Source organism: Chiloscyllium plagiosum, unplaced genomic scaffold (assembly GCF_037043375.1).
Source record: "Chiloscyllium plagiosum isolate Xiang-an unplaced genomic scaffold, Cpla_swu_hap1 HiC_scaffold_14, whole genome shotgun sequence".
Classification (NCBI taxonomy): domain Eukaryota; kingdom Metazoa; phylum Chordata; class Chondrichthyes; order Orectolobiformes; family Hemiscylliidae; genus Chiloscyllium; species Chiloscyllium plagiosum.
In genome coordinates, this window is record NW_028270152.1 from 103,799,033 (window position 1) to 103,871,121 (window position 72,089).

Here is a 72,089-nt window from a genome sequence, read left to right on the forward strand (position 1 = left end):
GTGGCGGAAAGAGGAATGGGGAGAGAGAGGGAAGGGGAGAGAGAAGGGTGTGGTGAGAGTGAGGGGCAGAGAGAGGGGAAGCGAGAGATGGTGGCAGAGAGAGTTCAGGAGAGACTGTATAGGGGAGGGGGAAGGAGTGCAGCGAAGAGATGTAGAGATTGCGGGGTGAGAGATTGTGAGAGAGAGGGAGTGGAGATGGGGAGGCGACAGTGGGGGTAGCTAAGGTGTGTGGTAGATCAGGAGAGAGGTCAGGATGGGGAAAGAGAGTTAAGAAAGCGATTGAGGAAGAGAGCGGGCGGGGCTCAGTGTGAGAGATTGTGGGGGTTAGAGAGAGTGGGATGGAAGGAGAGACAGGAGAAGGTGAGAGGGAGAGGGGATGTGAGGAAGAGAGACGGGGACGGGAGAGAGATAGAGAGAGGGAGGGCTGGGCAAGATGGAGAGGGAAAGCGAGAGTGGTGAGCCAAAGAGAGAAAGAGTGATATGGGAGTGAGAGAGAGATGGAGAGAGGGCGGAGAAAGAGCGCGGGCAACAAAGGCAGGGAGACACAGAGGGTGTGGGAAAATAGAGAGGGAGAACGTGGGGTAGAGAGGGAGAGAGAGCGCAGTGGGGAGAGACTGAGAAAGGGAGGAGAAAAGGAGGGGAGAGAAAGGGGAATTGGAGACAGAGATAGAGAGAGCGGGAGAGAATGCGATGGCGATACTCGGAGTGAAAAGCAGACAGAGAGAGCAGGAGGCTGATTGAGACTGAGACAGTGTAGGAGCGAGAGGGGGGAGATAGAGAAAGGTGGGAGCGTGAGAGAGTGTGGGCTGGTCGAGATAGGGCGGGAGGATGGGAGAGACAGTGGGAGAGACCGGGCAGAGAGAGGGAGATAGGGAGGAGGGAAGATATAGCGAGAGAGGGAGATAGAAGTGAGAGTGTTATGGGGAATTAGAGAGAGTGGGGAAGATAGAGAGTGAGGGAGGTGGGCATAGAGGCAGTGAGGGAGAGCGACCCGAGCGGGTGGGTGGAGAGAGAAATGGAGGGGAGAGAATGAGGGAGGTTGGAGACAGTGAACGAGTGGAGGGAGGGAGAGGGTGTAAATCGAGGCACTGTGGAGAGAGACCAAGGTGTGGAGAGAGAAAGGCAGAAAGAGAAGAAGGGAAAGAAACATATGGACAGAGAGGGAGTGAGAGAGACAGGGCTCAGAGAGACAGAGAATGAGGGGAGATTAAAAGCGTCAAAGGGAGAGAGCGTGAGAATGAGGGGTGTGACATCGAAGAGGAGAGGTAGGAAGAGATGGAGGCCTCGCCAGTGAAGGAGTGGGGAGCGAGAGAAAGAAATAGGGGAGGGTTAGGTCGAGAGGGGCACAGGGAAGTGGGGAAAGACAGAAAGGAGTGGGAGACAGGGCTGGAGAGAGAATGTGGTAGAAAGACAGAGGCGCGGAGACTGAATGGGGATGACCGTGAGAGGCTGAGAGAGGGAGAGGAGTGAAATGAGAGGGAGTTAGGGGAGACAGAGAGGTAAATGGGGAGAGAGAAAGAGAGAGTTGGAGGGAACGAGAAAGAGAGAGAAAGTGAGGAAGTGTCCAGAGAGAAAGGGATGGTGTCAGAGAGAGGGAGGTGGGAGAAAGCGTGATAGAGGGTGGAGGTGTGTGAGGCAATCAGAGGCAGAGACGAAGAGAACCAGCGAGAGAGGGGACAATGCGGGAAGACAGAGAGGTGGGGAGAGGGAGAGAGAAAAAGACAGGATAGAGAGTGAGGGGAATGATGCTGTGAGCAAGTGAAAGGAAGGGAGAGAGGAAATGGCGAAACAGAGAGGGAGGCGGGAGGAAGAGAGAGAGAAAGTGGCGAGGAGGGAGAGAGAGGGGAAACGAGGCAGAGAGGGATTCGACAGGGACAGGCAGAGAAGACGGGCAGGAGAGAAGGGGAACGGAGGGGTTTAAAGAAAAGAGAAGTGGAGAGAGAGAGAAATGAGGGTAGAGACGGTAGGGGAGACAGAGAAAACGGGTGATGAGAGAACAAGGGGAGAGGGATAGGGACGGGAGCGGCGAATGGAGAGTGAAGGAGAGGGCAGAGAGGGTCAGGGAGGGATGAGAGACAACAGTGAGAGAGTAGGTGGAGAGAGGAATTGGGAAAGAGACTGGATGTGGAAGAGAGTGAAGGTGAGAGTGACTAGGAGGACAAAAGTGAGAGTGAGGAAAGAGGAAGAGACAGTGGGGTAGTGGATGAAGAGAGGGAAGAGTAGAGGCAAAGAATGGGGTGGGAGAGAGAAGGAAAGGGAATGGAGGGGCAGAGAGAGGGAGGAAGGTGGAGAGAGACTAAGTTGTGAGAGAGAGTTTGGGCGGTGAGACGAACTCCTGGACTGGGGGTTGGTGAAATGGGGAGAGGGAGACACAGGGACAGAAAGAGAGAGAGACAGTCATGGGGGGAGAAAGATAGGTAGGTGTAGGGGTGAGAGGGGAGCGAGGAGGAGTGTAAACAGAGAGTGAGAGAGAAGGGGGAGCGAGGGGGAGAGAGAGGGAGAGGAGAGAGAGATGGGGAGCAAAAGAAATGATGCAGAGGAGAGAGAGAGCAAAGGGGAGATAGAAAGAAATAGGGGAGAGAGAATGCGAGGGAGACAAAGCATAGGGAAGTGGAGACCGATAGAGAGAGAGATGGAAGGGAGATAGAGAGATGAGGAGGGGCAGACAGAGAGAGAGAGGGAGGGAGGAGAGGGCGAAGGAGGAGATTATGAGAGAGAGGAAAGAAGAGAGGAAGGGGAGTGCGAGACAGACTGAGAGAGAGGGAGATCGAGATAAGGAGAGGAGGATGGGGAGGGACAGAGAGTGGTGAGAGATGGACGCATGGATTGAGAGAGTGAGGCAGGTGGGGAGTGAGAAAGATAGAATTGGGGAGATATGAGAGAAAATAATAAAGGGAGCAGAGAGGGATGCAGAAGAGAGAGGGAGAGATTGAACGGTGACAGAGAGAGAGAGGCGGAAAAAGAGCGACGGCAGTGGTGAGAGTTAGATAGCAGGGGAAGAGAGGGAGAGAGGGAAGAGTGAGAAGGGAAGAAAGCAGACGTGGGAGGGGTTCAGGAACATGACCGGTAGCTGACAGAGGGGGAGGTGAGGTGGGACATAGAGGGAAAGAAATGGAGAGAGAGTGGAAGGTAAAGGGAGCGAGAGAGATAGTGGGCAGGCGTTGGGGACTGATAGACAGGAGGGAGATAGAAAGGTGTAGAGAGGGAGAGGCACTGAGAGCGAGGGCAGAGAGCGCGGACGAGAAATAGCGAGGGAGGCGGGAGGAAGTGAGATAAGGAGGGAAGCTGGATAAAGAGAGATTTAGTGGGTGGCTGGAGAAAGAGAGAGCCAGAGAGGGGAGAAGTGTGAGAGAAGGGAAGAGAGAGAGAGAGAGAGAGAGAGAGAGAGAGAGAGAGAGAGAGAGAGAGAGAGAGAGAGAGAGAGAGAGTTAGAGAGAGATTGGACTGGCAGAGGGCAAAATTGAGAGATGGGAAAGAGAGAGTCGTGTAAGATAGTGAGAGAAAGAGGGCGGTTATCGATAAAAAGAGCTGGAAGGTGGGCAGACGGGGAGAGAGAGAGAAGGGTGGGTGAGTGACAGGGATGGGAGAATGGTGGAAAGACATACAGGAGCGAGAAAGAAAAGAGCCAGGGTAGAGACAGAGTGGGGCAATCAAGAAAGAGACATAAAGAGAGGGAGACGCGTGAGAGAGAGGGAAGGGGAGAGAAATGGAGTGGGGACAGAGAAGGAGTGGTGGAGAGCGGGAGAAATGTGCGGATAAGCGAGAGGGAGAGAAAGAGGGGGAAGGGAGTGAGAGAGTGAGTGGGTTAGAAGGAGGAAGGCAGGGAGATATGGAGTGGGGAAAGTGAGGGACAGGTTGAGTGAGAAATTGGGAGGAAAGGGAGAGGGTAGAGATAAACAGAGAGGGAGGGGAAGAAAGGCAACACCAGGGAGAGAGAGACAGATAGCAGGGAGAGCGACAGACGGATGTGGATGGGGTAGAGAGGGAAGCGTGCAGCAAGTGGGACGCCGGTGATAGAGCGAACGAGGGATTATGAGTGAGAGAGCGAACGACGGAACTTAGCTCTCTTAGAGAGAGATGAAGCAGAGAGAGGGTGAAGTCGAGAGGGAGACGGGAGAGAGAAAGGGGAGAGACAGGGACAGAGAGGGGATGGAGTAGATAAAGAGCGTGGGAGGGGGAGAGCGAGGGGAGAGAAATGGAAATGGAGGGGTGAGAGAGGGGAAGAGACAGCGGCAGAGAGGGAGGGAAAATAGTGTGGGAGGAGGAGAAAAAGTGGAGAGAGGGAGATTGGGGAGAGAGGGGAGAAAAGGTACATGGAGGAGGGAGTTAGAAGGAGAGGGGAGGTGAGCGCGAAAGAGGGAGAAGCGAGATTGAAAGAAAGAGGAGAGAAACGAAATTTCGGAAAGTGATGGAGAAATGGTGAGGTGTGAACTTGAGGGGACTGACAGAGTTGGGGAGAGTCAGAGTGTGGAAGGGGGAATGAGATGGTGGGAAGAGTTAGAGGGAGGGTTTGAGTGAGAGGGAGGTGCCTGGTGCAGAGAAGGTGAAAGTGGGAGAAGAAAGATAGAGGACGGGAGAAATAGATGTGGAGGAGTGGAAAGGGTTGGGGTAATGGAGAAAGAGAGAGGGAAGGAAGCAAAAGAGACCGGGCAGTATGGAGAGAGCGGGAGAGAAGCAAGACGTGGAGGGCGAATGAGAGGGGTGCAGAGACAGGGTTGAAAGAGCGAGAAATGGCAGGGGAGAGGGAGAGATAGAGAATGAGGGTGCAGACAGAGAGAGGCAGTGTGGTGATACAGAGAGAGAGAGAGAGAGATAGGGGAGTGAGAAACTCAGGGAAGTGGAAAGAAATAGGGAGAGCAGGATAGCCGGAGGGGGGAAGTTTCAGAAAGGATGGAGAGAGAGTGTGACGGAGAAAGAGATTTGAGAGAGAGAGAGATAGAGTCAGGGGGAGGTTTAGAGAGACAGGGTGAGGGAGATAGGGAGAGGGACATCTGGAGACACCAAGTGAGAGGAAAGAGAGACAGGAGGAAATAAGAGGTTTGGCGATCGAGTCTGGGGCGTGGAAAAGATTATGAGAGGCAAAGGGAGAGTGTGGTCGGGGAGCGACAGTGATAGTTTGGCGGAAAGAGAGAGATGGAGTAGATAGACAGAGAGATGGATGGTGCTTGCGAGCTGGAGTGAGAGTCAGACCGAGGGGCGGGGCGAGAGAGAGGGAGGGGGAGAAAGTAAGGGTGGAGAGATAGAGGGGGTAGAGATAGCGAAGGAGGGGTAAGAGAGGAGAGGGATGGGAAGGGACAGAAGAAGGTGGGGCAAGGGAAGAGAGACGGGAGAAAGGAGAGAACGAGAGAGGTGGAAGAGAGAGATAGTGGACGGTAACGGAGGATAGAGAGAGGGAGAGGCAGAGAGAAAGAGAACGATCGTAGTGGAGATGATAGCGAGGGGGAGAGTCAGAGAAATGGATGAGAGAGTGGGAGGGAAGAGAGAGCTAGACAAGGACTGGAAGATAAAGACAGAGCGACAGAGATGGGAAAGGCACAGAATGGAGGAGAAATAAACAGAGGCAAGGGAGAGAGAGAAAGGTCGGGATAGAGAGTAAGAGGTAGGGGAGAGGAGAACAGGAGGGAAGGGGAAAAACAGTGGACAGGGAGCGAGAGGAAAGGGATAGAGAGACAGAGGGAGGGATAAGAGAGAGGGGGTGAGGAGAGGACAGAGAGAGGGCTGGAGGGAGGATGAGCTTAAAAATGTGTTGCTGGAAAAGCACGGCAGCTCAGGCAGCATCAAAGGAGAAGGAGAATCGACGTTTCGGGCATAAGCCCTTCTTCAGGCTTTATGCCCGAAACGTCGATTCTCCTTCACCTTTGTTGCTGCCTGACCTGCTGCGCTTTTCCAGCAACATATTTTTAAGCTCTGATCTACAGCATCTGCAGTCCTCACTTTATCCTGGAGGGAGGATATTAGAGTAATATACGAAGGAGGCGACTGAGAGAAATAGAGAAAGCGAGGAGGGTGAGGGAGAGAGAAAGCTTTGCGAGAAACAAAGAACAGGAGGAGAGAGGTGATGAAAGGTTAGAGAGGGCTGAAAGGATAGATAGATGGAGAGGGGAAGCGGAGATGTGGGGAGAGTCAGAGAGCTTGGCGAGAGAGCGGGAGTGTGAGCGAGAGAAGGCGTGAGAGAGAGAGACGGAGAGAGGGCAATGACAGTGAGGGAGGGGAGGTGAAGAAGGAGAGAGGTAGAGGGAGAGGTAGAGAGAGAGGGCAGTGAGGAGAGACAGACAGGAGGGGGAGTGAGAGTAAGGGAAGGTAGAGAGAGGGGAGAGAGGGGGAGGAAAAGAGATACAGACTGAGGCGGGAGGGAGAGAGAGAGAGAGGAGGAAGGTCAGAGAGGGGAAGGGAGAGAGAGGGGAAGGGAGTGAGAGAGACTGGAGAGGCAGAGGTCAAGGGAGAGAGTGAGACAGGGACAAGTGGGAGAGAGGACAGAGAATGATTAAGTGACAAAAGGAGGGGCGATTGAGAAAGAGAGGGAGAGAGGGTGCAAGAGAGGGAGGGCAGTGATAGAGCGGGAGAGTGGTGATGGGAGCAACAGAGAGAGAGAAAAGGCAGGAGGAGAGAGGTGCGGGTAGCAAGATACAGCAAAAGAGAGAAAAATGAGAGAGAGTGATGGAGGGTTTTCGAGAAATGGAGACGGGAGAGAGAGAGAGAGAGCAGAGACAGTGAGGGACGGGGAAGTAAGAGATCGGGAGGGGTGAGAGAGGGAAGAGATTAACAGAGAGGGAGCGGGAGAAGGGCAGGAGCAGGGAGAGAGAGAGACAGAGAGAGTCTGGGAGCAAGAGAGGGGGAGGGGAGACATAGAGGTAGGTGCATAGAGCGTGAGACTCAGGAGAGGTAAGGAGCGTGCGGATAAGGAGGGGAGAGAGTGTGATAGACGCATTGATGTGTACACGATAGAGGGGACGGGTAGCGAGCCTGAAGGAGAGAGAGGGGGTGGGAGAGACCGGGAGATGGAGAGGTACAACGAGAACAAGAAGAAGTAGGAGAGAGCGGGAAGGAAGGTAGTGAGAGTGGAAGAGTAGAAAGGGAGCGAAGAGCGAGGTGGAGAGAGGCAAGGAATGGAAGAAGAGTGAAAGGGAGAGGGGAGAGAGATGAAGAGATGGGGCGTGAAAAAACGGTGGGAGGAGGGGTATGAAAGAGAGGAGGCATGCTCGTGGGCAGAGATAGTGGAGGGGAGAGTGTGTGTGTAAGGGGAGAGTCAAAGGGGTGAAAATGTGTTGCTGGAAAAGCGCAGCAGGTCAGGCAGCATTAAAGGAACAGGAGAATGGACGTTTCGGGCATAAGCGCTTCTTCAGGAATGAGGAAAGTGTGTCCAGCAGGCTAAGATAAAAGGTAGGGAGGAGGGACTTGGGGGAGGGGCTTTGGAAATGCGATAGGTGGAGGGAGGTCAAGGTGAGGGTGATAGGCCGGAGTGGGGCGAGGGCGGAGAGGTCAGGAAGATGATTGCAGGTTAGGAAGGCGGTGCTGAGTTCGAGGGATTTGACTGAGACAAGGTGGGGGCAGGGGAAATGAGGAAACTGGAGAAATTTGAGTTCATCCCTTGTGGTTGGAGGGTTCCCAGGCAGATGATGAGGCGCTCTTCCTCCAGCCGACGTGTTGCCATGGTCTGGCGATGGAGGAGTCCAAGGACCTGTATGTCCTTGGTGGAATGGGAGGGGGAGTTAAAGTGTTGGGCTACGGGGTGGTTGGGTTGGTTGGTCAGGGTATCCCAGATGTGTTCTCTAAAACGTTCCGCAAGTAGGCGGCCTGTCTCCCCAATATAGAGGAGGCCGCCTCGGGTGCAGCAGATGCAAGAGATGATGTGTGTGGAGGTGCAGGTGAATTTGTGGCGGATATGGAAGTGTCCCTTGGGGCCTTGGAGAGAAGTAAGGGGGGAGGTGTGGGCGCAAGTTTTGCATTTCTTGCGGTTGCAGGGGAAGGTGCTGGGAGTGGAGGTTGTGTTGGTGGGCGGTGTAGACCTGACGAGGGAGGCACGGAGGGAGTGGTCTTTTCGGAAAGAGTGAAAGGGGGAAGAGAGACAGTGAGGGAGGTAGTTCAGAAGCAGTGATGGTGGGTGGAGAGAAGGAGAGCATACGGGAAAGGACAGAGAGAGAGAACTGGGAAGGGAGATTAGGAGGGAGGGTGGAAGCTGTAGCCTAACCTCATGGTTCTGGAACTCGATCACTCAGTTCATATAAGCTCTAACAGTGTATGCCTTCTTAGCAACCATGTCAATCTGGGTGGTAAATTTCAAGGATCTGTGGTCCTGGCCACCGAGATATCTCTGCTCACCTGCACTACCACGAATCTTACCATGAGCCCAGTACTTTGCATTCCGGTTACTCAGACCAAAGTGAATTACCTCACACTTGTTCGCATTATATTCTACTTTCCACGTCTCAGACCAAGCTCTGCAAATTATCTATGCCTCTTTCTAACCTACAGCATCCTTCGTCGCAATCCACATCTCCACCGACCTTCGTGTCATCTGCAAATTTACGAACCCGCACTTCTACGCCCCTAACCAGGTCGTTTATAAAAATGATGAACAACAGTGGTCCCAACACCAACCCTTGCGGTACACCACCAGTAACTAGACTCCAGGATGATCATTTCCATCAACCACCATCCTCTGTCTTCTTTCAGCAAGCCAATCACTGATCCAAACTGCTGTATCTCCCACAATCCTATTCCTGCACATTTTGTACAATAGCCTATTTTGCGGAACCTTATTGAACACCTTGCTGAAATCCATATACAACACATCAACCGGTTTACTCTGATCTACCTGTTTGGTCACCTTCTCAAACAACTCAATAAGGTTTATGAGGCACAACCTACCCTTCACAAAACCGTGCTGACTATCCCTAAGCAAATTATTCTTTTCAAATGATTACAAATCCTATTTCTGATATCATTTTCCAACATTTGACCAACTACTGTAGTAAGGCTCACTGGTCTATCATTATCAGGGTTGTCTCTACTCCCCTTCTGGAACATGGGAATCACATTTGCTATCCTCCCGTCTTCTGGCACTATTGCTGAAGACAATGACGATTTCAAGACCAAGGCCAGAGGCTCAGCAATCTCCTCGCTGTCTTCAAAGAGGTTCCGAGAATACATCCCATCCGGCCCATGGGAGTTATCTATTTTCACACTCCGCAGGATTTCTAATACCTCGTCCTTCTGAGCTTCAGTCCCACCAAGTCTAGTAAACTGTATCTCAGTATTCTCCTCTACAACATTGTTATTTTCTAGAATGAATACTTTCGAAATATATTCATTTAGTGCTTCCCATAACTCCTCTGACTCCACGCACAGCTTCCCACTACTATCCTTGATTGGCCCTAATCTTAATCTAATCATTTATTCCTTAAATACCTATAGAAAGCCTTAGGGTTTACCCTGATCCTATCCGCCAACATCTTCTCATACTTCCACCTGGCTCTTCTGAGCTCTCTCATCCTAACATCAGCCTTCTTCTTCCTCTTGACCAGAGTTTCCACTTCCTTTGTAAACCACGGCTCCCGCACTCTACAGCTTCCTCCCTGTCTGACAGTTACATATTTATCGAGGACACTCAGGATCTTTTTATTGAATAAGCTCCACATTTCTAATGTGCACATCCCCTGCTGTTTCCTTCCCCATCCAATGCTTCGTAAATCTTGCCTAATCGATCGTAATTGTCTTTCCCCTAGCTGTACCTCTTGCCCAGTGGTATACACCTATTCATTTCTATCACCAAAGTAAACATAACAGAATTGTGATCGGTATCACCAGGTGCTCACCTACGTCCAAGTCGAATACCTGGCGGGGCTCATTACCCATTACCAAATCTAATGTAGCTTCGCCCCCATTGACCTGTCTGCATATTGAGTCAGGAAGCCCTACTGCACACACTGGACAAAAACTGACCCATCTATAGTACTCGTACTGTACTGTTCCCAGTCAATTTTTTGAAAGTTGAAGACCCCCATGACAACCATCCTGTGTCTCTCACTCCTATCCAGAATCATCTTTGCTATCATTTCCACTACATCCCTGGAATTATTCGGAGGCCTATAGAAAACTCCATAACAGGTTGAACTCTCTTTTCCTGTTTTTATCCCAAGCCCACACTACCTCAGTTGACGACTCCCTAAACATCATTTCTGCAACTGCAATACTGTCCTTGACCAACATTGACAGCTTGCAAGACATCACTATTTATTTCCCGATGCTTCCTCGCTTCCATCTCCACATATATGATAGACAGGATCTGGGGAGAGTCAGGAGTTAAGTTGTAGACCGTAGTATTATTGTTTACTGACATGCTCTTGGAGTCACTGTATTTTCGTTGCGAGCCATGTTGAGATTCTGGTGATTAGTAACTCCAGTATAATGACCGTGAAAGAGTTAGCAATGGTAACACCATTACATGTCTTGGGACAGTGGTCAAAGAGATACTTAATGGAGATGATTTTGCCTATCACCTATTTGGCATAAATCTAATACATGGCTTCTCAATCCATCGTTGTGGTTCTGTTCGCCGAACTGGGAATTTGTATTCAGACGTTTCGTCCCCTGTCTCGGTGACATCCTCAGTGCTTGGGAGCCTCCTGTGAAGCGCTTCTGTGATATTTCCTCTGGCATTTATAGTGATTTGTATCTGCCGTTTCCAGTTGTCAGTTCCAACTGTCTGTCCGTTGCAGTGGCCGGTATATTGGGTCCAGGTCGATGTGCTTATTGATTGAATCTGTGGAGGAGTGCCATTCCTCTAGGAATTCCCTGGCTGTTCTCTGTTTGGCGTGTTCTATAATAGTAGTGTTGTCCCAGTGGAACTCATGTTGCTTGTAATCTGAGTGTGTGGCTACTAAGGATAGCTGGTCATGTCGTTTCGTGGCTAGTTGGTGTTCATGGATGCGGATCGTTAGCTGTATTCCTGTTTGTCCGATGAAGTGTTTAGTGCAGACCTTGCATGGGATTTTGTACACTACATTGGTTTTGCTCATGCTAGGTATCGGATCCTTCGTCCTGGTTAGTTGTTGTCTGAGAGAGGCTGTTGGTTTGTGTGCTGTTATGAGTCCTAGTGGTCGCAGTAGTCTGGCTGTCAGTTCAGAAATGTATTTGATGTGTGGTAGTGTGGCTAGCCCTTTGGATTGTGGCATGTCCTCATTCCCTTGTCTTTCCCTGAGGCATCTATTGATGAAATTGCGAGGGTATTGTATTTGGCGAATACATAGTATCGGTGTTCTTCTTTGTCTTTTTGCAGTTCTGGAGTACTGCAGTGTGTTGTGGGCCTTTTGAACAGTGTCTTGATGCAACTTCTTTTGTATGTGTTGGGGTAGTTGTTTTCCTAGTTTAGGACTTGGTCTGTGTGTGTGGCTTTCCTGTATACCTTTGTGGTGAATTCTCCATTCGGTGTTCTCCGTACCATCACGTCTAGGAATGGGAGTTGGTTGTCCTTTTCTTCCTGGAGAAAGTGAGGTCTGCAGATACTGGAGATCAAAGTTGAAACTTTATTGCTGGAACAGCACAGCAGGTCAGGCAGCATCCAGGGAACAGGAGATTCGACGTTTCGGGCACAGGCCCTTCCTCAGGAATGAGCAGAGAGTGTTCAGCAGGAGAAGATAAAAGGTAGGGAGGAACGACTTGGAGTAGCGGGGTTGGAAATGTGATAGGTGGAAAGAGGTCAAGGTGAGGGTGATAGGTCGGAGTAGGATGGAGCCGGAGAGGTCAAGAAGAAGACTGCAGGTCAGGAAGGCGGTGCCGGGCTGGAGGGATCCGGCTGAGACAAGCTGGGGGGAGGGGGGATGAAGAAACTGGTGAAGTCCAAGTTCATCCCCTGCGGTTGGAGGGTTCCCAGTCGGAAGATAAGACGCTCCTCCTCCGACCGTCGGGTTGTTGTGGTTTGGCGGTGGATGAGTCCAATGACCTGCATATCCTCGGTGGAGTGGGAGGGGGAGTTGAAATGCTGTGCTACAGGGTGGTTGGGTTGGTTCGTCCGGGTGGCCCAGAGGTGCTCTCTGAATCGCTCCGCAAGTAGGCGGCCTGTCTCCCCAATATAGAGGAGGCCAACCGGCTGCAGCGGATGCAGTAGATGATGTGGGTGGAGGTGCAGGTGAATCTGTGGCGGATATGGAAGTTTCCTTTGGGGCCTTGGAGAGAGGTGAGGGGGGAGGTGTGGGCGCAAGTGTTGCACCTCCTGCGGTTGCAAGGGAAGGTGCCGGGAGTGGAGGTTGGGTCGATGGGGGGTGTTGATCTGACAAGGGAGTCGCGGAGGGAGTGGTCTCTACGGAAAGCTGATAGGGGAGGGGAGGGAAATATATCCTTGGTGCTGGGGTCTGTTTGGAGGTGGCGGAAGTGACGGCGGATGATGCGCTGTACATGGAGATTGGTGGGGTGGTAGGTGAGGACCAGTGGGGTTCTGTCCTGGTGGCGGTTGGAGGGGCGGGGCTCAAGGGCGGAGGAGCGGGAAGTGGAGGAGATGCGGTGGAGGGCACCGTCGACCACGTCGGGGGGGAAGTTGCGGTCCTTGAAGAAGGAGGCCATCTGTGTTGTACGTATTTTGAACTGGTCCTCCTGGGAGCAGATGCGGCGGAGACGAAGGAATTGGGAGAATGGGATGGCGTTTTTACAGGGGGCAGGATGGGAGGAGGTGTAGTCCAGGTAGCTGTGGGAGTCGGTTGGTTTGTAGTAGATGTCCGTGTTGATTCGGTCGCCTGAGATAGAAACAGAAAGGTCTAGGAAGGGGAGGGAGGAGTCCGAGACTGTCCAGGTGAATTTGAGGTTGGGGTGGAAGGTGTTAGTGTAGTGGATGAACTGTTCAACCTCCTCGTGGGAGCACGAGGTAGCGCCGGTACAGTCATCAATGTAGCGAAGGAAAAGATGGGGGGTGGGGCCAGTGTAGTTGCGGAAGATGGATTGTTCCACATACCCTACGAAGAGGCAGGCATAGCTGGGGCCCATGCGGGTGCCCATGGCTACTCCTTTTGTTTGGAGAAAGTGGGAGGATTGGAAAGAAAAGTTGTTCAGGGTGAGGACCAGTTCGGTCAGTCGAAGGAGGGTGTCGGTGGAAGGGTGCTGGGTGGTACGGCGGGAAAGGAAGAAGCGGAGTGCTTTGAGTCCTTCGTGATGGGGGATGGAGGTGTACAGGGACTGGATGTCCATGGTGAAGATGAGGCGTTGGGGACCGGGGAAGCGGAAATCCTGGAGGAGGTGGAGGGCGTGGGTGGTGTCACGAACGTAGGTGGGGAGTTCTTGGACTAATGGGGACAGGACCGTGTCGAGGTATGCCGAGATGAGTTCGGTTGGGCAGGAGCAGGCTGAGATGATGGGTCGTCCGGGGCAGTCAGGTTTGTGGATTTTGGGCAGGAGGTAGAAACGGGCGGTGCGGGGTTGTGGGACTATGAGGTTGGAGGCGGTGGATGGGAGGTCCCCTGAGGTGATGAGGTTATGGATGGTCTGGGAGATGATGGTTTGGTGGTGGGGGGTGGGGTCATGGTCAAGGGGACGGTAGGAGGAGGTATCTGCGAGCTGGCGTTTGGCCTCAGCGGTGTAAAGGTCAGTGCGCCAAACTACTACTGCGCCTCCCTTGTCAGCTGTCCTTTTCTTCCTCTCCAGTGAATCGGATTCCTGTGAGTGTGACGTTGAAGATCCGGTGTGTGTTCTCTATTTCTGTGTTTTTAATGATTACAAAGGTATCATCCACGTATCTGACCCAGAGTTTGGGTTGAAGTTGCGGTAAGACTGTTTGATCTAACCTTTGCATTACCGCTTCTGCTTTGAGTCCAGAGATGGGTGAGCCCATGGATGTGCCGTTGATTTGTTCATATATTTGGTTGCTGATTTGGTTATTTCCTTAGTAGCCACACACTCAGATGAGAAGCAACATGAGTTGCCAAACAGAGAACAGCCAGGGAATTCCTCGAGGCATGGTACACATCCATAGATTCAATCAATAAGCACATCGATCTGGACCCAATATACCAGCCACTGCAGCGGACAGCTGGAACTGACAACCGGACACAGCAGAAAAAATACACTATAAATGTCGGTGGAAAGATCACAGAAGCGCTTCACATGAGGCTCCCATGCACTGAGGATGCCATTAGATACGGGGCGAAATGTCTGCAACAAAAATTCCCAGCTCGGCGAACAGAACCACAACAATGAGCACCCGAGCTACAAATCTTCTCCCAAACTTCTCAATCCATGTCTGGACTTTGTCCAGATCTTCGTTCAATTGGATATGGACTGATTGTGGATTTGAAGAATCCATTATGAAACAGGACGTAGAGATGTCATTGTTGAAAATCGCTGTTATTGTGGGAAGATCATTGATGAAGCAGCTGGAGATGGTTGAGAAGAGGAGAAACTTAGGGATTCCTGAAGAGACATGCTCGAGCTGGGATGACACATTCCGAACAACCACAAGCATCTTCCTTTTTGCCAGAAGTGAATGGAAAGTAATTGTCATGATTCTCATAGTTTCCTGTGTGTCCCCGGCTCCTTGATGCTACATTCGGGCAGTTATGGCGTTGAAGCAAAGAGCTGACCTCAAAGCTCGATTTTACTTCTTTTTGACTCTGCTCAAACTAAGCGCTGCCTATAGGTTCTGGCGTTAGTTAAAACCAAACAACCAGAAAACGCCTCACCTTGAAATATATTCAAATGTGAGTGACAGGAGAGTTCCCATTTCCCATTTAAATAAAAATATCAATTTATTGTCCTCATTCTAATAGTGAACACTGAACAAATAAGCTGTTCTGAAATCCAAGCTCCCTTTTCTTAACATTTTACTCTCTCACGCAAATCTACATAATTTGCTGTTCCAATCCAATACATCCCATCTTAATCTCAAGACCACACAGTATCTGTCCTGTTCGCTGACTTCAATCTTCGTCAGCTGATAGCACAACTTTATTTTCTTTCAACTGTTAGCATGTTTTACATGAAAAGGCACCTTCGATAGAGACCTTTACTAATTTCGTTGAGAGTAAGATGTTAGATGGTCAGCAACGTCTCCAGATTGATGACCGATACTTAGCTGATCGGTGGCAGCTGCGCACTATTCCAATTGTCAAAATCCCCTTGTATTTCAGGCACCCCCAACATCGGAACTTTGAATTGGACTGATGTTGTCAAAACAATGCATTCAAATTTTATTTGTTTTTTGTATCATGAGGCTTAGTAAACAAATTGTTTATATACGAATTGTTGTGATTCAGCAACCAAACCTCAGCTACCAATTTCACAGCCATATGCCACATGTATCTATCTTGTTTCACAGCCTTTCCATTTGCGCACCCGATCATGCACCTCAAGTGTCCTTCAAAATTCAAAAAAAATCTTTCTATTTTAAAGTAGCCATAAATGTTTAGGTCGTAGTATTAATTGGTAAGGTCACATCTGCATTTATGAGAATGGCACTTGTGATGGCACAGAGCGAAGTATGTTGCTGTGTTAGATACATTATGGAGAGCCTCGACGAGTGAGGCTGGAGTTCAGAGAATCAGAGGTGACATAAGTAAAACTAAAAATGATCCTGAGGAGCATTCACTCGGTGCATTTGGAAATCGTGCTTCCTTTTGAGGTAGCACTAACAAATGAAGATTCAACATTTCTTTTTAAAAAAGAAGATGACCCAATCTGGAGAGAAAGACTGGTAAAATAAATATCTCAGACATTTTTTGATTCGCTGCACTTCACTTTGTCAAAATGAAGTTAATGCAGAAACCTTTAAGGATTTTTAGTCAAAGGTTGATGCACTGTTGTGTGTAAATAAGCGAAGAAGCTGCTGACTAAAAACATTATGTTGGCCTTAGTTTTATTTTTCTTTCCAGAGAGTTCCTAAACGACACAGAGTCCAAAAGGTCAACGGTTGAAGGGATTGAGGGCCAATTTGATAATAGCTAACCGATGGTTTCTCAGGCTGAAGGCTTTCACTTTAAAAAGAAAAGTTGCGAAATGAAAGGGGAGTGGCCAGTTCTCGCAGCTGACCTTTAGTCAGTTTTGGCTTGGTTTCTAGCACGAGTGTGGAAGAAGTTACTGGACACAAAGAAGCAGGCCAAGGCAGGTATTCTCTTTCTGATTTCTATCCTGCAAGACCCTTTATTTGATTTTACTTTTTATGTCCGGAATGTTTATGCGGATTGCTGCAAATGTTTGCCCATCATTAACTGGGATGATATGTTGGGTTTTCGGAGACGTGAAGTTACTCGGTATACTGTTTTCTGTTAAATGTGGTTCATCGATAATCCCCTCAATAAATTCTGCCTTGTTTAAAAGTAAATGATTTCAACATTGGCATTTTCCCTGAAATATCACGTTCAAGCTGCTTCAAACAAACCAGCAAAGTTATGGTCTTCTTGAATTTTTTAGGGGGGGTCTTCCTTGGTCCGTAATCGTTTGTAGGCTCGTTGAGGGGTTTGTTCTGTATTTTCGATTTGGAATAAGGATTCATGGACTCGACGGAAGCATATGCTAGATATTAGGGTCGTTTTGTTTCCGAATGTTGAGTTCAGTTGGTTAAAACTACGCTTGAAACAACAAATTACGAAGAGTTTGCTAGGTGTGGAAGAATTGATATTCGGGGTTTTACAAAAGGCGATCAAGGCCAGCCTGCTGGAATGAGCAGACACCCTGGGTTTAGAGATTATTTCTTGCACGTGGAAAGGAGAGATAATTCCAGCAATTGCTCAGCATTTAAATTTGCTGGAAATGTAATCAGAATCAGAAGCAATTAGAGCTGGTGAAATTTCAATTGTCAACAAAATACCTTTAGTTAGTGTCTAAATACAATGACGGTGCAACGGAAACGAAATAGTTTGATGTATGAATAAAAGCAGGCGAGAGAGAAAAGGAAAGAGAGTATGAAGAGAGAGAAATTGAGAGAGAGGAAAGGAAGGCAGACAGGCATTTTGAATTTCAGAAATTGGCAATTATATAGAAAATTCGATGTAAAAGGATGGAGATGAATGCTGAAGATAAGCCTATTGAGGAAGAGAGTGAGTATGAGCAGAACCCTGACATTCAAAGATATGGTGACAATCTGCTGAAATGCATTCATGCATCGCCTTGTTTTGATGAGAAGGATGCGGATGCCAATTTTGTTAATCTCACGTGAGTTATGTAGATTCTGGTTAGAGCTGATTAGACATTTCCATCACGGTAACAGGACGGATCTTGGGGTTTATGAGGAGTTGAAGAAAGCCGTCGCAACTCAATTGAAACTGGTGCAAGACACCTACAGAAAACGCTTCAGGAATCTAAAGAGGGAACCTGGTTAAACTTCCGTTGAGTTTGAAGGGATCAAATAAAGTAATTTTGTATATGGGTAAGGGCATTCAAAATAGAGGAAACCTACGACGCTCTTCGAGACCAAACCAGTTTGGAGGAATTCACAAATTCACGTCATGAAATAGCACCAATCCATGAGGAAAAGCAGAGAATCAAGACGGATAGAATAGCAGCTGAAATGTCTGATGGCTATGAATTGGGTCAGGTATCAAGTTTGGCTTCCGTAATAAATTTCAATCAGTCAGGGACTTACATTCGGGAAAAGAGAATTTCTCACGTGGACATGGAAAGGTAGATTTCGATGAAATTCATGAGGATAATTTACCACAGGTTAAAATCAAACCGTTAAGAGGAACAGAGAAAAGAAAAAAAACTCCCGTGTTTGCATTGCAATAAATTAGGACACAGGAAATCACGCTGCTGATAGGTTAGGAAAGGCTTTGGGAAACCAACTGTAAGGAAACACGATAAGCCAATAAAGTTTGTTGCACTGGTGACAGAAACTCCAGTGAAGGCTGGAAAACTGAACCAGAACATACAAGCTGGTCGGAGTTTGGTTGAGGATGAAAAGAGTTACTTAAATCATACACCTGTGAATGTAAACTTTACTCCCATATGTCAGGAGCAGGAAGTGAAGAGTTTCCAACGTTCTGAGATACCTCTCAATATCTGATGCTGAAAGATGCGATGTTATATATCTCTGAAAGTCTATTGCTGGGTCCCAGAGACAATAATTCACGGTGAAACAAGGAACAGTCAATTATGTAAAGTGATGTTACAGTGTTTCGAGAAGAATGGGGAAGTCATGATCGGACAAGCGCTCTGTTCCAGGAATGTAATTTTTCATTGATAATGATAAAGCTGATTCACCACTAGAAGTGGTTGAAACTGAATGGAAACTCAGGTAAATGAATTATTCCATTACACATCTTCTAGAATTTTTGCTGACTCAATGGTATCGAAGTCACAAAGTCACAAGTTGAAAGAGGAGAAAACTAGATCACAGATAAGCAAGTTGACGTTTCATTCGCAGGGATTTGGTTTGATCAGACTGTTGAAACACTTCAGGAGCAGGGAAATGACTGAGCAAGTATCTATAGCTCAGATAAATTAACTCACAACAGAAATATGAACGCTGAAATTAATCATATCAAAATTCATACACAGAAAAATAATCGGAATGTATTCCGGTATCTTTAAAATTATGTCTTAATGGGCAAATGGAGGCCATCACATATTCAGGCAGACGTGTAACGTGCAGACGTTCAACAAATTCGTATGCCACTGGTTTGTGGAAAGGAGCTGTTGCGGATGGCACGGAAGCACCTCCAATGGTTCATTTAGGAGTGAGAACAACTGAAATTAAAACAAAAAAAGCGTTTTTATTTGCCTCGAGTGCACAAGGAAGTGTTTGCATTTTAACAGCCGTGTCGTACATGTCAGGTAATTGGAAAACCAAATTCGCACCTTACTACCTATTCCAAGAGTCTTAATTGTTTGTGTAACACCTGTACCCATAACAAAAGGTGGGATGCAGTATTTGTTAACTAAAATGGATGTGTCGAATGGATTTCCAAAGGCCGTTCCATGATGCAATATCACAGCTAAATGAATAATTGAGGGATGACTCAATTTTTCACAAGATACAGACTACCCACAGCGATACAATCACATCAGTGTCAAAACTCACATCAACAGTAATCAATTAAGTTATGGACAGCTCGCAATAAAACAATTTAAATCTACTGCATACCATCCTGAGTCACAGCGAGCACGAGATTGGTGGCGTCGGAAATTAAATGCCACGTCAAGTACTTAGAGTGAATACTATCCAGACGACTGGGGTAAGAAAATTCCGTTTGTGCTTTATTGCGATCAGAAATGCACTACATGAATCGATCAAATTTAGTCTATTTAAACCAGTTTTAGGCATGATGTGAGAGGTTAGTTAAAATTGATGAAGGAAAATTTGCTCAGTCAGAATTCTGACACCTCGCACCTTAATCTGTTAAATTTGGAGATGCAAAGAAATATTCCAAATTTCACCACCTCAAGAAAACAAAACTAATAGTTTCATTATTTAAGACCCAAAAAAGAACATTAGACAACGACTATTTTCAAATCTTACTCTTAAGCAGATCATTTACCTCCCACTCTAAAATACTGATTTGATAAAAACACCGTATGAGATTTACAAAAAAACAAAAACGCGTTTCATAGCTAGCCAGCATTGTCAATGCTCGATGTCGAATTACCTCTGTCGATTTTCCTCTATCATTTTCTCTGTGTCGATTTTCCTCTGTCGATTTTTCGGTGTTGTCTATTGTTTGGCCTTCTGCAGCACAAATCTCTGATGGGCAGGTAGCTTTCAAAGCGCAATTCAGTTAGCAGTCGGCTGATCTTTGCCGTTCTCACAACTGGATAAAGTGCCCGATTTTATGCCCCAAAACATCGAATCGTCTAAATGGTTTAATATCATCAAAAGATTAAAATTCAAATTTGAATGCATTTTGGTATCTTGAGACATAATATAAACTGATTGTCCAAATTCGAATTCGTTGTGCATGATGGCAACGCAGCTCAACCTATTCTTTTCACAACCAAATGCTACCTTTTAAAATTGTTCAGCACAGTCTATGCTTTCAGTCTTTCCTTGCCCGGTTTCATGCTCTCTTAAATGTACAATATTCACGTGCGTGTTCATAAATAGCAAATTGTCCTATTATATAAATCGTAAAAACATTACAGCATTCTGCAGTGCAGACGGAATTCGGGTGTCTTTTTTCATTAATCAGAATAAGTTGGTTTGCAGGTGCAGCAGATACTTAAGGCGGCATATGGAACAGGTTCACACCCAATGACACAGAAAAACACAGAATCAGACACATATACACAAATCCTTAATCACAGAGTCATACAGAAACAATATTTTTTTAATTACAAAAATTAAAAAAAAAGTTTTTGATTCATAAGGGATCAAGCGTTATGGGGAAAGGCAGGAGAATGATGTTCAGGAACATAGCAACCACTATCGGACAGCAGAGCGGACCTCGCGGTACAAATGAACGAATTCTGTTCCTTTTTACGCTCTTATTGTATTTTGGGATCTTAAAACATGTTCTTAGAGTCCAGAGTCATTTAAAGCTGCTAAACATTTGATTGGGGATTCAATGGTAATGTGGGATAGGTTTTAGAGCTTGAATAGTATATGTCTGTTTCTAATTATTGTCTGTAGGTCTCAAAATAGTTCATTCCTTAGTGTGGGTTGAATACACTTTGATCGTGATGGATCCCCGATTGAGATAAAGTTGTCCCTTTCTCTTTTGCACTGTGCCGTCTGCGGTGCCCTTATCTCCAGGGAATAGCAAAAACTGGTAGATGTTCAAGGCTGAGCTCAACGAACCTTTGGGCATTGCAATCAATAATTATTGGGCAAATAATGTTCAGACACAATCATATAATCAATGAGCATTCTGAATTGGGCAGCAGACTCGCGGAGCCGAATGGCCAACTCTGTGCCTTTCTGTCTCACTCAAGCCCTCAACACCTTTGCGCAGTGAGAAGAAGATCCCCATTCAACCAGTCAGGAGACGACCATTCCATCCCTCAGGAGTTACACGGGAATAGAATGAAGCCACTCAGCTCTTTTCGTAATTACAAAGCAAGAGACGCAGTCAGTCAAACATTCTAAACTGTGGCGTAGGAGCAGTTTCCTCCTGCTTACCTGAACATGTTCCAATTTGGGGGTCGAGTAACATTATTGTATGCTTCAGATCAAAGAGGGAGAAAATAAAACCTGCCTGAGAAGGAATAGTCTACTCCACTTTTGGTCATTCTTTATTCCTATTCATACCAAATTGGGGGAACAGAAAACTTTTCACTCATCTTTACCACTCTTACAGGATTCCTGACGATGATGCAATGAAATTTCCCCACCGTCTGAATCAAAGTAAATCCGGCAAAATCCACTTGTTCCAAGTGGAAATCCCATTGCCAACAGAAAGTTTGAGCAGAATAACTTTCAGGTGCAGAATACTGTTTGGGCAATCATCTTTTTTTTTATTTTCTCAAGTGCTTAGGTATTGTTTGGACAAATTTCTTTCACATTAACGTTATGTACAGGCGTGTGTCTGTGTATTGGGGTACAGACAGGAATGCTTGCTTCGACCTCAGCAGATTAGTCACCATCTCAGTGCTGGTGGAACAGGGTCAAAGAATTTCTGCTCCTCATTCGTATTCCCTTTGTTACTTAAAGCCCCTCAAAACTCTGCTGAGAAGCGTTGCAGTCAGGGAGTCCGGAGATTTTCCGGTCCTGTGGGGCCTGTAGTGACAGGCCTGTATTGTGGGGCCTGTATTGACAGTGAACCTGGGACTGCAACAAGGCCAATAGATGAAGCACAAGTTTCGGAGAGGGGAACCTCTGTAATGAGAAAGGAGGGGACACTTTTGTACCCTGGCGTACTTTTCACGAGCATTGCCCAACCTACACCAAACTGTATGTGATTGATGTGATGAGGAAATGATCTCCTCTGCTGCTCTGCACCAGGAAGAAGGAGGGGTAACGGCTGGGCATTGGAGAGATAGACAGGGGTGTAGCGGTGTGTATGTCAAAAAGATCGGAAGAGGTGTGGGGTCTGAAAGAGTTGAGAGTGATAGGAAGCAATGTCGATTCTGGGTTTTAGATATATAGGAATGTTGTAGAGGTTGGAGGAGACCGGAGATATCTGGAGAGGTGTAGGGAAACGTCGAGGTTACGGAGACAGCGAAGCGTGAAAGGGTTGGAGTAGAAAACAATGTTTTTTCAAACGTGTAGAACACAGTTTGGTGCCAGAACAACAGTTACTATTGTCGTATTGGAATATCTTGTTTTCAGTTGCTGGCAACAAATGACAACAAATTAATCGAAAGATAACACAACAGGAAACAGCCTGTGGCTGCAGGAAGAAGGACTGCAATAAAACTTCATACAGGAGCGATATCCAGGAAAGACAATGGGAAGCAATCATTACTAATATGCCTCAAGATAACCTCCGTGACAATAACAAGGAGATTGGCTATTGCCATTACCACAAAGTAGTGAACAGTGCAGGAGGAAAGGCCACGTTTTCCGTTGGGCTGATTCACAATCCCTGGTAAATACATTGGAGAAGACAGAATGAAAACTGAACGCAAATCACTGCAAACGATCTCGAATTCTGACCTTCACAGTCAATACAAAATGAAACGTTCATTCGTGCATGTGTGTCTGTGCGTGTGCGAGAGATGTACAGGTATATCTCTGAGTGTGTGTGTTTGTGTGTGAGAGTGTATGTGTGTGTGTGTGTGTGTGTGTGTGTGTGTGCGCACGCATCAGTCAGGGCCTACGCAGGTGTTGTGATGTTGCTGCGCCTATAAATAATTTACGTTGTCCTTGGCATTTTATTCTGAGAGTTCGTCATAGACATAGCCTCTGAAACGTTTACGTTTAAAGAGTTTTAGGACCAGTTTGATCACAGCTAACAGATACCGCCGAAGGCAAAAAAAAAACTTTTTCTTCAAAAGAAACACCTGTCCAATGAAAGTGGAGTAAACGTGTTTTCTTTTTTCCAGCTCAGGTTTTCTCTGTTTTGATGTAGTGTTTGATCGTGTGGTTGCTCACTGAAAGCAGTGAGACGGTTTTAAACCTGCTGGTCCATACTCGCCAACGCTCTGTGACCTCTTTCCTGTGAGACCTTTTGTTTGATTTTACCTTTTATGAAAAGGGGTATATAAGGTGTTTTTGCAAGCAGTTAAGCCTACAGGAGAATGTTGTGATTATCTTTTTGCTTTTCTGATAGTTTAAGTTATTTTGTGTTCTGTTCTCTTTGTTCTTGTTTTATTCAGTAAATATATAAATAAATTATATATTGTTTAAAACGAAATGGGTTAACCAGCTGCATTCTTCCTGGAATATCTGCAATAAACCTGTTTAAAGCATGTTCTGAAGTTAGGCTTGGGCCACGTTCTTGAAATGCTTTGAAGGTGCCTGATCTGATCCAAAACCGTGTTTGTTAATGAAAGAATGGATGTTATTTGCGTGAGTTTGTAAGTTATGGGAAAGGGGTTATTTCTCAACTTTGATTTTGCGATTTTTATCACCACCCGAAAACAGATATAAGACGTCTGGTTCCCTTCCGTGAGACAAGCATTAGCCAAGCAACACTAATAAAATTTATATGAAATACAGCAGAAAATGGAGAGCTGAAACGTGGGAAAATTTGGTGAAACAGCAGATGTGGCAGGGTCAGTGAAAAGACAAAATGCGTTAACGTTTCCAATCCGACATGCCTCTTTTGCAGAATAACAAAGAATGGTCAATAGTTTTCAGGAATACACTCTGGTTAATGGAGGAACGAGGAGCGTTTGGAAGCTCTCCAACTTCAGTCATGTTCTCCATATAGATCTTCCAGCTTTGTATACTCCATCCGCAGCTCCGAAATCCTGCTTGAACCTCCCCTGTTTGAAAAGGTCGTTATTTTATATCAATTTGTATTTTGTTTATCGGATGAACTGGTAAAACAAATCATTAAAGCAAAATAAAAGGAGCCTTCTTCATGATACAGTTCATGCACATTTTTGAGGCACGGAGTCTCCCCAGTATTATGCAGCTGCTCGTTGATGAGAACGTTACGATGGGGAAAACTTGAGACTGTGCACGAGTGGAGTTACCCCTGACAAGTAATAACTGATTCAACTGCGGATTTCTGAAATATTCTTGATGAAATTCTTCTGGCTGAGAGTAAATATGTTATGGCTCTGAAAAGCTAAACATCTTAAGTTGTGAACAAAGCGTTCAGAGGTAATCAGATCTTCACAAAAGCAAGAGTTGTTTTTACCCCGTCAAATGCAGTAACATGTCGAACAAATGTGCAAATGGCAGGACGTTTATGTTAGTGTTCAAAAGTGCAGAAGCAGATATTAGTTTTAAGGGAGTTTTGGACGGGTTGCTCAAATGACCAGATCAGTAGCCGATCGAAATTTGCCATGAAAGCTGTTCAACAATGCACTTTGCAAGACGGAACACGACAAACAGTTACTCAATGAATGGAAGGACGTTCGAAAGCTCTGAGTAACAAAGGGAACTTGGGGTCCTTGTCTATCGACAATTGAAATTGGCACCAAACGTTGAAACTGTGCTTCGGAAGACAAATAAAGGTTCTGTCCTTTCCTGCCATGTCTACATCAGTGCTGAGAGCAGGGGCGTTCGATTAGAGTTGTACAAATCTTCGCGTATGCCAGAGCCAGATAACAGTGTGCAGTCCCATGAGCCATGCCATACTATGCTATGAATTCTCCGGCGGGGGTGCCCCACATATTCGCCAAGGTGTTTGCTGGACAGAATAAATTTAGCCAGTAAGACAGTTTGGATATACCTGAGGGTTTACTTTATAGCTGAGACGACTTTGTGGTTCCAGAGTGAGGATTATGAGTCAACGGAGCAGTGGAATTATGTCGCAGTTTATTAAGCTGATGGATGAATAACGAGAGGACATAATCTTACGTTATGTGTTTAGGGGCTATCAAGGATTTTGTTTCGCAGCCAAAGGGTTTGGATGTCTGGAAGTGGCTGCCGGAGAGTGTAGGGGTCAGTCATAGTGCTAAACCTCACCAATGTTAAAAAGTATGTCAATGAGCACATGAATTGTGATGGCAGACAACACCGTGGGCTGTGGGATTAGTGTCAATAGGACAGTGCAAGATCATTTTTGCAACTTCATTTTCTTTGCCGTTTTAGCCATGACACTATGCGTCTACGAAACGTGTCAACTGATCTGCGGGCAGTGAGCACGGCTTTCCCATTCTTTCCCTTCAGCCAAAAAGTGTTGAAACCAAACACTAATTAACAGAATGTGCATCCGACTTTGCAAGTCTCTCTGCATGGATCACGACATGGGAATCGATGCAGGAATGACAAGATATGACATTGCCAAATTGGACCGAGCACACACATTTGATGCTTCGCAGGTAAGGAACTTTTCTTAGCTTGTGATCTTTCCACATCATTTAATACTGTGCATTAAGTATGGCTAGATGAGACACAAGTAGGTTTGTACTGGGTAATCTGTGATTGTTGGAAATACAGCAGAGAAGCATGAGTGGGGAATTTGGTGGAGGCACGCACGACTTTGAATGGCATTGATTCGGTGAAACAAAAAAAATCACGTTGGTCGAGATTTCAATAAGACGATTGCGTAAAATTAAAGTGGAAGACTTACTGTTAAAACAATACCATGTTTTACAATGAACTAAAGTAGACAAGCACAGGTGTGTCAGTTTCGTATCACTCTGTGACATATTACATTGAAATCAATTATTTTGATCGCATTTGCTGTATGGCAGAAGGCATAGACGAATAAAAAAAAACAAGTTCGCCTTATGAAACACAGCTGTTCTAGCAAATGCTGTGGGAAGAAGACTCATTAATGTTTTGAACACTGATTCCCTTCTTCAGAATAGATGAGACAAACCTGAAGGCATCGGTGTCGTACCACACAGAATGATTGATCAAAAGCGTTTGATGCGATGTTTCCAACCTTCCAAACCCCCGGATTACAAACAAGCACAGCTGAAAATCAGTTTCAGTTGGTCTAAATTGAGATAAAAATTAGATGGACTGATATGAATTTCGTACTAATTCTACACGGGATTTTAAATGGGAATTTGGTTTGGAGAACACTGGAATAACATTACCTCTCAGCTCTGCTGAACTAAAGCGCCCCTGCGGCATAATGCACCTCATGTATTGAGATGGAGTGCGAGATTACAGAGATGGGAGAAAGCAGTATTCAGTTTCCTCCTGCGCAAATCTTCATCATTGGGTGGGTCGCTTTCACATGGCTTCTGGCAGGGACAAATCTGAATGGTTTCCACATTTGCAAAGGGTTTGCGGAAACAACATTTTTTTGTATGTTATTTACAGAAGCAGTTAATGAACTGAAAACATATTCCCAATGACACCACCAAGAAGTAGAGTGGAAGCAAATGACAAGAATGTTTGGATAGCTTTAAAAATTTTCAGGTGATATTTGAAAGTGTCAAACAATGCAGAGAGCATGCGATTATGTACTTAATCGTACTAAGGAAAATAAAATATATGTCGGAGTTTATTCTATTATTATTTAAAATGTAATTCAAAGTTTGTAAGAAGATTTGTAGCTCGGGTGCTCGTTGCTGTGGTTCTGTTCACCGAGCTGGAAGTTTTTGTTGCCAACGTTTCGTCCCCTGTCTAGGTGACATCCTCAGTGCTTGGGATCCTCCTGTAAAGCGCTTCTGTGGTGTTTCCTCCGGAATTTATAGTGGCCTGTCCCTGCCGCTTTCGGTTGTCAGTTTCAGCTGTCCGCTGTAGTGGCCGGTAAACTGGGTCCAGGACTATGTGTTTGTTGATGGAGTTTGTGGATGAGTGCCATGCTTCTAGGAATTCCCTGGCTGTTCTTTGTTTCGCTTGCCCTATAATGGTAGTGTTGTCCCAGTCAAATTCATGTTGCTTGTCGTCTGCGTGTGTGACTGGGACTGGGACAACAGATTTCCTGATATATGGTGTCATCTCAGCTCAGGCAATGCATGAAAGGTTTGAAGGTATAGTCTGTATCCAAATCTAGAGTCGGACTGGTTCTGTTTCTAAAGTCGAATTTACAGAATTTTTCAAGGATTGACTGTACGTTATGCATATTGAGCAATATAAAATACGGATTCTGCAAAAAAAGATATACAGTATAAACTTAGACGTGTGTGCGTGCATGAGACCAAGATCTAGTGTGTGCATGTGAGTGTTTGCAAATGCTAATAGTTTGTGAGCAAATACGTGTGTGTGCTTGTGTGTGTGTGTGTGAGAGAGATAGAGGGTGTGTCGTGCAGCGGGGCATCTGTTGTTTGACATGAACACAACCTGCCGGTTGAGATCATTCTCGGGCTATCAAATTGGCTTTACGCGATTGTTTCTTTTTCCCAAAGTCTGCCTTAGAGGTTGGTGATGCGAAGGATGCCACGCGTAATGGTGGTTCTGTGTCTGCACCCTAAGATGTCTTGCAGCATCTGCCCTGACAATCTTGTAAGGTGTTGTGGGCGATGTTTTCTTGAAAACTGGGCATTTTGCTGCGAATGAGGATCTCTTTAAGATTTGGCAATTGTTTACAGTAGGAAAGTGGAGGAGTGTATATTGGCGAAACGGAGCAGACAACTCATGAATGAACACCGCACAACAATCACCAGGCAAAGGTGTTCCCTCACAGTTGAGGAATACGACAGTGGTCCTGGACATTCGGTCTCAGACTTTCGGGTGATTATCCTTCAAGCCGGACATCGGCACAACTAACAATGCAAAGTGTCCGAGCAGACATGATTTTGAGTTGCAGGTGTTGGATTCGGATTTACTTATTAAACTTCACACAACGCAAGGTTATGCTACCACAGCTTTATTTGAAGCCAGTTGCATTCCAAGAAAGAACGCTGCTCCTTCATCAGATGGTTGTGGAGTGTGAGATCATAAGGCAAGTAATTTATAGGAAAACTATACAGTGCTATGCAAATGAAATAACACATCTACAAAATCCTGGATTATTTGTTAAGTCTCTCATCTTTTAAAATGACCATATTGGTTGCAGTTCTTTCATATGTAAATCGTAGAATCCGGCAGGTGACTGATGACCTACTTCTTCTCCCAGTTCTTGTGTCCTTATGTTACTCTAACGATGTCAATGACAATCGTCAGACACGCCCTGTAACTGCAGTCAATAGCATCAATACCTTTCCACGCTATACATCTCTATGACTCTAATAGACAATGCAGTACTTTGAGAGCCACTATACGTGTATTGAATCAGAAAATGTATTACAATTGTGCTCAAGAGTGTCATCTTACTTGGTCGCATGACTAAATTGCTGTCAGCAATAACTTGTAAATACATTCAAAATAGTACAGTCACAGATTCAAACAACATGGAAATAGACTATTCAAACCAAATTGTCCAGGTTACCTCAATTGAGATATTTTTATTTGTCTGCATTCGTCCAATATCCCACAAAGCCTTTCCTTTCCATTTATGTCGAAAGATGTTTCTTTAATTATTGTTATTGTACTCGCATTTTTCACTTCCTTTGTCAGTGCGTTCCGCATACAGACCACCGTCTTGGTCCCTTGAATCTCTTAATTTTGTCGTCTCTCCGCAAGAATCTATGACTTCTAGTTTGGGAATGCCATACATTAGTTAAAATACCTTGCAATTTAAATATCTAATGATCTCTCAGAATCTGTAAAATTCTCGCTCAGCCTCTACTCCCCAAGGGAATTCTATCCCCACAGATACTGCTTCTTCTTATAACTCAATTCCTCCAATTTTGTTAACACAGAGTAAACCTTTTCTGCATACTCAAATGTGACATTGACTTTCAGCAGAGAGATTATGTTTGAGTTGTAGAGGCAACAGCCGCAGTACTTCGTGCATTTCTGTTAACCACATATTGGAAAGGATGTGATTGTACTGGAGTTGGTGTCCACCAAATTCAGCCTTGAGTTGCACTGGTCATCTATTAAGAGAGATGGCACGAAATAACCTTCGATGAAACAGCAAATGTATAATATTATGAGGTGCAACAGCAGAGTGGATGAGAAGCAGTTGTTCGTCTTATTTGAAGAGAGAATAGCAAGGGGTCATTAGTTTATATGGCTGGAGTTTTCAAGGGGCTTTGAATTAAAGTCCTTTTCACCCAGAGTGTCATGGGTGTGTGGAATGCATTGCCAACAGGGCCACTGAATTGCAAACCTGACATCATGTGAAAATGTTAGTATGATGTCTTGAAGTGCGATAACATTGGAGCCCATGGGACGAACGAAAACTTCGTGTCACTTCGATGCTACCCACCTGGTGTGCTGCCGTGCCTCTTCTGCTAATTTTCATGCCATGATTTACTTTTTCTTGTTACTTATTGCTCGGACATGTGTGTGGCTGCCTATTCCATAAGTGATTGCCAAACCCTTTTTACCAATAGAGGTGTTTAGAATTGAGTAAATTGCTAATGATCTGGTATAACCTTCAGACAAGAGCAGCTAATGACTTCCTTAAAGACAACAGTGAACGGGATTTGTTTGGTTTGCTTTTTTACCCGAAAATCAAGAATGGTCCCATGGTCATCACCTGGCTGAAATATTTCATTGTATTGAAATTCCGGAAAATTATCCCTTTTCGTGACCGATATGTCTGGCCTGGGAAACAGCCGATGTTTATCTATTCCATCTATGACTTTCAACGTCTTGTCCACCTCTATCAAAACATCTTTTATCCTTCTTCGCTCCAGTGAGATTAGCCCTCGTTCCCTCAACCTTTCTTCATAAGACATGCCATCCAGTCGACGCAGCATCCCATTAAATCTTCTCTGCACACTCCCTAAAGCTTCTGCATCTTTCGTATAATGAGGTGACCACAATTGGACAAAGCATTCCAAGTGTGGTCTAACCAAACTCTACAGATCTGCCGCATAATCTCGAAACTCTAAATCAAAACCCCCCTTGCGAATAAAAGCCAGCACACCATATGTCGTCCTGAAAATCCAATCAACTTGGGTGACAACTTTTAGGGATGCATGAATATGGACCTCAGATCCTTCTGTTCCTCCACACTGTCAAGAATGTTGCGTTCAAACAGGTATTCACCATTCAAATTCGACTTTTCAATGTGAAATAATTCACACTTTTCTACGTTGCACGCCAGCTGCCACTGATCAGCCCAGTTCTGCAATCTGTTAATGTTCTCTTGCAACCTAGAACAGCTCTTCACACTACCCACAATTCCACGAATCTTCGTGTCATGGGCAAACGGACTAATCCTTCCTTCCAGTTCCTCATCCAAGTTATTAATAAAGTCAGAAACAGCAGAGTTCCAGAACCGATGTCTGTGGAACACCACTGGTCAACAAGCTCCAGCCAGTATACTTTTCACCTGCCATTGCGTTTTCTCTTTTGTGGGTCAGGCAAATCGGCATCCAGACAGACAGGGTTCCTTTTGTCCAATGCCTCGTAATTTATGCATGGGCCTACCATGGGAAACATTATTAAATGCCTTGCTACATTTCATGCACATCACCGGTCAGTTATGTGTACTCAAAACAATGTCAGTTGCTGAACTGATCATGAGACTTCATTAATTTATTCATCAAAACAAACAAAATAGCGAACAACCAAAATTTCATAAAACTAACTGAAATTGCATCGTTAGTTCATTATTTTTCGATGAGTGCTCAATTCAGTTCGAGAGTCATGTTAAAGATGTTCATCAAAATTACCAATTCCAGTGTCAATTTGCTGTAATTGTTAGTAAAGAGGACGTTAGGATACAATTAAACATACTGATACATCATCTAAATAGTTAGGTTTGCCTTTCAGAATGCGTCGTCAAATTCTTTTGTCCTTGTAGGGTCTCAGCAACTTTAAAAAAGTATTTTTCTGATTAGCGTTCTTTTCACTTCCAGAGTCTAGCTTGTAACAAATGAAACATTGACTTAAATGTTAGAGCAATTCGCACGTGCCTACTATGTGCAACTTTTTTTAGGATAACATTTTAATGTCTGTGTGCCCACGACTTTAAGGTACTTTCTGTGGTACAGAACATATTTTGTTTATTTGCTTATTCAAACTTTTGATTTATATTGTATTACCAATTCAAACATCATTTACTTTATGTTTGAAATCACAATTTCCTCAAATATGTTCCAACCTGTGTTGATATCATGTGAGTCTTTGCTCATGCACAATCCCATGTCTCCCAAACTCTTTTATGGAATTTTAGAAGAAACACTTTCGAAGAGACACTTCGGCCCATCGATTCTATTCTACCTTTGCTATGCCACACCTACAGGTGTCCAACTTGCGGATTTGGTCAATAGGCATGGAAGTTATGATACTGTAAGTATTCATGCAAGTATCGTTAAAACTGCAGATGATACCCGTCTCAAATACCCTCCGAGGTAATTCGTTCGAGAATACCACCATTTCTGGGTTTAAATGATTAGCCCTCAACTCCCCGGTTTTAACATCCTTTTTTCCAAGACAACTGTGTTGTGTCCCGTGGTCGAAGTTAGACAGCGATTTCCTTATCACCATGACCATGCCTCTCATAGACAGTTATTGCTCCACAGTAAACAACACGAGCTTATTCAGTCTCCAACCAGAGCCTCCTGTTCCAGTTGTGCACTGCTATGCTACATTCTTCATGAAGCAGGCCTTTGTTCCAACTACATTCCCTCCAACATACTGGCAAAATTCTAATGCAGACATATCAAATTTACTCCCTCTGTAGTCTCCCAACCTCACAGTCTCAGTGAGCTCATACAGGATAAAATCCTCTCCGAATTCTCAGATGAGCTTTATGCCTTCAGAACAGTTATAAAAATATATTTTATTCCTGTTTGATTTGGCAGAAGAGGCAAGAATATCTTCTTCTGGAGAACGACATTAAATGCATGCACAGTTTTTTCTTTTAAAAAAATACTTGCCATTCTACCCATATTCGACTATGTTTCCAAGGGTACTTCACAGAGACGAAGTCGTCCATTCGTACGCCTTATGCATTGGCAGAATGAATCAAGAATTCGGCGTGATTTTCCTTTTGTCAGTCAACACATTGTGGTTGCCTGGTTGCCTGTCGAAAATTGGCTTTGATCTTCTTTGAGATCCCGAGTTTTGCGTGTTCACATCTTCCTCCTTCCATTGCAAAAGGATGTTGTGCAAAGTACTCCAACATAATAAATCATAAGTCACACGACATTAAAAGCCCCTTCATGGACACAATAGTTCACGTTCCACATAATGTCAAAACGCCTTCACTAACACAATATCAGAAAAAAATTCAATAAAACAATTTCCACGAAGCGACGACACCAATAACGTACCGCAATATTCATTGATCCTGTTCTGAGACCCCGACAAACACTGAATATTATTCATGTTAATGTCCAATACGGTTTCCTTCTTCCTGTTTTATGTGGAGTTTTCGCAACAGTTTCTTGCAAGGGAGATAATCTTTCAGCACCTCCTCTCCCTGCGGAGAGAGGTAATTGTTCGATGAGGAGTCAGGTATGAAAGTGAGGAATTGCAGTTTAACCAGAAAGAAATCAGGAAACATTACTCAGTCTCTTTCACCATCGATAGCGCTTTCGTCAAAAGAAGGAGAATTCCTATCCAATCAATATCTGGTATACTCCTTTCTATAGATTTTAGGATATGGGAAACCGATTCCCAATCCATCATCCAACGTTCCATCACTGAATGAGGGCGTGAACTATCATCCACCCGAAATCATAATGCGATTGATTAGCAATGTCGCCCAAAATGTGTTAAAATTTACAACTAGAGATGGTCAGTTAATGCTGACTCTGCTAATTTAATGAAGGATAGAAGCAACTGGGAATTACAGCAGAATAGCCCCTTTACCTGCTTCTCAGGAGGGTCGAGGTTCTTCCTGCCAACGTACATCACATGAAATTGGGCACCGATTTGTTCACAAGCTTCCTTTGACAGGTCTACCATGACTGTAATGTTGAAAGGATGAGTACTCAGTTTCAGCCCGTCAAAGCCCCGAATATGATTAGTAGCTCAGCTGCAGAGTGGTCAGAAGAGATTCAGTGAGATGTTATTGGGAATGAAGGGTTTACCTTTGAATTATTGACTGGCTATGCAAGGATATTTTCTGGGTTGTGGCATAAATACAGGGATTCAGGAAACAACTCAACAACGTGAGGATATTTCCTGTTTCAGTTGCGATATATTCAGGGTCGTTAAAGTGCCCTTTGTAAGAATTAGGGTTTGACTGCCTGGTAATGACCAAAATAGCAGAATATGTCAACCAAAGCAACATGAAACTGACGGATACCGAAAATAATAAAACGATGGACTTCCTCCGGTTCTCTGTCTCTTCATTGCTTTCATTCTTATTTCTGTGACAACGGAGCCGAATCCGAGTTCGATTCGCCATCACAATACAGTTTATGGTTAAAGAATGAAACGAGAAAATTAAGAGAAATGAAATCCAGGCGCTATAAAACCAGACCAACGCTACCCATGCAGATGATGCTACACTTGATCGGCAGCCCCACTGGATTTCATTAATGATTTCCTCTGGCTCATATGCAAACAAAACTGGAATATTCTTTGACAAAGTCAAGACCGAAATGATTATTAATACAGTGGTTGCAGTTCTTTCGGTACAATATAATGTTTTAAATCTCTGGAAGCCGATCTCACAAATCTGTCAAATGTGAAGGACACAGTGAACCAAACAGTTACATCGAGACTGATGACAGTCATGTATATAATGAGCTTGCAAACAGGTGTAAGGGAGAAGAAGGAAAATGGAAAATAATAACTGAAAATGCGATACACTACAACATTATTGATGACGACCAATAGATCCGATGTTGCCATGGCCATGATATAAGCAGTGATGCATTTGGAAAGACAGCAGTTTCTTCCTAAAACAATTAAAATAGTCATTGTTTTAGCTGTAATAAAGACAGATATAAGAGACAGAGTCGGCAATATGGCAATGCATGATTGATATAGAGGGCAAGATATTTATTAAGAGGATATGAACAGATTTTCAGTGATTTACAAAACATGACATTTATGCAAATGTTTAACATGCTGCTGTAGTCATCAATTTGTTTGGCATTATCAGACTGTCTAAAGAACGACACGACTCCTTGTAGGTGGCACATTGGTGGCAATTGTTATTACACGAGTTATGCTCCCATTTAAAATGGAGAAGCCGAAAGTGTTCAATCACTAGATTGATAATCCTCTGTGAACACTGACAGTGGAAAAAATAGAGTATTCAACGCTTACATGGGTAAAGTAAAATCAACCGGAAAGAAACACGATCAATGGCTTACCTGGAAGACCAGCAGCTGCAAGAAGTGGATCGTAAATCTCTTGCAGCAGCAAAACCGGCGGTTTCTTCATTTCTGAAAATGCATGACTGTTGTGGTTGTTGAAGATTTCTGGCTGCCATATGACCAACACATGGAAATGGTAAGCTGATTTATGCACACATCAGAACTCCATTGCGTCGATTACGTCAAATCATCAATTACATTAGTTCCGCTCATTTAGAATGTTTTTGTTTTGCATAACACAACGAAACAAAATAAGACCTGGCCCTGACATTCTAGATTTCACCCCGTTGTCCTCTTTATGCATTGGACGCCAGATGTCATGTACATCACCTTTTTTCAGAATTTAGACAGACGATTTGTTTGAAAAATAACACTGCCTCCTGACTTTTTTTTTGTTATTAATGTGTTTATCAATTGTACTCTGCGCTTGCTTGTTGCCAAGTGCTGAATCCTTACGAATATTATAGCGCATCAAATTCGAATATTTGTCCAGTTTCTGAAATTGCATACTGAGTGGCGATTCGAGAAATTGACTTACTACATTGGATATTTTTTCATGCATCACATGTGAAGAATGCAATCCTCTTATCCAGTAACACATTCCAGAGCAGTTGGAAATTTACTCTAACTCATCTGAAGATCTGGGAGTAGACAAAGAAGATTGAGTAAATATCATTATTCCTTACTGACAACATACATAGTTTCTACGATAGTTAAGAAAACGACTAATGATAAAGAATATGCGGGTGGAATTCAATATCAATTCCATTGCGAGCGAAGGAGAATCACAAAAAAAAGTATTGTGTTTGTGACAATGCTGTCACTTTATAAATGATTTTCCATCTTTTTGATATGAAGAGGTCATAAATACATAGCTGCCGCAGTGTCAATTTTAATAATGATTTGGAGGTGTCGTTGTTGGACTACAACACCAGGTTAAACTCCAACAGTTTTATTTCCATGCATTATATTTTCGTTTGACACTGGAAAAGTAATGGCCGGTGCTCTCAGTTTAAGCTGGATTTTACGACTTCATTTCAGCTGCAGCAGACACAAGATGGTGGAGTGCAGGGAAGTCGCCAGCTTCTTTAAAGCATTTGTCAGATGTTATATTGAAGTTGTCTTTGAAGTTGTTTCCTTCCGTCTGTAAGAGTCTGTGCTTTTTTTTTCATGGGCATGTTCATGTGCTGTTAAAGTATTTGAACAGTTAATTACTAATAGCTATTGGAGCGGATTGCTGAAGTTTTTCAACAGTTAAGTTATTCAAAATTCCGTTTTCATTCGTTGGGGCGACAACTGTTGTCCTGAAATTACTGTTTTTTCTTCGAAATGTCCAGTGCTTTGATGACTTGTATTAGATGGGGAACACTCACTTCACATCAACCTTTATACAAAAAAGAGTCAGGGCGACCTTCTGAAAATACTTTGAGAGGGTCAAGCCTGTACCATTGCATTTTGGTGGGATGTTTTGATAATTCAAATTTGATTTTTGAGTAGTTGGACTCAAAGGCGAGTGGCAGATGTCGTTTTCTTTTTTCTGCGTGTTTAATTCGAGGACTTTAAACAGTACTTTGCGGTGGAATTGCTCTATCAGTCAGTGAGAATTTTCTGCAGGTGAGGGATGAAGTAATTTGGTCATTTTACAGAAGGTAAAGATAAAGTTAAAGGTATTGCAACTGGCAGGCTGTAATGCACAGACAAGGTGGAGTTGTTTTTATCTTCGTCTGTGACAAAAGAAACGGTAATAACAACAATAGTGCAAAATGTAAATTAGCTGGAAACGTTGGAATTGACTCGAATTCAATTGGATATGAAGCAGCTTGAACATGAACTGGAACTGAAATCGCTTTTATTAAGTTGAAGACAGAGGAAAAAGTAGAAGGACCGAGTCACTCTCAGAAAAAAAAAGAAAAAAGAGGAGAGGAGTTTCCTCACAGAAGAAAGATAACAGAGAAAAAAAGGAAGTGGAGAAACAGATTGAGTTTGGTCTACAAAATTTGGCACTTAGAATGGAAAGTTGAAATAAATGGATGAAGGTGAAGTTGAAAGTTACGATTCGTCAGGAAGTTAGTGATGCTGAGCCAAGTCATTGTCGCTGAAGGAGAAAGTGAGGTCTACAGATGCTGGAGATCAGAGCTGAAAATGTGTTGCTGTTAAAGCACAGCAGGTCAGGCAGCATCCAAGGAACAGGAGAATCGAAGTTTCGGGCATAAGCCCTGATGAAGGGCTTATGCCCGAAACGTCGATTCTCCTGTTCCTTGGATGCTGCCTGACCTGCTGTGCTTTACCAGCAACACATTTTCAGCATTGTAGCTGAAGACTTGGTGGAAGTCTGTTCAAATGTATCCAGGCAATATACACGTTTGATTCGGAGAGTGTCGAAGACAGAAACAGGCTAAACAAATGAAGGGGCCACTCACGATACGGGTTTTACTGAACCAAAGACATTTGCTAAGTAGAGCTCGTGGTGTATCCGCATCACTATCAGAAAAGGGAGGTGGGGATGTGACGAGGTGAAGGAAACCACACTTAAGTGCATATGACATTCTTTCCGAAAATCACAGGAAGCGATTTAGAAACCGAATAATGGACGATATTCGAACGTATATTGAGTTTGAAAGGATAAAATCTTGCTTCTGACATTAATTTCAATTCATGTGAGATTGAGTTGATGTTCAAGAGAAATCCTCTGGTGGCAAGTGCAAACGAGACGTTATTGAAGATAATAAAGATAGTTTACCACAAGATAAAACGGAAACCCATGAAGGGGGAAGATAACTTAAAAGGCTGACGTGTTTTCACTGCAATAAAATAGTCCCAATGAGTTCGCAGTATTTGTGGTTCAGTAAAAGCACTGGGAAGAAGATATTGGAAGGCAGCAAAAGCCAGGAAATGTTGGTAAAATTGCAAAATGAATCACAATGGATGCTAAAATGTTGCACCAGAATGTAATACCACAGACAGACTGTATTTAAGAAGGTAGTGGTAGTTCTTCATCAATTATTTACTTGTGCAAACAAGATTTCCTCTCATAGATTGGGAACAATACCTAAAGAAGATTTAGTATTCAGAAATACGGGATCAGATCAGTCTTTAATGTTGACGGATGAAGAGACATGTAACGTAGAAAATCTAGTCCTGGAAAAGGTGTTGGACGTGGAATTCATGGTGATCCGAGAAATGCTCCATATATGCAGTGAGTTTGGAGTGTGAAGGGAAATGTGGAGAAGTATTAATAGGAGTACTGGAGAAACTCTAGGCTCCTGGAATACAATTGGTGCTTTATAATAATATAGCTGGGCCACAGGTAGGTTTGCTTCCTGCTGTGGTGAAAATCCCAATGGAGAAGCAGAATTCTGTAATACTGAGGTATTACAGAAGGTATATCATGAGATTTTTCCTGACAATCTGATAACAAGATCAAAATATCACAGTGGAAAAAAAGATGAGAAATCAATGAATAAAGATAAGAATGTTAATATAGAATTGTCTGTAATCGTGTTTGATGGAATGTTTGAGCCAAATCATGAGCAGGTGGAGGACAAAGACTATATTTCTCATGCAGAAAAATTAACAAAGTTACAACAAAAGATGGAAAACTGAAACTATTTTATGCAAAAGCGTACACAGAAGAATAATCTGAATATATTTCGGAATGCGACCATCTCAAAAAAGATATCTTGATGAGTAATTAGAGACCATGGTGTATGGAGGAGAGATGGGCAGAAGTTGTAAAAGGTGTATTGCCAGTGGTTCACAGAAGGGAGGTGTTGTAGGAAGCACATGAATTCCATTAGGAGAAAAAGTCATGCGAATACAGAAAAAACATTTTCTTAATGCATAAAGATGTGTTTAAATTTTGCTAGAAATGTCATCCGTGTCAGACAATTGGAAACTTGAGGCAACAATAAAACCGGCATTTTTAGTACTCGTTTCTGCATTTCAGAAACCTTTTGCGAGTATTTAATTGATTCCATCTCACCAATACATGAAAGAGAATTTGTGAAAATCTAAGCACATGCATAAGATGTCATGCTGAATATAGAACACATCTGATTTAAATGCTTGACACGTTTTAATAAGCATCCAAGGTAACATATTGAGTTTTTTTTTTCAGAAACGGAAATGACAGAGCATGTACACTTCAGCACATCGCACACAAATGGAAGAAGATTGCTCAGTACTTCTGATATCTTGTCAATTATTAGAGATCATTAGTGCCCACAAACCTGAAAAAAGGCAAGTGAAGACATGGCTGAACTCTATTTGAACTGCAACAGGGAGACATAAGGCAACTGCTTAATTAAATAAGAGTCGCAGCAAAAACATAGTCTGGATAACAGCCATTTTATCTTTGTTCCTGTTACACAGAAATGGAAGAATGTCAAGCAGCTCCTGAAAGCCATTGCATAGGTAAAAAGGAGAACACTAGTCTTCTTTAACTGTTTGTCAAGAAACGTAATTTCGCAAACCATTATGCCAGTTATATGGGATTAATCCATCTCAGTTCAGACTGCCTGCACTGACTTCATTGTTGAAATATGCAATGACATGATAGAAAATTAACCGTTGATCTACTGAGAGAAGCTTTATTCTGTATTTTCCAAATATGCTGCAATAACGAATAAGTAATGTATAAATTTCTGGTTCATTCAGCGTTTTGTTAGTTATCGATAATTTTCCTGGTGAAAAAGAAAATAACTGCTGCTCTCCTTGTGCTGTCGGTAAACTCACACTGCCATTCCAGAATTATTCTCAACGAAGGAACTCAATCAGGTGCTGAGTGGTGCACAGAGGAGATTGCAGATAGAGGTGTTTCTATGTATCTGCTGTTCCGTGCTTGGTAATGGTAGTGGACACAGAAGGTGATCGCTCATGAATACTGTGATTTTTCGAAAGTGTATTTTGGAGATAGTGTTGAGTACTTTAAATAGACCTCAATGTCGGAGGGAGAAAATGTAGTGCCAATTAAGTAAGGAGCTTTATTTTGCATGAGGGCTAGTCCAAGACAGATCTAACGCATTTTTAATAACCGTACCTCCATGGCCATCATTAACCATTTCGTGGCATTAAAGCACAGTTCCATAGGAGATTAGCACACTTTTTGCATTCCTCATTTTGTCATCGACATCACAATTGAGAATTGAAATTGCAGAAATTTGATCTTTATGGCTCATTATCGCCAGCAACAGCGCCAGAAGACAGGAGGAGAGCAAATGATTTTCATATTGTGCAAGAAGGGGAGTAGTGGCACTATTGGAAATTATAGACGAGTGAACCTTACGTCAGTTGTGGATAAAGGGTTGGAAAAGGTCAGAAGAGATTGCTTTATAATCATCGAGAAAGAAATGAGTTGATTCGAGACATGGGACACGGTTTTGTGATGGGTAGATCCCACCTCCCAAACCTTGTTGAGTTCTTTCAGACGAAGAACAACAAGTGAATAAGGATGAAGTGGTTGATTCCAAGAAAGTGTTCGAAACGGATCCGCACAAAAATTCAGAGGCATGGGGTCGAGGGTGATTTGGGGTGTTGATCAGAAATCTGCTCGCTGAGAGAAGACAGAGAGTTGTGGTTGATGGGAGATGTATATCCTGGAGTTCTGTTCCTAGTAGTGTAACGAAAGGATCTGTTTTCGGCCACTGCAGTGTGTCATCTTTAAACTGGACCTGGATGAAGGCGAAGAAGAATGGGTTCGGAAAATTGTGAATGGCACTAAGGTTGGTGGATTTGTTAATAGTGACAAGTGATGTTGCAGGTTACAATGCGACATAGGCAAGCTACAGAGCTAGGCTGAGATGTGGAAAATGGGGTTTACTGTGGATAAGTGTGAGATGATTCACTTTGGAAAGAGCAACAGGAATACCGAGTGGTGGGCAAGAGGAAAGATTCTTGATAGTGTAGGTCAACATAGATATCTTGGTGCCCATGTGCATAGATCTCTGAATATTACCACTCAGGTTGATATGGCTGTTAGTAAGCCAAATGGAGTATTGGCTTTTTTTTTTGGTAGAGGAATGATGGTCCTACCAATAAGGTTATGTTTCAGCTGTACAAAATTCTGGTGCGACCATACTTGGAGTATTGCGTGAATTCTGGTAACTACATTACAGTAAAGACGTGGGAATTTTGGAAAGGGCTCACAGCAGATTTACTAGGATCTTGCTGAATATGGAAAGAAGTTTTGATGAGAAAAGTCTGAAGGACCTGAGGCTGTTTTCGTTTGAGAGAAGAACTTTGAGATGTGACTTAATTGTAACATGTAAGACTATCAGAAGTTTAGACAAGTTGTATAGTGAGAGATTTCTTCCTCTGATGGCGATGGCCAGCACGATGTGGCATAGATTTAAATTTTGGGCTAATTGATATAGATCTGATGTCAGAGGTAGCTTCTTCACTCAGAGACACTCAGGGCATGGAATGCCCCTCTCACATCATTTGTAGACTCGCCAAATTTACGGGCATTTAAATAATCATTGGATAAACATATGGATGAAAATGTAATAGTTGAGGTTGATTAAGCTTCAGATTTGTTTCACAGGTTGGGGCAACATCGAGGGCTGAAAGGCATGTCATGTGCTGCATTGTTCTACATTCTATGTTTTATGATGGCATTTCGATCCAAAATAAAGAAAGGAAAATGAACAATTGAATCTAATCAGACTGAGGTACCAAGAGTTAAGAGGAAATGCTTAGACTTCTTACCATTTACGGGATGTTTCATCAGAGTACAGACTGCTCAGAAGCTTGGTAAGTTAATGAAACATACATTATAGGCATTTACTAATGCTAAGTGTTTGGAACGTGGAATGCTTTGCTTCAGAGTAAAAGGAGAATTTGATGCGTATCTGCAGACGGACGATAACAGAAATTCGAATAGTTGTCTGAAATCTATCTATTTGCAATATGGAATCCATGTCCTTTCACTGTAGTACAATCTGCACATCACTTATCTGGCTTTATTCTTTGAAAACAGACAGCCTATTATTTCAAACCCCAGTCAATATTCATTTTGGTCATTAATTGCTCGCTGCCGGTATCGCACATAAAAAAGGTAAATCCAAATCTTCCCATGAAACAACATAGGGAAAGCAGCGCTGTGAAGAAAAGGAGTAGAATTTATGATTGAATTGATTTCAATTGAGTTAGATCAATTGCCACGTGTACTCACAGACCTGTGTTCAAAAAAATACTCTCCGCTTGATGTCGGGTTATCTTAGGTACAAAAGTACCTAACTTTGGGATCTTGGAACAAGGAACATAGACCTAGACAGCACAATAAAGTGCACTTCGGACGATGTTGTTGTCCTGAACATGAATCCAAATTAAACTAATTCATTCTGCCTGCCCTTTCTCCATGTCCCGGCATTACTTGCATTCTCACGTGCATATCTAAAGGCTTCCTTCGCACCCCCTTCTGCAACTATCTACATCACGACAGCACATTCCACAGTCCGAAAACTCACTGCATTAAACAGACGTCCCTTTCACATCTCCTTTGAATTTGGCCCCTCTCACCTCAAATGCAGGCACTTTAAAATTATACACTTCACTGTGGGGAAAAGACTCAAGCCAATAACCTAACCCATTAATTTCATACTTCTGTAGCCTTTTGTCAAGTCTCACCTCACCCTCTGCCTCTCCAAAGAAAACAACCCGAGCTCTTTAATTGCATTTCCTTATCGCTCATATCCTCAAATGCTGGTGGCATCCTGGTGAAACTCTGCTGCACCTTCTCCAAAGTCCCCATATACTTCCTGTAACATGGCAAACAGAATTGAACTCTAATTCAAGACTAATATCTTATCAAGCTGCAACATGATAGCCTGACTGTTACTCACAATTCGCCGAAAAATAAAGGCAAGCATGTCATAAACCTGTTCTACTTCCCTGTCGATTTGTTTTACCACTTTCAGGGAGCACTGGACTTGAAACCAAAATCCCTCTTCAAATGAAAACAGTTCAGGTTCCTACGATTAACTATGTACTTTTCCTTAACGCATGATCTCCAAGTGCAGTACTGGATTCAACCCAATCTGCCAAATCTCCGTGCATATCTGGAACAGATCTGCTTCCTGATCTATTCTTTGAAGCCTTCTATACATTCTCAGAAACCACTGAACCTGATCTCATCTGTGAACTTACAAACTCTCCCATCTGCTTTTTCATCCATGTCAATAATACAAACCACAAATAGCAGAGTTGCCAGTACGGAATGCTATGGGCCACCATTTAGAGGCATAGAGTCATAGAGATGTACAGCATTGAAACAGACCCTTCGGTCCAACCCGTCCATGCCGACCAGATATCCCAATCCAATCTAGACCCACCTGCCAGCACCCAGTCCATATGCTTCCAAACCCTTCTGATTCATATACCCATCCAAATGCGTCTTAAATGTTGCAACCTTACAAGCCTCAATCACATCCTCTGGCAGCTTATTCCATACACGTACCACCCTCTGCGTGATAAAGTTGCCCCTTAGGTCTTTTTTATACTTGTCATGGACTTGCATTCAGAAAAAAAGCCACCATTCCACCATAGGAAAGGTGAGGTCACCCTGTTAGGAGTCTTTTACAGGCCTCCTAATAGTCCTAGAATCATTGAAGAAAGGATTGGGAAGGTGATTCAGGAGATGAGTGACAGTAATAGGGTGGTTGTTATGGGGGACTTTAACTTTCCTGATATTGATTGGGAAAGCTATAGCTCAAGTTCGTTAGATGGGTCAGTGTTTGTTCAATGTGTGCAGGAGAGTTTCCTGACACAATATGTAGACAGGCCAACAAGAGGTGAGGCCATACTGGATTTGGTTCTGGGTAACGAACCAGGCCAGGTGTTAGAATTAGAGGTAGGTGAGCACTTTGGGGATAGTGACCATAATTCGGTGATTTTTACACTCGTGATGGAGAGGGATAAGTGTGTACTACAGGGCAAGAATTATAGCTGGGGTAAGGGAAATTATGATGCGGTGAGGCATGACTTAGGATGTGTGGCTTGGAAAAGTAGACTCCAAGGCAAGAGTGTAAATGATATGTGGAACTTGTTCAAGGGGCAACTATTGAGTGTCCTTGATAATTATGTACCTGTCAGGCAGGTAGGAAAGGGTCGTGCGAGGGAGCCGTGGTTTAATAAGGAATTGGAATCCCTTGTTAAATGGAAGAGGGCGGCCTATCTCAAGATGAGACGTGAAGGTTCAATTGGGGCGATTGAGAGTTATAGGGTAGCCAGGAAGGACCTGAAGAGAGAGCTAAAAGCAGCAAGGAGGGGACACGAAAGGTCCTTAGTAGATAGGATTAGGGAAAACCCTAAGGCTTTCTATAGGTATGTTAGGAATAAAAGAATGACTAGGGTAGGAATAGGTCCAGTCAAGGATAGTAGGGGGAAGTTGCGTGTGGAGGCGGAAGAGATTGGGGAGACACTGAATGAATACTTTTCTTCAGTATTCACTCAGGAACAGGGCATTGTTGTCGATGAGAATACTGAGGCACAAATAAGTAGAATGGATGGCTTTGAGGTATGTAGAGAAGAGGTGTTGGAAATCCTGGAAAAGGTGAAAATAGATAAGTCCCCTGGGCCTGATGGCATTTATCCTAGGATTCTCTGGGAAGCAAGGGAGGAGATTGCAGAGCCATTGGCCTTGATTTTTATGTCCTCTTTGTCTACAGGAGTAGTCCCAGAAGACTGGAGGATAGCAAATGTGGTTCCCTTGTTCAAAAAGGGGAGTAGGGATAGCCCTAGTAACTATAGGCCGGTGAGTCTCACTTCTGTTGTGGGCAAAGTCTTAGAGAGAATTGTAAGGGATAGGATTTATGCACATCTAGATAGGAATAATGTGATCAAGGATAGTCAGCATGGTTTTGTGAAGGGCAAGTCGTGCCTCACAAACCTTATTGAATTCTTTGAAAAGGTGACGAAGGAGGTTGATGAGGGGAAAGCGGTAGATGTGGTATATATGGATTTTAGTAAGGCGTTCGATAAGGTTCCCCATGGTAGGCTACTGCAGAAAATACGGAGATATGGCATTGAGGGTGAGTTGGAGGTTTGGATTAGGAATTGGCTGGATGGAAGAAGACAGAGGGTAGTAGTTGATGGCAAAGTTTCTTCATGGAGTGCTGTCACTAGCGGTGTTCCGCAAGGATCTGTTTTGGGACCATTGCTGTTTGTCATTTTTATAAATGACCTGGAAGAGGGGTTAGAAGGTTGGGTGAGCAAGTTTGCGGATGACACGAAAGTCGGAGGAGTTGTTGACAGTGAGGAAGCATGTGGCAGGTTACAGCAGGATATAGAGAAGCTGCAGAGCTGGGCAGAAAGGTGGCAGATGGAATTCAATGTAGCTAAGTGCGAGGTGATTCACTTTGGGAAGAATAACAAAAAGATGGGGTACTGGGCTAATGGTCGGATACTTGGTAGTGTGGATGAGCAGAGGGATCTTGGTGTCTATGTACACAGATCTCTGAAAGTTGCCACCCAGGTAAATAGTGCGGTGAGGAAGGCATATGGCGTACTGGCTTTTATTGGTAGAGGAATTGAGTTCCGGAGTCCTGAGGTCATGATGCAGTTGTATAAGACTCTGGTACGGCCGCATCTGGAATATTGTGTGCAGTTTTGGTCGCCATACTATAGGAAGGATGTGGAGGCATTGGAACGGGTGCAGAGGAGGTTTACCAGGATGTTGCCTGGTATGAAAGGAAAATCGTATGAGGAAAGACTGAGGCACTTGGGGCTGTTTTCACTAGAGAAAAGAAGGTTTAGGGGTGACTTGATTGAGGTGTACAAGATGATTAGGGGGTTAGATAGGGTCGACAGTATGAACCTTTTCCCGCGTATTGAGTCGGGTATTACAAGGGGGCATAGCTTTAAATTAAGGGGGGGTAGATATAGGACTGATGTTAGGGGTAGGTTCTTCACTCAGCGAGTCGTTAGTTCATGGAATGCCCTGCCAGTAACAGTGGTAGACTCTCCCTCTTTATGGGCATTTAAGAGGGCATTGGATAGGTATATGGAGGATAGTGGGTTAGTGTAGTTTAGGTGGGCTTGGATCGGCGCAACATCGAGGGCCCAAGGGCCTGTACTGCGCTGTATTCTTCTATGTTCTATGTTCTATGTTCCACCAGGTTCCTCTGTCTAGTATCTGCAAAACCAAAAGAATTGATGCGACACATTTACAGTGGATCCCATGCATTTAAATATCTGGACGACTCTATCATGAGGGGCTTTGCTGAAATTCTCAGTAAAATCCATGTCGATAATATCCACAGCTCTCCATGAAACATTCAATCATGTAAGTAAGACATGACCTTGCTGCGCAATGGCATGCTAACTCTGTCTAATTAGGTCAGGTGGTTTGAAACGTCCAAAGTCTGTTCCATTGGAATACTCTCCAACAGCCTCCAAATGACAGTGCAATGCTGACTTTTCTTTAGTTTTCGGAAATGTCACGATTTACTTTCTTGAACAGAAGATCAACAATAAAGGAATAAAGGCGTTATGTTCAACGTAAAGGCAGCTATGGTCAAGGGAGTCCCTAAAGGTTTGCAGTGGAAAAAAGAGTCTATTCATGAAGGCAATCAGGAGAGCGAAAAGAGGCACAAGATAGCTTTGGTTGAGAGAATCAGGGTGATAACTCAGAAATTCTTTAAGTATATTAAAGAAAAAGAATAATCACAGAAAGATTATGGCCTCTCAAGAGTAAGAGTGTGAATGTGTATTTTTTGTGGAACTGCAGGAAATGGGCGAGGTTCTCAATGAATATTTCTTCCCTGTGTTTATCGTGGAGAAAGACATGAAGACTTTGTTATGACACGGGTTAAAAAGCTCTGATAATTCTCAGTCTGACGCACACAGAACCTTACCACTTGCTGCAATGTGTTAAATTTCGAGAGGCAAACAATCATCCCAAAGAGGAACATATGAAGTGAAAATTTACAATTTTATTCTTGACGTCTGAAACAGAATACTAAAACCAAACACTCATAACAACTTTCTCTTCAAACTACCGTTTAACTATCACTCAGCAATACTGCTCCGGTACATTCCCTCCTAAACTTACGGCAAAATCAATTTGAAAACCCGTTATCATCTCCAGATGTAGACCTTTCTTTGTCGGTTTCTCTAGTTAGACTTTGATGTTCTGCTGCATAAATTTGTTTTTAGACAGGTCATGTATTGACAGCTATATAGCTGACAGTATGTTTGTTGGTAGTCATTGCTATTCTCTACTGATCTATTCAAAATGTCTGATTTTATTCCCCAAAACATGGGATCATTTCATTGGTTTGATGTCACGACAAGTAGTAAAATTCAAATTCGTTTTGTCTTTGTTATCTGGGGTATGACTGAAATTGATTTGCCGGGATTAAATTTGTTAGTTGCATGGCAACACCGTGCAAAGTACTTGTTGCCCCAAATGTTAAATATGAAGTCTTTCTGTTCACTGTGTCCTTCTTTAAGTCCGTGCTACCTTCCGCTCTCGTTTAAAAATACAGAGCGCACATCAACCTTCGTGACACCTTCCCCTGAAGAAAAAAAAATACCACCAGGAAGAATAAATGGTTCAATTTCTGTTTTGCGTTAACAGCACTACCATGACGTCATTGAGTTTAATCTAAGTTCAAGTTAACGTTTTGCAAGATAAATATATTAAATAATTGAAGAGATACCAATCTTATCTATACATTCTTAGTTAGAATTTCCTCGATGGCCTTTGCGTTCCATGGGATTAACTTTCCAGGACCAGTGCTCTGTCCCAAGAACATCACCACTGCTTTCATGTCGTCTTTTATATAAGGTTATTGCCAACTTCGCCTCTCGTAGCCGTTCAAACTGCCCTGCCAACTGCACGATGTGATCATACAGGGCTTACGAAACACCACTACATTGTCCAAACAGACTGCACAGATTGTTCAAACATCTACAACATTGTTTGTGAGTCTTTGAAATGTTGCGGGTGTGTTAGACATTCCAAAGGATATCACTTTTATTTTATATGGCTCATTTATGTTTGCAAGCGCAGAAATTTCTTTCACTGTTTCTGGTAAAGGTACTTGTCATAATCACACAGTAAGTCCAACTTGGTGATATAACTGCTTGTCAAAATTTCTCCATACAGACCGCCAATCTCGGTGATGGATTTGAATCCGAATTTATAATAGTGTCGACCTTCCAATAATCCATGCAAAATCTTTGGGTCCCATCTGGTCTTAAGTCCACTCTATTTGCCTTAATTCTCGTAATGGAATTGACTCTTGTAATCTGGTAGACACAATAGGCTAAAGAAGACGGTTTCCCACTTCTATTTCTCGGCAGGGGTCCGTCACAATCAATCATAACCCGTGGGAAACGTTCTTCACATGTGGAAAATGTCAACTAAGAACATTGTTGAACTTCATGCGCTCTGCCTCAGTTCAGTTCCATCCTCGTTAAGTTTGGCTACTACAACCTTCTTGAACTCGCTGGCTTTGGAGGCGTGAAGCTGATTGGGGTGTTGGTTTATCAGAACAGCATTCCCGACATCTACTTCATGTACAATCACATTTTCCCATGCATCCGATTCATATATATGTCTACATACTGCAGTAACAAACTTTCAACTGTGTTCTTTGCTCCTGAGGAATATATCTTCGAGGAGAAAGTGAGGACTGTAGATGCTGGAGATCAGAGCTGAAAATGTGTTGCTGGAAAAGCGCAGCAGGTCAGGCAGCATCCAAAGAGCATCCTGAAGAAGGGCTCATGCCCGAAACGTCGATTCTCCTGCTCCTTGGATGCTGCCTGACCTGCTGTGCTTTTCCAGCAGCACATTTTCAGTCCTGAGGAATATAGTGTATTAACCTGTTCCCACGACTCAAGGCATTCTTGGTTTTAAAGATATTTTGAGTCACATCAAAATCTACAACACCTGGATTTGCTTCCTCACTCTGCTGGACAGTAACTAACACCTATTTCTTCAGATATATTTCTCCTAATACGGTTTCAACATGTCAACAACTTTATGAGATAGTTCACCTAACTCAAAGTTTTTTAAATTTCTGAGGAGCTACTAAACCTGGCTGTAAATTGCGTCTTATCACTGGCAACAGTACTAATACGTCATTACCTCAAGACAAAGTCCAAGTCTGTGTTTTTATCTGCAAACTGCTTCATTTTATGCTAAATCACCTACTCGACTTAATCTCTTCCATTCACTAGATGCATAATCTAATTCGGAGTTCTTGGGCTTTGGAGTTGTCATTTTTACTTTAAATAATTTCATGGAGCCTCACCTTCATGTCCGAATATTAACTCGAAGAGAGGAAGTTGAAATGATTTAATGGGAACCAATACGAATTGGATATCTTCATCCTCACCACTCGGGTAGTGCTGACAGGACGCTGTCAACATGATCTTCAATGTCTGATGGAAAAGTGCAGCAGGTCAGGCAGCATCCAGGGAACAGGAGAATCGACGTTTCGGGCATAAGCCCTTCTTCAGGAATGGGGAAAGTTTGTCCAGCAGGCTAAGATAAAAGGTAGGGAGGAGGGACTTGGGGGAGGGGCTTATGCCCGAAACGTCGATTCTCCTGTTCCCTGGATGCTGCCTGACCTGCTGCACTTTTCCAGCAACACATTTCCAGCTCTGATGTCCAGCATCTGCAGACCTCACTTCCTCTTCAATGTCTGATGCCAGCTTTCTAAAGCTCTCTGAGATTCAGGCTGATACATATTTGATTTAAAATCCAAACCCATAAACAGCCTCGCAGTAAAATTAGAAACTTGATTCAAATGATTATCTCTGGATAGGCCTTACCACGTGAAGAAAGTGACGAATTCCTCTACCACTCATTTTGCCTTAATTCTCATAATGGAATTGAATCTTGAAATCTGGTAGATACAACCATTATGGTTAATGCAAGCTCTTTACAACTTTTGTTTCTTGGCATGGGTCCGATACAATCATTCATAACCCATGTGAAACGTTTCTCACATGCGGGAATTGGCAATAAAGGACTTGGTTTTATCACCGCCTGTAATTTACCTGCTATTTGGGGGTCGGGTACATTTTGGCGCCGCCCTTTTGGCGCCAATCACTTGACCACGCCGTTTTGGCCCTAAAGTATTTTGGCGCTCATTACTTTGGCACTGAGCTGTTTTGGCGGCTATTCACAAAAAAAGTCTTGTATGTTTAAAGAAGAGAGGATGACGAATGACCGATGTAATTTTCTCAACTAGCAAGAGTTGATTGTCAAATCTGAAATGACCCGTGTAGAGTCAAATCTCGTTTTGTAATCATTTTCTCATTTAACAATTGTTAATAGTAATCTACGGCCTTGATGATATTTAAGCCCTTCTGTCTTCATGTTGGAAAGCTGTAACACAATTTTCTTCCTATGTTTCTTGTACAGCCCATACCAGAAATGGCTGAAAGCATTCTAAGCAAGAGAGACAAACTAAAATGTGTTTGATAAATGTAGCAAAATGAAGAATTTTTTTAAATACCAAATAGGTTAAAAATAATGAATAAAAATGAATTAGATTTATTTCTTACAATGCAATGAAAACGAATTTCTTACGGTCTCTTCAAGACTTTTAAATTCTGAATTGGCGCCAAAACGGCTCAGAGCCAAAGTAATGAGCGGCAAAATAGTTTAGAGCCAAAACGGCGGGGCCACATGATCGGCGCCAAAAGGGCGGCGCCAAAAAGTCCCATTCCGAACATTTGGCAAGTATGACGCGTTTGTCGAAGGTTAACAATATTCTCGTGAAGTCCAGGCCAATAAAAATGATTTTGCACCTAACCCTGAGTCTTTAATACACCATGGTGACCATCCCTTGGGAAGTAAGGCAGGGCAGGTGACAGAGGTGTCAGAAAGGAGAGCACTTTGGGGCCAGCGACCATAATTCGATTGGTAATAAAATAGTGATGGAAAAGGATAGACCAGGTTTAAAAGTTGAAATTCTAAATTGGAGAACGGCCAATTTTGACGGTATTAGGCGAGAACTTTCGCAAGTTGATTGGAGGCAGATGTTCGCTGGTAAAGGGACGGCTGGAAAATGGGAAGCCTTCAGAAATGAGATAACAAAAATCCAGACGAAGTAAATTTCTGTCAGGATGAAAGGAATGTCTGGTAGGTACAGGGAATGCTGGATGACTGAAGAAATTGAGGGTTTGGTAAAGATAAAGAAGGAAGCATATGTCAGGTATAGACAGGATAGATCGAGTGAATCCTTAGCAGAGTATAAAGGAAATAGTTGTATACTTAAGAGGGAAATCAGGAGTGAAAATAGGGGACATGAGATAGGTTTCCCAAATAGAATTAAAGAGAATCCAAATGATGCTTGCAAATACATTTAAGAACATAAGGATAACTAGGGAGAGAACAGGGCCCCGCAAAGATCAGCAAGGTGACATTTGGTTGGAGTCACAGAAAATGGGAGAAATACTAAATAAATATTTTGTATCAGTAGTTAATCTGGAAAAGGCTATGAAAGATATAGATTGAAGGGAAATCGATGGTGACATCTTGCAAAATGTCCATATTACAAAAGGAGGAATTGCTGGATGCCTTGAAACGGATAAAGATGGATAAATCCGCAGGACCTGATCAGGTGTACCCGATAACTCTGTGGAAAGCTAGAGAATTGATTTCTGGGCCTCTTGCTGAGATATTTGTATCATCAATAGTCACAGGTGAGGTGCCGGAAGACTGGAGGTTGACTAACGTAGTATCACTGTTTAAGAAGGGTGGTAAGGACAAGCCAGGGAATTATCGATCGGTGATCCTAACCTCGGTGGTGGGCAGTTGTTGTAGGGAATCCTGAGGGACAGGACGTACATGTATTTGTTAAGGCAAGGACTACTTAGGGATAGTCAACATGGCTTTGTGCGTGGGAAATCATGTCTCACAAACTTGATTGAGTTTTTTGAAGAAATAACTAAGAAGATTGATGAGGGCAGAGCAGTCGATATGATCTATATCGACTTCAGTAAGGCATTCGGCAAGGTTTCCCATGGGAGACTGATTAGCAAGGTTAGATATCATGGAATACAGGGAGAACTAACTATTTCGATACAGAACTGGCTCAAAGGTAGAAGACAGAGAGTGGTGGTGGAGGACTGTTTTTCCGACTGGAGGCCTGTGACCAGTAGAATACCACAAGGATCGGTGCTGGGCCCTCTACTTTTTGTCATTTGCAAAAATGATTTGGATGAGAGCATGAGAGGTACAGTGAGTAGGTTTGCAGATGACACCAAAATTGGAGGTGTCGTGGACAGTGAAGGTGGTTACATCAGTTTACAGCAAGATTTGGAAAGGTGGGCCAATGGGTTGAGAAGTGGCAGATGGAGTTAATTTAGCTAATTGCGAGGTGCTGCATTTTGGGAAAGCAAATCTTAACAGGACTTGCACACTTAATGGTAAGGTTCGAGGGAGGGTTGCTGAACAAAGAGACGTTGAAGTGCAGGTTCAAAGCACATTGAAAATGGATTAGCTGGTAGGTAGGATAGTGAAGAAGGCGTTTGATTTACTTGTCTCTATTTGTCAGTGTATTGAGTAGAGGAGTTGGGAGGTCATGTTGCGGCTGCACAGGAAATTAATTAGGCCACTGCTGGAATACTGCGTGCAATTCCCGTCTCCTTCTTATCGGAAAGATGTTGTGAAACTTGAAAGGGTTCACAAAAGATTCACCTAGCTGTTGCCAGGGTTGGAAGATTTGAGCTATAGGGAGAGGCTGAAAAAGCTGGGGCTAATTTCCATGAAGTTCGGAAGCTGAGGGGTGACCTTCAGGAGGTTTACAACATTGTGAGTGGCATGGATTGCATAAATAGACAAATTATTTTCCCTGGGATCGTGGAGACCAGAACTAGAAGGCATAGGTTGAGGGTGAGAAAGGAATGATTTGGAAGAGACCAACGGGACAATGTTTTCACGAGGAGAGTGTTACATGCATGGAACAAGCTGCCAGAGGAAGTGGTGGAGGCTGGTACAATCGCAACATTGAAGAAACATTTGGATGGGTTTATGAAGAGGAAGAGTTTGGAGGGATACTGTCTGGATGCTGGCAGGTGGGAATAGATTGTGATGGGATATCTTGTGATCATGGATGGGTTGGACCGAGCCAATGTTGCCATGCTGTACATCTCTATTCTTCTTTGACGTCCTCGAGTGTTATCAGATCGTTCCCATAGTGTAGTTACCGAAAATGCACACAGTCCCAGCCTGATTAACGCTACTTGAAATTCCAAACATTCCTCCGTTCTCTTATACAATGACAAAATTGATGAAGGTAAATGTGGTCTATGCCTCATTAACTGTTATAATCACGTCCTCTGCTGACTTCGAAAAACTGTGAATGATTACCCGAAGATCCCTTTATTCGTCCAAGCTTCCCAGCGTCCTACCTTTTATTAAATTCTACTCCATCGTTATTCACTTAACAAGTTTCAAAACCATCTGCGATTGTCCTACCGATCTGATCAACTCTTCCAAGCTGTGCTTCATATTTTCGCAGATGACACCAAATTACATGGTGATGTGTACAGTGAAGAAGATTATCTCAGAATACGACGGTACCTTGAGTCCGATCGTCTACTGGGTGGTGGAGTTGAAAAATAAAGCTTATCTTAATTACCTGTATGGCAATACATTTGGAAAGTCAAATCACCCAGACATGCACACTTCGTAATGAAGGACTATGGCCGAAACGTCCATTCCCCTCCTCCTCGGATGCTGGATGACCTGATGTGCTTTTCCAGCATCACACTCTCGACTCTGACCTTCAGCATCTTCAGACCACAGTTTTCTCTATAAACCTAATGGTAGGACTTGGGATGCGTTACTCTGAAAAGAGACCTTGGAGTGTAGATTCATAGTTCGCTGAAAGTGCAGTCGTTGGTGGACAGGATGGTACAGCAGGTGATTTGCATCCCTGCATTTATTTGGCAGGGCATTGCGTAGAAGATTGGGAGGTTGTAGGTGTGCAAGACATTGGTGAGGCCACTTTCAAATAATGTGTTGCAATCTGATATCTTTCCTATCGAAAGGAAACCGTTAAAAATTCAAGTTCAGAAAAGATTGCCTGGAATGTTGAATTTGGTGGCGACAAGCTCTCTGAAGGATGACGGGTGACCTTATAGAGATTTATAAAGTCATGAGGATCATGGTAAAAGCGAGTAACTCAGGTCTTCTTCCCACTGTTGGAGATTACAAACCCTGAGTGTGTAAGTTTATTGTGAGAGGAAAAAGAATTAAGACGGAAATGAAGTAACGTTTTCACCCAAATTGTGATGCACGTACAGAATGAATTGCCTGGGGAAGTATTGGAGGCGGGGACAATTCCAACATTTGAATGTCATCTGGATGACTTTCATAAATAGGAATCGCTTACAGAGATATGGCTAAATTCAGGCAAATCGAAGGAGATCAGTTTAGAATATCTGGTCGGCATGGCCATGCTGAGGCAAAGATGTATTTCATGCTATTTAAAGGCTATGACTCTGTGACCGATCGACTCACATACTCTGTTCTTCTGGTAATCTCAGTGGATTTATTAATTTTAAGTTATCACACGCCGAACAAAGTCAGACATCAAAGCGAAATCCACTTGAAAGATTCAGTTTTTTATTTCAGCTCATCGTTTTATGCGTGGTTGCTGCTTAAACATTTTAATGAGATGCTGCGAATAAAAAGCTAACACCCATACGTCGTCAGTTAACATTTACTGGAGCAATTTAGTGTGAACATCAGAAAGGAAAATATAATGTATTTGTCCAATCGGTAGCCTTACAGAAACTCAGAGACCATGAAGATTACTCCATATCGATGTGTTAAGTGTCAGTGACAGCTCGCAAGTCTGCAATCCGCCTCCTTTCAGGAAATTCTTGTGGTACCACTCGTTGTAATCTTATTCAGGAAAATCTCTCCCGATTATTAAAATAACTTCGCACTCAGCTCAATCTCACTGAACATGGAACAGAAATGAAAATGCACCGATGTTCCGCCACTGTCAAGCCATTTCCTCAAACATCAGAAGATTAAATATTGAAGCTTCATAAAAGAAGAAGAAAAAAAAAACAAGCAGAGCTTTACCTCTCCGCTGAAACCTGTTAGATGCGAAATTCTGGGGACACCCGTCCGAATTTTGCGTCTTTGCCCTGTTGACCTGAGCATACGATATCAATGTCAATTTTTAAAAGTAACACGACACCAGATTATTTTCCAACAAGTTGAATTGGAAGTACTACATTTCGGAACACTGCTCCTTCGTCAGGTTGCTGTGGAGTATAAGATCTGAAGATGAAGTATTTATAACAAAGTTTAAGAGTGATTTAACTGAAATAATTAATTAAAAATGACCTGGATTATTTGTTAACTCTCTTATCTTTTACAATGCCAATGTTTCTTTCAGTTCTGTCATATGTAAAATCGCACAAAATGTTTTAAAGTTACATTCTCAAGTGAACTTTAACAAGATGTGCCATGTCAGCACGTATAATGCGTTGAAGGTTTGGGGAACCTTGTGTGAGGCTACCTGTGTCACAATGTACACACTGAAAGTAATGTTCAAAAGGGATTCACAGAATCTTTCATGGATTCATGCTGCTTTTGAACAACGTAAAACATAATTCTTCAAGTACAAATTCAGTCACAAATTAAGATGTGTGTGCGTGAAAATGTGGCTGTGTGTGTTGGGGGGCATCAGTGTCTGTGAAAGAGTGCGTCTGTGTGTATATGTGTGAGTATGAATGTAAAGGGGTTTTACGGGCGAGAGAGAGTTCGGTGTGGGTGTGAGTTTGGCAGTGTATGTGCGATCGTATGAGAGAGGGCAGTGTGTGTGTCTGTGCGAGGGAGAGAGAAAGTGTGTATGTGTGAGTCCATGTGTACCTGCGTACTTGAGAGAGAGAGAGAGAGAGAGAGAGAGAGAGAGAGACAGACAGACAGACAGAGACAGAGACAGAGAGAGAGAGAGAGAGGCAAAGAGACCGGACTTGGTTACCAGCCTCTCCGTATTGAAAACAAAGATTTGGCGATGCCGTTGTTGGACTGGGTGAAAGTTAACAAAGTTAAAAACCACACATTACATTCCAACATGTTTATTTGGAAGTACTTGCTTTCGGAGCGATGCTCCTTCATCAAGTAGATGTGGAGTAAAAGTTTGCAAAACACAGAATTTACAGCAATATTTTACAGTGTGATGCAATTGGAATTATATATTGAAAAAAGAACCTGGATTTTTAAAAAGCCTCTCGTCTGTTAGAATGACCATGTTGCTTTCAGTTCATCCATCGGTAAATTGCAAAACTTTTTTAAAAGTCATATTCTCAGGTGAACTGTAACAATTGGTGTCATGTTGCGGTTAGCACTGCTGCCTCAGAGCACCAGGGCTCCAGGTTCAATTCTGGCCTCGGGTGGCTGTCTGTGTGGTGTTTGCGCATTCGTCACGTGTCTGCGTGGGTTTCCTCTGGTTGCTCCGGTTTCCTCCCACAATCCAAAGATGTGCAGGTCAATTGAATTGTTCTTGCTAAATTGCCATAGTGTTAGATGCATTAGTCAGACCGAAATGGGTCTGGGTGGATTACTCTTTAGAGGGTTGGTGTGGACTTGTTGCTCACATCATGTATTAAAGATATGAGCTTCCTTTGTGAGGCTATCTGTGCCACATTGGTCAGACCGATTCTGACATAAAAATGGGCATTTACCGAATGTTTACATGGAATCATGAAGTGTGTGAGCCAACTAAAATGTAATTCTGAAAATACAGATAAACCCTAGGTACTTATATTTGTATGTGTGTGTGTGTATGTGTGTGGTGGAGGAGTGATTATGTGTGTCAGGGAGACAGAGTGTATGTCTGTGTATGATTGTGAGTGTAAAGGGATATAACTCTGTGAGAGGGTGCGTATTTGAGTGTGGGAGTGTATGTGTATGTAATGCTCAATGATATTCACCTCCGAAAGAATGTCAACGCACTTCAATGCAAGCTCTCCTGATGGACTTTGTAGCTTAAAAGATAGCACCCAAATGGAATCAGAGAAACACTTCAGTTTTCATATTTTTTGCTTCTCTGTAAAACGAGATGATGAAATAAATATGTTGAGAGACATTCAGAAGAAACAAATATATCTCTACGTTTGAGTGTCAACCATCCACATGTTAAAGGGCTTTCCAAAATCCTTCACCATCAGTTCAGGATGGGAATTTACAAAACGTTTGAGGAATCAAGTATTTTACTGCCAGTGTTATGTTGTCGAGGGGGTTTAAGAGATGTGACAGATGCGTGCAATTTGAGTTGTCTATTTACCCGCCAATTTTGTTTTCTAAAGATTAGTTGGAAGTCGAAGCTTGAAATGCAGGAAGAGAAAATTAGTAATGAATTTAATCAACATTCTGTAACAATTGGATTCAATGGCTGGGTAGGTACCCAGCCTTCTACGCCTTGACACTGTCCTCTGTACTCGCTACAGAAGAAGGCGGTCCATACACATGCTGGTTTTATCTCCGTGGTAAATGACAGAGATGCACTTTTCCAGATGGAAAGGCTGTAGAGGCAGGAGAGAGGGATTCAGGCCAACAGCGTTTAAAAACGCTTCCAGCGAAAAGCGAGCACCTTGCAAAATAACGAGTGGGTAATTGTTTTGCAGTTCCAGGGTGAACAGCCGCCGGTTTGGCGAAGGTTCTGGATGCATGCGCGGGCGGAACGGTGACGTCCTCCTACAGGAAGGGACCTGAGGGTGATTCATGCAGATGCTGAAAATTTGAGACTAAGACAGAAAGGGATCGAGGAGGTCAGTGGTTCTGGCAGTAGATTGACAGAGAAACAGTTAACAATTCCAGTCCTGTGTGCCTTTTCTTCAGAATCCATTTCCTTGTTTGTGCACTGTGCTGGGTGATAGCGTTTTAGCAGCTTCACACACAAGTGGTATTTGTCACAAATACAACAGTATACTTGAATCTCTGGATTTTACTGCAGGTGACATTTTTAATCAACCTGTTCATACGTGTCATGATACACGTGGTGGTTGAAAATCCACACCTTCCTTGTCAGAGTGGAGTTAAAATGGGTCGAGAGTGTGGTGCTGGAAAAGCAGAGCAGGTCATGCAGCATTCGAGGAGCAGGAGAATCGACGTTTCAGGCAGCAGACCTTCATCAGGAATAAGGACTGATGACCGAAACGTCGATTCTCCTGCTCCTCGGAGGCTTGCTGACAGTCCAGCAACACCCTCTGGACTCTGATTTCCAACATCTGCACTCCAAATTTTCCCTTTGCAGTTCCTTTGGGTCGGGGCCTTGGCCCAATCATCTTCACCTGCTCTGTCAATGACTTTCCTTTCAGAAGTGGGAATGTTAGTTGACGATTGGACAGCATTCAGTATCATTTTCAACTGCGCAGATACTGAAGTCACGCATATGCATATATTCATGTTGTACGTTTGGGAGCTGAGCTGGTAGATTTGTTCTCATTGAGAACAATTTTACAGCCGGAATCTCAACCTGCGATTAAAGAAAATCACAAATATCGTATATTAATATGTAACAACACCTGGAGAGCATGGAAAATCCGCACAAGTGGCAAATAACAGTCATATCACATATATGCCTGACAATGACCATTTTCAATAAGGTACAATCTGAGTATGCCGTTTTGACATTCCTTACAAAATTTATTCTTGATCCTCCACCAGCAGCATTCTGTGGTGTACTCTTGAATAGAAAGAGAACAGGACTTACCAAACAAATGCAGTTGATACAAGATCAGGGCAGAGGCTAAAAATCTTGCAGTGCTCAACCCACTTCCTGACTGCCCATTATTTACCACAGATAACTTAGTTGTGTTGTGTCATACTCTTCGCTTGCCTGGTTGAATGCTACTTCAATAACTCAAGAAGCTTGTCAACGTCTGGGACAAGGCAGCATTTTTGATTGTTAAACACTTCACCCTCACCTTCACCTTCGATGTACAGTAGCAGCAAAGGCTATCATCTCCTGTGAAACATCCTTCTGGACAAGGAGCTTGTGCACTCCAGCGATTAGCGACGTATGTCCAACAACAATTTGACACCTCAGGACGCACAATGTCTCATAAATGTTAGAAACAACAACCTGTTTTGTGTTTGCTAGTGCTTTTTGCATCTATCAACGTGATCGGATAATTTGTTTTGGAGGGGCTGCGCAATAGAGGAAATATTTCTTTCCGTACTTGGATTTGTTTGTTCTTAGATTTTACCCTGTATGGACCGAGATAATATTTCGTAGAGGAATAGATTGAAAGAATTGAACAAGAGTGAGTCAAATTCAGCTTGATATAACGATCCAAGATCCAACAGAGTCACTAAATTCAGGAGGACATGAAGGCTACATATTTATCTGATATGTTTGTGGGAAAAGATTTTAAACGACGATGTGAGTGTAAAGCGCTAACACACACACACACACACACACACACACACACACACACACACACACACATACACACACACTACAGTCTGAGAATTCAGAAAGTATTTCACATTATCCAATTAGCATTCTTTAAAACGTCTGCAGAGAAGCCATACCTGTGTTGTGTTTAAGGGCAGTAATTCAACAGATCCTCCAACTTGGCGATATGTAAGGAGATCATAAACATGGAAACGATCGGATTGTGGGAAGGATTGCAACTGCTCACAGCAGCTGTAAGCTCATCGACACAGATATTCTGAGGAGAGACCGTTGACTTGCTCTTTGTGTTGAAAGGGATTTACTCTGTCATCCAGTTAGTGTAGCATCTGTGGATTTACACTGACAAGAATCCATACATCTGATTGTGGGACGAAAAAGTCTTTATGATTTGCACAGGTCTTAAATTCAGAGATTTGAATTCAACATTAAATTATTCACATGGGCGGGAATTATTTTAGCTGTTCTCTGAGTGGAAATGCTTTCACTTGGGGATCCAGCCTAATGCCACACAAGTGTATTCATCACTGGGAGAGAAGCTTTTCTGCTCCATTAGGACAGGGATAACCTTCACAGTCCACCCTGATGTCATCCAGTCGCATTGAAACTGGAGAGTGAACATCCGTCTACTCTGTGCTTGAGAAATGGATTTATTAAATCAGGAAAGCTTCAGATAGACACGTTTGACCAAACTGGCTGGAGACGATACGCATCCACTGAGTGTTGGAAGCGATTCACTTGATCATCTGTTCTCAGTGAGTTCCAGCACATTCACATGAGTGATGAACGCTTACTTTCTTCTTGTGTGGAAGGGGATTCACTTCGATCTCCAATCTCAGCATATATGGGCTTGTTCATACCAGTGACAGAAAATGCAAATGCTCTGACTATGAGAACAGCTTCAGGAGTAACAATGCTTTGATGAAACACCAGCAAACGCATTGTGGGGAGAGGCCGTTCATTTACACTCTGTGTGGCAAGGGATTCAATAATTCATCTGCACATTTTACACGCCAGTGAGGAGGTTTTGGTTTAGCTCACTTGGCTGGGTTGTTGGTTTGAAAAGTAGTGTGATGCTCACAGCATGGGTCCCGTTCCCAAAACCCGGTTAAGAATGGCATGAGCAACTGTCCTTCTCACCCTCTTCACTTGCCTGAGATCTGATTGCCCACTGGTTTAATCACCACCAGTATCTTCCATCTCTCATGAAGAGAACAGCTCCTGTGGTCTGGTAAGTCGCTGGTGGCACACGAATTCGATTTAAGTAAAACGTGATTGCATCCTGCTTTTTTTTTGCATCCAGAATTGATCTGTGTTCATTCTGTTATCCAGCGTTTTCTTCATTGGATGTGAATAGCCTCTTCAATTGAACTATATTCTAATTGTTCAAGTATTGATCACATGAAATATCCAGTTTTCCCATATTTCGCGATGATGAGAGGAGACTGATGAGAGGAGCGTTTACACTCTGCTCTTGTGCCTTTTCTTCGTTTTTCAAGCTTGGTAAGTATTTATAAATTTGTTTTCACACATTCAGATTGCTGATTGTCTTTCACAGAAACGGAAGTCCTTGAGAAGTCCAGTTACTGCTCGAGAAGGTGCAGCAGCTAAACTGTGTCGATACACAGTGGGAAGTCAGTCCCACAATGAGAGCACGAGAATGGTTTCTCATCAGTGCGAACTCGTTGATGGGACTTCAGTTCATGGAAAATTATAGAACACTTCCCATCCTCCAGATATTTAAACGATTTCTTTTCACTTGTAACCTGTTGGTATATTAGCAGAATGGATGACCTAAATGTATCCTTTCCCAAAAATGGAACATGTAAATGGCCTCTCGCCAATGTGAATTCGCTGGTGTCTCAGCAAGTGTGTTAATGGAGTGAATCCTTCTCCGCATTCAGAGCGGGGGAAGGGCCTTTCTGCAGTGTGAACTCGCTTGTATTGCAGCAGGTTGCTGATATCAATTAATTTCTTCGCTCACACAACAGATGAATGGTCTCTGCTCTGTGTGAAACTGCTGGTGTCTCAGCTGACTGCGTGATCGAATGAATTCTTTCCCACATTTAGAGCAGGTGAACGTTCTCTCTCCAGTAATGTCGCAGATGAAACCTGAGAGTGGATGACGCCCTGACCCCATTCCCACTGTTAGAATATTTAAATGATTTCTCATCAGTGTGAACACATTAGTGATACGTCAGTTCCGAAGGACTTATTTTAAAGCATTGCCCACACTCTGGAAAATTGAGCAGTCTATCCTCAATGAGAATGCATTGATTTTGCAGCAGTTAGTTAACTGCGCAAATCACTTCCCACAGGTGCTTTTCCCCAGTGTGGCCGGATGAATTTTCATAGCATTCGAATAATTGAATACTTTCCACAGTTGCCACATTTCCAAACGTTCACTCGAGCGTCCCTCAATGTTGGTTTCTCCTTTCATTTCCAAAGTCCTTTGAGTTCAGGCTACATTAATCTGAACAACTCCATCAGATACTGATGTGAAACTGCGTTTCAGTTTCCCAACGCAAATCTTCATCATTAATACTTCTGAACTTAAAACAGAAATAGGTTAGGAAGAGAGAACTTTAAAAAAAAACACCAAAGCATTTAATTGTCATTCTTCTTTCAGATGTGGATATTCTAGACAGGATTAGCATTTATTGCTTATTCCTAATTTGACTGTGCAAGGTGATGATGTACTGACTTCTGGAACCTTTGTTGTCCATGGGCTATCAGTAGACCAACATTATAAGGGAGGGAAATCCAGAATTTTGACACAGTGACTGGGAAGGAATTGCAAAATATTTCCAAGTCAGCGTGGTAACTGGTTTGTCAGGTTTTCTGACGTGCCTACTGCCCTTTTGCTTTGAGATGGAAGTGGTGGTGAATGTGAAAGGTACTGTTTAATGAGGCTTGGTGAATTTCTGCATTGCATCTTGTAGATAGTACAACCTGCATGTCTGAGTGTTTGGTGGTGGAGGAAGTCGATCTTTGTCGATGTTGTGTCAGTCATGCTGATTAGATTAGATTACTTACAGTGTGGAAACAGGCCCTTCGGCCCAACAAGTCCACACCGACCCGCCGAAGCACAACCCACCCATACCCCTACATTTACCCCTTACCTAACACTACGGGCAATTTAGCATGGCCAATTCACCTGACCTGCACATCTTTGGACTGTGGGAGGAAACCGGAGCACCCGGAGGAAACCCACGCAGACACGGGGAGAACGTGCAAACTCCACACAGTCAGTCGCCTGAGGCGGGAATTGAACCCGGGTCTCTGGCGCTGTGAGGCAGCAGTGCTAACCACTGTGCCACCGTGCCGCCCACGGTGGCACGGTGGCACAGTGGTTAGCAATTTGGTTGCACTGTTCTGGGTGGTGTTGAAATTTGCATTATTGTTGGAACTGCCCTGAAGGAGGTCCTGACGGAAATGTCTCTTGCTATTTGGATGCTGCCTTATCTGCTGTGCTTCTCCTGCTCCGTGCTTTCTCAATACTGCACTTATTCAGGCAAATACGGAGTATTCCATCATGTTTCTTACTTCCGTCTTGTAAAGGAATAAACGAGAGATGGAGAAAGAATCCAAAGAAGGAGAAGAACACTTCGACAATGGAGTGGATAAGGATCTGTTAGTAGAGTGAAAATCGGTTAATGGAGACTGTTCGTGACTATTCATTGGTGCTGTGTAATGGCAGGCTATCCGTTAGACAGTCTTCAAGGAATAAAGAATAATATTATTTGCTGTAGTAATCCCAGACTCTGACCTGATATTGATTGCACAAAAGGCTGGTGCAATTGATTTATCTTAGAGACTGGGACTTATACAGAAATGGGAGAGGTCTCTTGGCATTTCGAGCCAATGTCGGGCATCAAACGCCGATATACTCTCATCCCACTTTCCAATACATTCTCTGTAGCTTTTTGCGCTGTGGTGCTTCAAGTGATCATTGATTTTTTTTAAATTCCACCAGCTCCAGCGAAATGCCATTACCACAGATATATTCCTCTCACCTCCATTCTCTGCCTTCCGCACAGAACGTTCCCTCCTGGACACACTGGTGCATTCTGCCTTCACTCTAAACACCACCCCACATAGCACCGTGGAATCTGCTCCTGCAATTGCTGAAGATGTCAAACATGCTTACGCACAATATTAGAATTATGAGCAGGAGTAAGACCGACAGACATTCGAGCCTGCTCCACCATTCAATATGTTCATGGCTGATCATTTCTTGCGCTCAGATCCGTTCACCCGTCCGTTCACCCTATCCCTTACTTCCTTTATTGTTCAAAAGTAAGTTCTTAGCCGTAAAAACGTTGACTGAATTTCTGTTAACTACTTCGCTGGGAACAATTCCAACTTTGAAAGTGAGGACCGCAGATGTTGGTGATTAGAGTTAAGAGCACTGTGCTGCAAAACGCGCAGTTGGTCAGACATCATCCGATAACCAGGAAAATTTGTCGTTTTGGGCAAAAGCCCTGCATCAGGAATCAAGGATTTCAAAGAGTAACAATTCTTTGGTTAAAATTCCTTCTCAATTCAGCGCTGAATCTGCTCCCTCTAATCTTGAGGCTATGCCCTCTTGTCCAATTTTCACCCGTTAGTGGAAACATCCTTTCCATTTTTACCTTATCTATTCTCTTCAAAATTGTGCATATTTCTATAAGATCTCTCCTTATTCTTCTGAATTCCAATGAACACAATCCCAATTTACTCAGTCGCTCTCATAACCCGACCCCCTCCACTCCGGCGTTATCCCAGTGAACCTCTTCTGCGCCCCTTCCAATGCCAGTCCAAACCTTCTCAAATAAGGAGACGAAACCTGCTCACAGTACTCTAATTATGTTGCCACCCGCTACCTGTACAGCTGCAACATAACCTCTCTTCTTATTAACTCAACCCCTTTCGTAAGGAAAGACAATATTCCAATTGCCTACCTAATTGCACGTGATACCTACAGACTATCCCTTTGAGATTCATGCACAAGCACAACCAGGTTCCTCTGCATGGCAGCACGCTTCACCATTTCAATAGACAACTAACAACCCTTTTTTTCTCTAACGTCTATCATTTCTTCTGCCAGACTTTTGCCAACTCAGTCAATGTATCTATATTCCTCTAAAACGTTTCACAGTCCTCTGCGCACCGTCCTCTGCCATTCATCTTCGTGCCATGTGTAAATTTGGACGTGCTACACATTGTCCCCAACTCCACATCATCAATATAAATTGTAAATAATTTCAGTCCCAAAACCCTTCACTGAGGCACACCACCACTCACTGATTTCCAGCCGGAGTAGTACTCATTTATCGCCACATTTTGCTTCCTGTTAGTTAACCAATCCTCTATACATGCTTGTACTCGACCACTAACACCATGCATCCTTACCTTACGCATCAGCCTCTTATGCGACACCTTGTCGAAGGCTTTTTTGGAAGTCTAGGTACACAACATCCTCTGAGTCCCCATTGTTCACCATACTTGACATGTCTTCAACGAATACCAAAAGATTTTTCCAGCATAACCTGCCCTTCATGAATCCATGCTGTGTCTGTTCAATCTAACTGGTCTAAAAACCACTGTCTTATCCAACTTCCTATTTTGTAAACAGTGACGCCACATTTACTGCATTCTAATCTGCTTGAATTGCCCCAGAGTCCAGCGAATTTGAAAAAAATACTGCCAGTGCACCAGTTATTTCCACCGCGAACTCTTTTGCACGCTGGAATACCTTCCAACAGGGCCACGAAACTTTCTATCCTTAGCTGCATTACGTTTCCCAACAATTGCTTTTCCCTAATAAAGATTGTTTCCAGGCCCTCACCGACCTCCGTTTATTTGTCAATTACTGGCATGTATGAGTGTCTTCCACTGTGAAGAACGATACAAAATACCTGTTCAATTCCTCAGCCATTTCATCACATCCCATAACTAAATGGCAAAAGGACCAACGTTTACTTTAACCAACACATTTCGGTTGATATTTTTTTTTGTAGAATCTTCTGTTAAAACGTCTTTATATTCTGTGCTAGAATTGTTTTCTCATGTTCTTTCTTACGGTTCTTGACAGATCTTTTTGTGGCTTTCCTTTGACATTGAAAGCTTTCCAAATCTTCCAGTTTCATGGAGATTTTGACCATTTTGCATGACTTCTCTTTCAATTTGATAGTGTCGCTTATTTCTTGAGACACACGTGGCAGATTACCCCTTTTCTTACAGTCATCCTTTTCACTGGAATATTACTTTGCTGAGTACTTTGAAAAATGTGCTCATCAGGTGTACGACCACAAAGTTTTTGTTTCAGTCTATTTTAGCCAAGCCATCCCCGTTCTATTGTAGAGTCCCTTCTACATGCACAGGAATCTGACATTGGATTGTATCTTCACACTCTCCATATGCATTCTAAATTCAACCCTACTGTGATCACTCCTTCCAAGAGTACCCTTAACGATGAGGCCATTAATTGTTCCTGACTCACTACTGAGGGCCAGATCGACAACAGCTTGATTCCTCGTCGTTTCTTTGACATACGGTTCAAGAAAACCATCACGATTAAATCCAATAAGGTCCTCCTCAAGGCAACTTGGCTGAGCTAGTTCAATCAAGCTACATGCCGATTAAAATCCCCAATGATAATAGCCGGCCCATTTTCAAAAGCATTACTTATTTCTCTGTTTATTGACCTCCCCAATGTAATCGTTTATTTGGTGGTCAACAGACTACGCCTACCAGTGAACGTTTCTTCTTAGAGTTTATAATTTCCAACAAAATGGATTCAAACTCATTCTCTGTCGAACCCATACCATCTCACAGTACCGCCTTGAAGTCGTCCTTGAATATCAGACTCTTCTGACTGTCCTTCTGAATCGTCTGAAAGCCCTGGATATGTAACTCCCAGTCATGACCATCTTGTAACCATGTCTCCGTAATGGCTACTAAAGCATATTCATTCGTGATGAATTCTTCAACCTTGTACCAATTGCTACGGTCATTTTGGTAAACTGTCTTCATGATAGCTTTCCTACCCTCAGGATTACCAACATCTCTCATAATATCTCCTGAATAATCCTTCCTTTTTGCATCTTGTTTCTGCTTCCTTGTCCTTCGACGTCCTCCCTCCTCAGTATCCAAGGGACCAAACACACCTTCCAGGTGAAGCAACATTTTGCCTGCACTTCGCACAGCATCGTCTACTGCATTCACTACTCCCGATGTGGTCTCCACCATCTTGGGAAATGAATTGGGGACTGCGTGACTGCTTTGCAGAACATCGAAGTTTCGTTATCAAAAAAGACGATGAACTTCCACTTCCCCGCCCCATTAAAAGACCATCCCGTTGCCTGGCTAACACCTATGTCTCAGGCTTACTGCAGTGTTCCAGCGAAGCTCAGTACATGCTTGAAGAACAACATCTCATTTTCCATTTGGCGATCCTGCAGATCTCTAGACTCCACCAATTTTAATATTTTTAGGGTCCGAACTCCTCCATCTCCTTGCCTCCTACCCCACACGGCAATCCTTGTTATCGCACAGTCAGCCATTACCCACTATCGATGTTTAGTCACTAACAGTCTCTATTAAAAGCTACTCACTCTCCTCGCCAGACCGTTATCCGTTAGTGTGTCCAATTATTCTTCTTTCTCTTTGAGTTCTACCAACCTATCGTTTGCTTCTTACCCCAACCACAGTGTCACTGGACCTGAAATGCTTAATCTTATTTGTATTCCCAGATACTGCCAAACCTGCAAAGTTGTTCCAACACCTTTTGCTTTTGCTCTGTTTGGAATCTGATTCTGTGAATGATCGAGGAAGAAAGACAGTGTGAGAGTGCCCTTTTGGAAGCCTGAGATTGTCCAGGCACAATGGTCCACTGCACCAAAGACAGTACTCTGTTCCTGTTGAAAACCTATTTTGTGGATTGATCCTATTACAATGTGAACCATAGGCATCAACTTCTTAGGCTAATTATACAGCATTCACGTGCATTGGATTTCTACCACAATTCTATCTTGGATGCGATGAACAACAGAGAGAGAGAAAAAAAGAAATCACGTCAAATCTGAACAGATTGGAGTATCCGCAGGAGGTGGAATTAAGTGACTGTGTTTTTTTTCAGATAGAGAAGTCTAAAACCCTTTCTCACTGTGACAATTTGCCTTTGGTTATCAAAGCTAAAAGATTTATAGGCGCAAATGCTGAAACAGCGTTTTCCACTTACAATACCTGAATGATTTCCTTCCAGTGTGATAGCACAGTTGTGTCAGTAAACGAGCTAAGTGAGTGAATCACGTTACATATTCCGTGGAGAATAGTCATTGTGTGGTCATATATAGGTATAGAATGCGGGACCAGGGACTGAGATGTTCTTGAGCCGTTTCACATCGCGACTGAGCCGGTATTAGAGGTTTTGACATGCCAAAAGTGAGTAAATCTCCAGCTCGAGATGGGGTTGTGTCTCACGTTGCTTTGTGAAACAAGACGGAAAATTACACGTATTCTGACCAACGTTTTACATTCCATTTTGACTATCCAGTAGTAGTTGGAGGACTGCAGGACTACTAATGTGTTTCCAGTTTTCAATAGGACTGGTACAGGTAATTCAGCGAGCTAAAGAGCCATGGGTCGAACATCACTGGTAGGGAATCTTTTGGAGGAATCTCTTAACGAGAGAATTAATTGCAAATTCTCCAGACAAGGTTTGACCAGCGAGAGCCAGAATGGCTTTGTCAGAAAGGGTCATGCCTGACAGATCAGATTAAATATTTTATAGCAAGTGATCAGATGTGTAAACAATTGTAGTGAAGCTGATTTAGTCTATTGGTATTTTAGAAAGCCTTTGAAAGATCCCACACCAGAGACTGGTAACAGGGTTAAAATAAAAGGAATACAGTGTCACGTGGCAAGTTGGAGCCAAACGTCGTTGGGTGGTTGGAGACAAAGGATGATGATGTTTCAGTAACGTGGAGCTGGTATTTCGTGGTGTACGACAAGGATCAATGTTGTGTCCCTTAATGTTTGTCAATGTACATTAAAAATATAAAAATAATGTGGGGGAACTGAGAAGAAAATTTGAGGAGGATATGAAGATTGGCAAAGTGCTTAATAGCGAGGAAGAAAGTCTTCGGTTCCAGGATTTTAGAAATAGATTCGTCAAATGGGCAGATAGTGGGACCTGAAAATAACAATAAAAACATCAGGAGATGCATTTTGTAAGTAACACGTCATGGAAGGACTCAAAAAACAGGAGGCACTGGGAAACCCAAAGGAACAGGGTGACTTTGCATGTGGGTCCACAGATTCATGAAGGCAGCAGAATATAGTAGTGAAGAAGACAGGCACGACTTTATAAGTCAAGACAAAGATTATGAGAGCAGGGAAATTTGTGTCACATGTCGAAAAGTTCGTGAAGAAAGCATTTGGCACGCTTGCCTTCATTAGTCAGAACATCGATTCATGGAGTTAACATGTCATGTTGTGGCTATACAGAACATTAGTGAGCCCAGATTTAGAATAGTGCTGACAATTCCGATCACCTTCAACAGGAAAGATGTTGTAAAACTTAAAAGTGTGCAGAGAAGATTTACAAGGATGTTACAGTGTCAAGAGGGCTTGAGTTGTAAGGAGAGAATGTTTGAGCAGGGGCTTTTCCCAGCAATGTTCCAGGCTGGTGTGTATTTCTTCTAGGCGTTTATAAAATCATGATGTGGGATGGATAATTGACTGGCCTAGGTCTTCTTTTTACTCAGGATAATGGAGTGCAAAACAAGAGGGCTCAAGTTTAACGTGTTTCACACAGACCCACTAAATAAGGATCAACGAGTGATAGAGAGGTGCTTGGATTTCCAACAGGCATCATTTCAGCCTCATCTTCGATTTTTAAAAAAATTAGTATGTTCTTGGTGAAAATAGTTTGGAACTTAAAACCTGAATGGAACGTTAAGTGTATTAAAATTGAGGGATGCAGAGATTAGGAAGGTTGTAAGTAAAATATTGACCAATGCATTATCAATTGGAGAATGAGATGTTTGTCAGGAACATTCATTAATGATCCTTCAATTTAAATGAAGTGTTGCAGGAGTCTGTAATGCAAAGGAATCTGGCTTTCCTGCTTTATGAATCACATTGACGTGGTCTGCACGGGTAGCAGCTGATTCGATAAGTTTTTTTCTTTCACTTGTTCAGCAATGGCTGGGCCAACATTTATTTCCCCATTCCTATTAGCACTTGTGACGGTGAGAGCCTGATCGAAACACTGCACTTCATCATTTTTTTTTTGGTGAATTAAAATATAGCAGTTATTAAATTACGGCTTTCTCTTTTCCTGTTCCCAGTCTAATGTTAAACTATTCAGTTAAACAGAGAGAATGCAGAGTTTCTCCAGCATTTATTGCTTGTGTTTCAGATTTCTAGCATCCCGGGTTTACTTTTATTTAGTAACCTGGATGATCTGAGTTTTATGAGGAATAGAATGCTTCAAGCTATCAAACATGTGACAGAAGAATCAACCTGAGTGGTGGCAAGTTCATCATGAATTTTCCGAATCAGATGAGCTGAGGTGGGATCGAGTCAAAAAGTGTGGTGCTGGTCAAGCAGCATCCGGGGATCAGAAAATTCGATGTATCGAGCATAACTTCTTCATCAGTTAGGTTCGAAATGTCGACTTCCCTGCTCCTCAGATGTTGCCTGACAGGCTGTGCTTTCCAAGTGCTAGACTTATTGACTATGATCTCCAGCATCTAAAGTCATCACTTTCCCTGAGGTGCGGCACAGTCAGGTACTGTTCATGAGATGTAACAACGTGGTCGTAACGACAGAGTGGATGTCTCCTTGGAAATATATCTGTGACGCAATAGTACTCCCCCACACCCAAACTGCCAACGACAGGCTGTTTACATGGCTCTTGTTGCAGCCAGACAATTTGAGAATTGTGCATTTATCAGATCGTGAAAACGTGATTTCCCATGATTAGTCGAGACTCGAATAAAATACGGAGACGTTCGGTTTTGGGTCTGGCACGCATGAATTTGAAAGTGGTTTTGCATGTTTGCAAGTGTATATTTGAGTCTTAGAGGACTAACTAGTTTTATTTTTGGGTGGTTTTCCAAAAAAAAAACATCAACACAATATTGATTTTCAGTTTTCTTCGAAAATGTAAGTCTGAAACAAAAAAATAAATTGTTGGAGAAACTCAGCAGGCCTGGCAACATCTGTGGAGAGAATCCGAGTTAAATTTTCAGATCGAGAGAAACACGTTAGTTATACATTTCTATATTATCATGCTGGGAAAATTATCCGTCTTATCTGTCAAATTAGGATATTTACCAAAATACCTCAATGGCTTACAACCGTCACCTTTACAAATTCAAAAGGACTTTATTTGCTCTAATGCTGCTTCCGTTGCTCTCAGCTGTTGAAAGGCTGTGCTTAAACGATTGTCTTTATTCGTTTCCTTTCTGTCAGTTTGCAGCAATGTCAAATGGAGAATTGGCCCCTTCAGTGTCTAACTTAGATAGTGTCTCCGTTTGTCTCTCTTTGTCTCTGTGTATGCACCTCACCCTCTTCCGCTTTCATATTCTCCAACACCCTCTCTGTCCATGCAGCTCATTACTATTTATGCACTCAGACAGTTTGAGTGTGCAGCTGCTGAGAGGTTTTTTGCCCACCGACTGGAGTGTGTAGAACTGGGGTCATATTCTCCGGATAATGTGTCTGTCACTTCAAACTCAGGTAAGGCGATATTTCTGACTAAAACAATTATGACTGCTTCGAATTCAAATAGAATTCCTCATCCAGAAGATAAAGACGCAATTACTCTACAACTAAAGAAGCACAGCGATGCATATACTCTTGGTTTAAATGAATGAACGGTGACATCAGAGAATGAGAGTTTTCAGCTGGTGGTGTCTCTGCCATTACCACAAAATTCCCCAGCAAATCTGCAGCGTCTCCTGCCTCATCTCGTTATTCCGACAAAACCGGGAATGAAGGAGGGGAATAAAAGCGGAGGAGAAGCAGAAGTGCTTGTGGAATGATGGTAAGACACCACAGACTTAATTAATAGTTCGGAATTTAAAATAAAGAACAGCATTCACTGTTGGAACTTAACCTGGATCATCAAATGATAACAGGATGAAAGTCCAAAAAGACGCTGAGTTGCTTGACACGACATTTTCAAAGAGTTGAATCACCAATCCCAAATATGAATGCAACAAGCAGGCACCTCTAGGAGTTGAAGCTAGGATAAACCTATATACTGGGCAGGCGCTTTCACAGACTAAGCCACGGTGCCACACCACGGTGGCGTTTACATATGCATATGTGAAGTTACTTAATCACTTTATCACAGTACTTGGAAATATGTGTTTGGATCAATGTTGCTCACAGAGAATTGCAATCAATCCTCCAATTTTCACATATAGACAATTTACAGCTTAATATTCTCCACTAAAAAGGCACTGAAAAAGATAATCTCCTCTTGCAATAATTTCAAACTGATACTTTCACCTGTTCAAACTGACAGGAGAAAGCGGGTGTGTTCATTCTCTCGCGGCCCATGAACCACGTTCATACACACAGAGGGGACCTCACAACAAGAGGAACAAGTTAATTATGGTGAATTGACTAGGTGTAATTTGTAAGTAAATGCAGACATTGGGCAGTAAAAGCAGACCCATTGCCACCGACACTGAGTCTTGCACCACAAGTTCCACGGTCAATTCCTGCCTCATGCCTCTCAGTCATCATTGTCGATCACTTCATTTCACTGTCCTGCTCCACTTCTCAACTTATTTCCAAACAATTGCAGATGTCTGATAGGAACCTTCAACTTTCAAAACGGATTCCTAGAATACAAGTCGTCACTCAATGCGACATGATTCAGTGTATATTCCGAAATAACATAGGGATGGACGGAATGAGTTAATTTCCTGAACCTTTCAACTCCCCAGCACAGACATACAGCCATGATACCGATACGGAGGGGTGTTCCAAGATGTTCACTCAGAGACACTGAAGGATCAGCGAGATACTTCCAACTCAGAAAGGTGCTATGATTGGAGGAGGTTTTGCAGTGTTCGTTTCCCGTGTACCTGCTGCCATTGTCCTTATAGACGAATGGAAATAATCACTGGACCAATTATGGCAGGATCCGGGTGTATGCAGAAATTATTTTTCATTCGAATAATTCACAAAATGAGAAATAATCTTCATTACCTGAGTGGGAATTATATCCATGTCTGGACAATACAATCTCGGACTCCTAATCAGGGACCTCCAAAGATGCTGACCGTAAACCTTGCGACCTGACTGGTACACACTCATGTGTCTGTCGTTGACTCCATAACCAACTTCAGCAGCAAAGTTGCTCTCCCCAAGTTTCCAAACAGTTCATATATCGCCCTGTGTTTCAATGTGAAGAAAGTGGAGCTGTGATAATCTGATGTTGTTCAGCAGATGTACTGCAAGGAGGCACAG